The sequence below is a fragment of the Curcuma longa genome, chromosome 4 (assembly GCF_044706935.1).
Source record: "Curcuma longa cultivar G26 ecotype Majalengka, Jawa Barat chromosome 4, ITB_CL_G26_1.1, whole genome shotgun sequence".
In the NCBI taxonomy this organism is placed as follows: domain Eukaryota; kingdom Viridiplantae; phylum Streptophyta; class Magnoliopsida; order Zingiberales; family Zingiberaceae; genus Curcuma; species Curcuma longa.
The window spans coordinates 750,582-822,670 of NC_133864.1; the positions used below are offsets into that span (position 1 = coordinate 750,582).

Consider the following 72,089-nt stretch of genomic DNA (forward strand, 5'->3'; position numbering starts at 1 on the left):
CCAAACAGAACCTAATATTTGGATGTGAGTGAAGTCTAGTCAGGTCAGTTTGACTAAAATACTAGCAAGAAGTCCTAGTCAATTAGACCGAGCAAAAAGAAGTCCTAGTTGGAGACTAGGCAGGGAAAGTTCTAGTTGGAGGTTAGGTAGGAAAATCCTAGTTGGAGGCTAGGAAGAGGAAGCCCTGATCTGGAGGATTGGGCAAGGAAGACCTAGTTTGGAGGACTACACAGGGAAGTCCTGATTGGAGGTCGGGCAAGAGAAAGTCTAAACAAGTCAAGGGTGATCGAATGTTTGGTAGGTGAGAAGTCCACCTATGGAAGTGACTAGTCCCAACTAGAGGTTAGGCAAGAGAAAATCCAAATAAGATGTTTGACAAGTGGGAAAAGTCTACCCTATGAAAGTGACTAGTCTTAACTGAAAGTTAGGTGTAGGTAAGCTAGTAGGTTAGACCTACAAGGTAAGGCTTAGGTAAGCCTAGTAAGTCAGATGGACTACAAGTAGGCTTAGATTGTTTGTTTATTTGTATGCTCATCTTGCAGGTGTTAGGATGTATACCATAAGTCTAGCTTTTGTATGAACATCTATTTTGAAATAAGAATCACTTTGGTCAAATGTTTATATTTTATATTCTTTATATATAATACAGTTGTCCACTTAATTTATATTATAGATAACATAGTGTGTGATGCCACACAGAAGATCATGTTATCAGTTCCTTATAAATTATAAATAATAGCTCACAACCAAGATGGATTGGGATAAATCATTGGAATGATTGTAGTGTAATTGGTATTAGTTTATCTTGACTATAAAATTACACTAGTACACTATGTGTGTATTGAGCAGGACCGTTTGAGGTTGTTCGATTTAGACTGACTATATAAAAGAACAAGACCTCTGTTATTATGGATGTGCATTCTCTTAATCCCAATATAATAACAAGCACATATACTTAATATTTATTTCTTTAACTTGTCATTAGGTGAGATTTATTCGTTAAATCAATAGGCCCGATGAGTTGAAAAATAATACTGCTTATATGGTGTGTTGTTGATTATAGAAGGAATCTATTGTTAGTGCAGGAAGCACTAGCAGATCGAACCAGAGTTTTGATTATGGAACTAGGATCAAGTTAAGTATGTGGTTTGGCTAACCAAGTTAAACTGAGCTTGCAGGTTAAGTCCTAGTGCTGCTAGGCATGAAGTCTTGGCAGAGTCAAAGTGCACCAGGTAGAGTCTGGACTTGGTCAGGAGGACCAAGTTGCAGTAGAAGTCTGGGCTTGGTCAGGAGGACCAAGCTGCAGCAGAAGTCTGGGCTGATCAGGAGGATCAGTTGCAGCACAAATCCTGGGGGGCAAAGACAGAGCCGAGCACAAGTCCAACGAGTCAGGAGGACTCAGTTGGCAATCAGGTAAATTCTCCCGAGGGGAGTGGGTGAGGACGCGTTCCCGAGGGGAACACTAGGCGTCAGTCTAACCCAGGGTCTCACTGGAGATCCGAAGTTAAGACTTATAGTTGGTCTGATAGACCAACTTAATCCTTTACATGTTATCATTTTGAGCTAACATCTTTTGCAGGAAGGAAAAGTCAGACGAATGCGAACTCCGGACAAAAAGCTGAAAATTCGGGTCTGGAGTCGACTCAGATGGGTTCTGGAGTCGACTCCAGCCGAGTCAGCTGGAATCCGGAAGTCTGCGCGTCGACTTTCCGCCAACTCAGCCTGGAGTCGACTCAGGTGACGTTTTGAGTCGACTCAGGGTCAAAGAATTATCAACGCCGCTGCCACCGCGACTGGAGTCGACCCAGAAGTCAATCGGAGTCGACTCAGAGAAGAAGTCGGGCGAAGACGATAAAACTTGATCTGCCACGCAGGCTGGAGTCGACCCAGATCTGCATCTGAGTCGACTCAGCAAGCCTATAAAAGACGCCCGCGACCAGCAGCCGAGCATCTCATTCCAAACGCCTCCAAACTCCGTTCTCGCGACTCCCGAGCTCTGCCTTTTCGACGTCGGTGCTGTACCTGCTTCAAGCTACTCAATTTCTACACCGAGGCGCCGAATTTTACTTCCGGGGAGCGACCGAGAAAAGCAAAAGTTTGGTAACAAAAACTCTGTATTTCAATTTAATTAATTATTGTAATCAAGTTTTTGTACGGATTTTTCGATACACTTGCTGCCGTAAAGGGGCAAGTGCCTTAGTGGATTGCCCAACGTAAACGGTCAAGGACCGTGGGCCTTGGAGTAGCAGCGTTGCGCTGTGAACCAAGTAAAAACAAACGAGTCCCTTACTTTCTGCACTTTACATTTCCGCTGTATTATTATTATAATTTTTGCTTCCGCATCGTTCGAAGATTTACGAAAGTCGAAAAGCGTGCAACGCGCTATTCACCCCCCCTCTAGCGCGTATTTCGATCCTACAATTGGTATCAGAGCGGGGGTTTTCTTGAAAACAGTGCAACCACTGATTCAAGACCGATTTTTTTCGATTTTTTTTTTTTTTAATTTCTTTTCTCCCACACTACTAATCCAAGACCAAGTCTTGGAACGTTTTTTTTTGTCTTTCTTGTGTGCTAGATAAATGGCCCACCAGGAAGGCTTCAGCACCGCAAGACCACCTCTCTTCTCAGGTGACGATTTTCCATACTGGAAAACCAGAATGGAATGTCATCTGAAGACGCAGGTGGAAATGTGGATTATCATCCAGACGGGATTCACAATCCCAACTGGTAGTGATAATCAACCACAATCTTGCGAGCTCTGGGATGCCGCCACGAGGAAGAAGATCGAGGCGGATGCAAAAGCAACCCAGACACTACAGTGCGGCCTAACCAAGGAAGAGCTAAATCGGGTCGGTCCTTTCAGCAGTGCCAAGGATCTTTGGACAAAACTGATCGAGCTCCACGAAGGAACCTCCGACACCAAGGTAAGTAAAAGAGATTTATTAATAAATAAATTATATAACATTAAAATGCTAGAAGGAGAAACTGCAAGTGGACTACACGCGAGAATCAAGGACATTCTCAACGGCCTGCATGCGATAGGACAAAGCGTCGACAACCGCGACGTAATAAGGTACGCCCTCAAAGCTTTTCCCCGGAATACCTTGTGGGCATCAATGGTAGATGCCTACAAAGTTTCTAGGGATTTAAATAAAATTAAATTAGATGAACTTTTTTCAGAATTTGAATTACATGAGCAGTCTAATACGGAAGTGCAGGAGAAAGGTATAGCTTTGCTTGCAGGTTCCGAACCGAAACGAAGAAAAGTACCGGAAGAATCGGAATCGTCGGACTCCGACACTAACGAAGACGTCACAACGGAGCTAGTTAACTTAGTCCGGAAGATGTTTCGGAACAAGCGCGGAGTTCGCCGATCGGAAGTCAGGAAGGTCGTCAGCACATCAAAGCAACCATCCACCGGAAAACAAGATGCAAAGTGCTACGGTTGCGGACGAAAGGGACATTTCATCGCCGACTGTCCGAACCAACGAAAAGATCGGAAGGCGAAACGCAAAGCACTCAAGGCGACTTGGGACGAGTCGTCTTCCGAGGAATCAGACGAAGAACCAACGACAAGCTTCCTAGCCCTTCCGGCTCAAAACGAACCGAACCAGAGCGACTACGACTCGGACGATGAAAGCCACGGATCCGTATCCGTTTCCGAAGGCCCGAAACCCAATGTAAGTCAAAATAGGCTATTTTCAATTATTATTACATTAAGTAAGAAATTAGCTAAGTCCGAAGCCTTGGTTGAATCGCTCCAAGAAGAGTTAGAACTTTTCAAGGAGAAAGTCAACCCTGAGTCACCAACTACGAACAAGTCGGTTGAGGATTCGACTCGAGTCCAACTCGAGGAAGAAAATTCTCAACTGAAAGTTCAAGTTAGTGAACTCAGACGGTCGCTTGAACAATTCACCTCCGGGTCCAAGTATCTGGACATGATGCTTGGATCGCAGAAGGCTGGATACAATCGATCGGGCATCGGGTATGCGGCTAAAAATAGGTCATTCATTGCACTCACACGTAGAAACCGAACACGAGTCCGAGCGTGGGTTCCGAAGTCTCGACTGGTTAATCCAATCAGACCGAACCACTTTTTGATTCCCAAGGATCAGGTCCACTTGGTTCGACCAATCAAGGGACACGATCCCGGGGGAACAAAATCGCATTATTTGATTGCTTGTATAACTTAGCTTTTATTTTCTGCATTAGAAATTAGGCTAGTTTAAGGACCAACTACTTGATCAATTCTTGCCAACCTAGTACCAGGGTGGGGCGAGATGATAGTACGTCAGGGAGGCTAGATTAAGTGGTCAGGAAGGGTAAGGAGTACCTGACTTGATTCACTGAGTCGAACCGAACTGGCCGAAGCTACCTCGCCACATCCTAGACTAGTTAGACCAAGGTTTTTCATTAAATTGGTTAAGTCCATAATTTCCTGAATTGATTTTGACTAGAAAGTGGTCGTTGCTCCGATAATCAAGAAGGCCTCTGTGCCTCGCCACTGCCTGGAAATCAGTTCTTGAAATGTGTACTTAACTAGTTGAAGGTTAAACCTGAATCTAACTCAAAATTGATCAAGTATAGATACCTTCTCACAATAAACAAAGATAAAATTGAAATCATCTCACGATTAACCCATAGGATAACTGGTTGACCACTTAGACTGGGTGAGATGAATAGGTAATAAATGAAAATCAACCCAACAAAAATTTTAATTAAACAAATTTTCAAAATTAATTAACTTCAAAATTTAATTAAACAAATTTTCAAAATTAATTAACTTCAAAATTAATTAAACAAATTTTCAAAATTAATTAACTTCAAAATTTAATTAAACAAATTTTCAAAATTAATTAACTTCAAAATTTAATTAAACAAATTTTCAAAATTAATTAACTTCAAAATTTAATTAAACAAATTTTCAAAATTAATTAACTTCAAAATTTAATTAAACAAATTTTCAAAATTAAATTAACTTGACAATTCTTATTGATCTAACATGTGTGATGGAAATTTGCAGGAAAGTCCAAGCGTAGTCTTGGCAAAAGAAAAGTCCAAGTGGGTAGTCTTGGCAAAGGAAAAGTCCAAGTGGGTAGTCTTGGCAAAAGGCAAGGACTTGACATGACGAAGCTGATGGAAGCATCTCAGGCTGCAAGGATGATGGAGCAGGGAGGCATGAGGCTATGGGAGGTGTTTGAAGGCCGAGGTCTAGGTCAAGAGAAGCTGAAATGGGATTTTTCAGCTTCATCAGTCGACTGGCCCTGCCAGCAGTCGACTGCTCATAAATCAGACGCACACAGAAAGATCAGTCGAGCCAGAGGAAGACAGGAGTCGACTGGACAGTCGACTGGGGTTATGGTGAGTCGACTGATGTCAGTCGACTTGGTCTTGGACAGTCGACTGTGATTTGAACGTTGCAGAAAATTGACAAGCATTTAATGCGCTTTAATGCGAGATTTTGTTGCCGATTGAAGGCATCAGTCGACTGGCCCTGCCAGCAGTCGACTGATGTTGCAGAGATTATAAAAGAAGCCTGCACGAGAACTGACTGATCTCTTCGCCATTCTTTCATTCTTTCGTGCTTCTTTTGTGAGCGTTTTTGACAGGGTTAATTAGGGTTTATTTTGGATTTTATTGATTACATTTCATGTTATAATTGGGTTATTGAGCTTAAATTCATATTTTGGGTGAAATTTCCTTCATTCTATTTTTATAAATTTATTGGTAATTATTTATATTAATTTTTTTTATGATCTTTGCAGGGATTAGAATGGAGAGGATGATAATTGAAGGGTTCAATTGCGACTTGGGCTGGATTTAAAATCAATTCCTAGCTCAAATTGGCTTAACCATTGATTCAAGCTAAATCAGCCATAATCTAACTCAGGTCTGGTTCAATCAGTGGGCTCAGCTAGTTTAAGTCAAGTGGGGGCTGATCAAATCAAATGGACTCAAATCCAAGCCCAATTCAGATTGAACCCGGTTCATCCGGTCCGGTTCAGCTGATTCAAACCGGTTCAATCGCAGCTTAAAAGGGAAAAATCCGGTTCAGAGAAGGGGGGGGGCTCGCGTGGCTAGGGTTGGGTTCGCGATTCTGTTCTTCGCCGTTTCTTCGTCTCCGCCGAGCTCCCGTCCTCTCCTTCTTCACCGACTTCCCGATCAGCTCCTGAGCAATGCCGGCGGCTTCGACGACTGACGAGCGCCAACCATCCGCGGGCGCTCCCATCGTGAGCGATTTGCTCCGGTGAGAGTTCTCCTTCCCTATCGCCGAGCGTCGCCACTGTGGGCGATTTGTTCCAGTGATCGGTATCCGGCGTTAGCCTTCTCCTCCGCCTTCACCGAAGTGACGAGTAGTAACTGGACCCTGTCTGCGATTAGCAGCAGGGAACTCCGGCTTCTGTCTGCGATTTGCAGCAGAGGACTATCCCGTTCTCTTCGAATTTGCGCCGTCACCGGAAAAGAGCAGGTAAGATTGTTGGTTCTTGGCTTTCTGATGCTTTTGTCTGCGATTTGCAGCAGGGGCTTTAGACGGCAGAGGCTGATCTTCTATCACCTTCAACTTCTCCGAGTTCACCTCCATTGTCATTGGCGAAATCATCTCAGGCAGTTGGTTTCCTTTGGTGTTGAATCGGGACTCCATGCCTAAATTTCCCCTAATCCTAACCCTAGCTCAAAATTCATGCAGTTCTTGGCTTTGATTCGTTCTGTCCTGTTATTCCTTGTTCTATTAATCAAACCCCCCCCCCCCCCCCCCCCCCCCCCCCCCCCCCCCCCCCCCCCCATTTTTGATTGTGTTTGAATGTGTTCTTGATGCTTGGCATATGGAATGAAGGTATGAGAACCTCCTCTTATAATGTGTTTGGGTTGAATTCGGTATTGTTGACATTGGTCCTGTTTTGGGGAATAAAAGAGGTTAAGAACAGATTGTTGTATTGAATTTTTGTAATTTGATTCATGCTTTTAATCAATTGATTGAGTGATGTTTTACCTAGGTCAATGTTTGAACTTGTATCATAGCTTGAACTGATGTCATGAATGGGATGGGAGTGATTTGTCTAGGTTGATTTAGATGACTGTTGTTGTGGAATGTATTGTAAACATTTGTGAATATGTGGTGGGATAATTTGTAAATTGAATGTATCGATTGTATAGTATGAATAAGTGTTGTGTGACTAGTGGGGATCATGTATGTTTTGTTTTGTAATGTATATTAGAGTTTGTTATGTATTCTTTGTAAAATTAGTGTAACTTAGGATGTGTATTTGATTTGGATAATGTGTATGCTATTGGGATTCTTTGAAGTTGTGTTGTATTGGTTGATTCATTTGTAATGATATTGTATTAAGTTGTATCATGTTATTTTGTTGCATGGATATTATTTGATGTATATAGTTGTTGTGTATGGCATGATATTGTACGTTAGAATTAATCTTGTATATTAATTCATGTTAATAATGTTGTTGTAATAGGATAATTAATTTTTTGATTTGTGGGCATTCTGTAACTGTGAGTGTATACTAGTTGTTATTTGTTATTGTAAATTGTAGGATTTAGTTTGAATAATTATGATTCTGTAAATAATTGAGGGAATAAAGTTAATAATACCATCCGACATTATAGGTCTAGGACAACTTCCATCATTTAGTCCAAGAGAGACGACCCGGACCTCTCTATACTACTTTAGCAATAAATAGGGGTTTGATACATAAATAATTAATTTTGATGAGTGTTAGTGACATTAAATAAGGGAAATGTAAATAAATAAATTTCCATACAAACACACTGCATCAGGCCTATAAATAGACCCCCTTAAGAGCCCTAGAAGGGGGAGACTTTGGAGAGCCACCGGAGCGTGTTAGAGCCACCGACGCCTCATTCCGGAGCTAGATTCGACGATCCGTTCATCCGTCCGGATACTCCATCACATCTACGCCTCACCTTCGCAGAGAGAGCAGTCCGGAGAAGAAGAAGCACATTGATAAGTCTTATTTCCTGATTTCTCTTATATTCTTGGAATAGGATGTATTATTTCCATTCTTCTCTGTATTGTAACCTCCCCGATATGGAATAGTCCTCCAGATTCTAGGATGTAGGAAGAATCGGGGTTATTGGATGATTGTGACTATAGATTTGATAATCTACCATGTTCTATGATATGTTTATGCAATTGCTTTGTGGATTTATGCTTTATGTTTGTTTGATGATATGCTTGTGAATAGTATGAATCCATAAGGGTATAAATTATTTGGAGTTTGAGGAATTCTTAGGATCGTATACTCGGGACGCCTCGTGATAGGAGGAGAGTCTTAACCGGACCTTCCGAGGGGTTGCTTAGGCTTTGAATAATATTTATGAGGGATAACTAACGGTTGCTTAGTGTTGGGGAGAGGTCTCTAAAAGGATACCCTGTGACAGGGGGTAGGAATCTAGTAGTATTCTGAGGCGCCTGCATGACACAGGAGAGCCTTGAACCAGGCTATCTAGAATCATCTCAAACCAACATAAGTAACATTAGAACACCATTGATTTATTCCGAGGAAATCTGACAAGGTCTAATTGGATAATTTGGTTAGAATCCCTACAATTGTGTAATCATTGAGGAATGGTAGATGATCCAAGTCAATCAATCAATATCTCGAGGAATCCGAAGTCCTAGAGTCGCTTTCCACCAATTGTCATAGTCGAATTATATCTTCGGGCTAAGGTTTAGGAACTCTAGAACACTCTTTCTCCCCCACACCCAACCATTGCCTATGAACTCTCCACTCTTATTGTGCTAGGATAGTAATTAATTCTACGATCCCTGTGGATTCGATCTTTTATTACTTGGCGACATTCCGTATACTTGCGGAACACGCATCAGCTGGCAACCTTTCTACCTCGGGAGGAGGTCGCCGTTCTCCTTCTTTTCGGGGATTGACTCGTCTCAGGTCAACTCGGCGTCTCTGATCTACTCTCACACCTCTTCCTTCCATCATGCGTCGCCCTTCTCCTGGCGGTGTTATTTATCGCTGCTGCCGTTCTCTGATGATCTGATTGATTTCTTATGCCAAGTACTGACAGTCTTGTGTACTGTGCCCACTAGATTGATGATACACGTAGTAGCGAGCGGATGGCCTCGGCCGAGCTGCAGTTCTCTGTCCGACCGCTAGCGGTAGGTCATCCATAGTCTTCATGACTCACTCATTTCTGCGTGCTGGAGCGTTCTGAAGAGGTCGAGTCGGTACTTCTCTTTGTGGTGGAGGTGTTGGCTTCTTCTCGGCAGGAGGGGCCGCCGTATGATCACTCCGGCGAGCCAGCTAAGTTTCCTCCAAGTGTATGTATTTGGTGTCTCTTTCCGATAACTTCTGATAATTAACAGGTGATTTTTTCACGAGGGATCGAAAGAAATCTCCCTCTAGCAATCAACGCACTTGTTAGAACATCTGAGGGAGTGGATGGTACTTCACAGGCTTCTTGGTTAAAACGATGAAGATACTCCCGCAGGGTTTCTCGGGGCTTTTGCTTCATTGTGAAGAGGTTTAATAGGGTCTTCTGGTGCTTTCGGCTACTGGCGAACTGATGCAAGAAGACCTCTTGAAGTCCCTGAAGGATCGTATGGTAGAGCTTGGCAACTTATTAAACCAGCATTGAACTGATCCGGAAAGCATGTTGAGGAACAACCTACACTTGATGTCATCTGTATATTGATGCAACAAGCAGGCGTTCTCAAAGCGGCATAAATGATCTTCAGGGTCGGAGGAACCATCATATTCTCCCACTTGGGGAGGTCAGAAATGTCAGGGCAGTTCTTTCTCTAAGATTTCCCGTGTAAATGGGGTTTCAGGAAGGTCGACAGTACGGTTTGCCGGAGCCTTCCCTTTACGAGTATCCCTGACCACCTCCTCTGCTTGTGACTCACTCGAACCTTCTTCTCTATGTCTCCTATCTCCATTAGTGGAGCCTGTCGGTGTCGACACTTCCTCAATAGGCAAGGGTCGTGGCCTCCCCTTCGGGGCTTGACCCGTCGGTATCGAAGGCGGTTGGGTTGGGGGATTACGTAGAGTTGTGTCGATCGCCTGCTGTACGATCTGGTTCAACTCATCCTTGATCATTGTCACCATTTCTTCAGGATTCCTTTCTTCGATGGGTTCTCAATTGCTAGTGGTGTGTATGATGTTAACCATCGTGTCGTCTTAGCTCAGTGTTCCCACAGACGGCGCCAAAATGTTCCGGCTCCTTGCCGACGATAGTCACGCCACCAGACAGGGTAATGCCGCGTCAACCTGTAGTTCCCCGTCAATGCTAAGGGCCTGAAGAGATAAACACTGAACGCACGAATTAGCGAGGCGCCGGGGAATCCTGGCGTGACCACTCCGACGCTCAAGTCAGAAACGAGAAGTAGAAGGGTGTAGAGAGAGTTCAAGATGGTTGATTTTCATACCTGCGGGGTTTATATAGAGGTGATGGGAGCGATATCCTCGGATCTCTTTGTTTGCAATTGGTGGTGGAGGAGAGATCGTCGGATCGATCTTGTGACAGATTTCGCGCATCTGATGGTTTAGCAACATAGGTTTGTTGGTGGCCCGGTTAGTTTTGATGTGATCAACCAGGTTAAGTTAGGTCCTGTGTTGTTCTAATCCCTCTGCTAACGACCAAGAGAAAGTTCATCTACGATCAACGATCTAGATCTATTCTCTTGTGCTATAAATAGACTTAGAGTTTTAGAGTTAAATCATCAATTACTTTTGTAATCTTTTCTCTAAGTCTGTGTGCTACAATTGTAAAGGCTTCTCCGCCTAAAGGAGTTCTTAGTGAGTGCTAACTGCCTTGGAAGCAACGATCCAGTTGCAACCAAGTTTTTTTTAAAAGACTTGTGCGATTCTGCCAAACCGTCTATTCACCCCCCTCTAGCCGGTCCAACCCGATCCTACAAGGTTATCTTCTCTGGATGGCTAGGATCGTGCGGGACCAAGTAGGAGGACTTGGTCTATATCCCAATCCTTGCAGATAAGTTGCTAATCTTGATGAAAAAGTCAATGTGTTGATCCGTTGACATCTGCTCCGCAACTTGAGGTCGAAAATGGGTGATTCGTATGAGCGGTAGGGATGTGCAAGTATGCCGAGAGCTAGGATGGATTGATGGGCTGAGCTAGGTATGCCCCGAGCTCTATATGTACGCCATAGATGAAGGAGGTGATGCCGGGACCAAGTCATGAGATCAACATATGATGCCGGGACCAAGTCATGAGGTCGAACTGTCTACTATGATTTACTTGTGCTTCTTGAATCTATCTAATGGTCGATCTGTATAGTTGGACTGTCCACCTCTAAAATTAATTAGATCGTAAGAGTTGAATATCTAAATTAATAAAATTAATAAAAATAGAATTGATAAGATTAATATTGCAAAGAGTAGAATGTTTATAGTTGTCCATTTTTTTTTATAATCCAAGTATTCAATTCTTACGATCCAATTAATTTTAAAGGTGACCCATTTGACTCCACGGAAAATTTTTATCAGCGACTAGGATAAATCAGGAAGCGTAGATGGATTATAGTAGATGTCACAAGTTTTTCAAACTCTTTAAGTGTAATATACTCTCGATGAGATTTAAACTCTCGTTATTTAAAAAATACATCATATTTTTATCATCATATCATACCTGCACCATAGCCCTCCGGAGGCTAGTTGTGTCTTTTCTTTTCTTCTGCAAGAAAAGATTATCAAGTCAAAAATGTTCCATTGGAAAACCACTAATAGAGAGATATATTGCCTCAAAAAAGAAGGTGACTTGGGTTTAAGGAAAATAAAAAGTTAGAACCATGCACTATCACTGAAATAACCGTTAAATATTTATTCTTAGGATTCTTAATGGATTCAAAGAGTCCACTTGATGTACCCTAGAGGCAATCAATTTGGGATTGGGATTCAAAGGAAATGAGACTCATATTATCTTAAATAATAAGTTGTTGGAATTTGAAACCTCCAAGTGAGTTTGGTAAGATAACAAAGTGCAAGTGGTTAGTTTGCTTTCAAGCTATAGTATTATTTGCCGTTCTTGATGGTACCAGGCATATTACTTCTTTAGACCAAAATATAGAGTTTAGTCGATTTTGAAATGAATAAAAACTCTTCTGTAAGTCTGTTACATCGTAACTAATTCAATTATGTCCCAGGGACATAAAAAAAAAACTCTAATTCATAAGATTGTTCTAAGTTTATATATAGTAAATAAGTATAATTATTGTGCCAGTATAATTATATATTAATTCTAAAATATATATTTTTATAAATTAATATTTATTTATATTTCACATTAAAATAAAAAACATGTGATTTTATAATATGCTCCTTCGTTAAAAACTCCTCCCGTTAACTTCAACCCATTTATCATACAGGCCAGGGGTTCGTTGTGCTGCTTCTATTGGTTGTCGCTTGCAGTGCGTGTATGAGTTTCCACATGAAATCATGCTCATCCTCCCATTCGCACTGCATGTCTACTTTTCCCTCACTACCTTCGCCGTTCCGAACCCTAGTCTTCTTCGAACAGGTACGGAGTATCTCTGGTTCGCATCGGATCTGGTAGATTCACACGACACTTAAATTGCCTTCCTCTCCCACTTCGTCGTCGTCGTCGTCGGGGCTGGGATGCGAGACCTGAGGCCGAATACGGTCTCTGATCGCATATGTTTCGGCGTATGAGATACTTGATCGGCCTGCCTACCAAGAATCCACCATCGAAGAAATTGCTTAATGCAAGGCCACGGCAAATTCGTTTCGAGTCGCCCGACATGTTGGAGACTGTGCACGAGATCGCCATATATATTCATCGGTTCCATAATCTCGATCTGTTCCAGCAAGGGTATTGATGCTCTAAACGTTGTTGTTTTTTTACCCTCCTTTTTTCTGCAATTCATCACTTTCAGAAGTGTGACGTTTTAAATCTTTACTTGGAGAGTGTTTTCTCAAACCTTCTCATACTTGGTTAAAAGATGGTACCAGATAAAGATAAGCACGAGGTGGGAAGACAGCAACTTGGATTCTTGCGGTACTCCTTCCAGGGTTATTCAGTACGAAGGTACTTGTTGTAGATGCAACGTTAACAAAATTTTTTTGGGTAGCTTGTTTTGATTCTTAAGAAGCTGCTTGGGTGGTCTTTTGAAGTAGTCCATGGCTTTGCCTCTGTTAGATTGACAAAGTATGTTTTTTTCATGACAAATGTGGCCTATAGACATGAATACTTGTTGATATTTTCAAAATATTTCTTTTTTAATTATTGAAAATTTACTCCTGTGTAGCATGCATCTGAAATGGTCCTTCATATGATGTTTCGAGCATGATCTATATTATTATTATTATTTTGTGCCAAAGTAGTCTCGTGAACATGACATGTTGAAATTCATAGAGTTCTTGCATTTCATCCTGGCCTCTTATTGTTTGCTTCATAGAAAAAAATCTAATGAAAAGTAGATCAATCTTGGTCAAAGTGAATGAGATATGTTCCTCAGAGATCTTGCCAATTCATCATTAGTTGGTGATCACATTAAATTCAAGATGCACTTACAAACTTATTAGCATATTTCAATTCACCATTAGTGCATGCAGAGAATTTTACATGTTAAATTGATCAAATCTTAGTCAACGCAATTTCTTTGATCTTAGTGAACATAATGTCTACTCTCTGTCCATTGTAGTTTGAAGCAAGGTTTTAAAGTCATGTTCCATGTTAGGTTTTCAGTGCCCAGTAGTAATGAGATAGTGCTGAAACTACCAACACACTGCACAAGGTGACATCAGTTAGCATTGATTAGTAAAGATGAACAGAAATATATCTCTACCGTTGTCATCGTTGTTATTGTTGCATGTCTCAAACGCCGATGTTGCTGTGCTATCACTTTAGTGCCTCAAAGATCTGCACTTGTCCTGAGCTTGTGTTAGTTTTGATTGACCAATGAAACTAGATGTTTCAACTTTGTTGATTGAAACAATACAATAATTAAAACCCTACTTTGAGCTTTGAATCATTATCTCATTCCTATGCACAGTGTTCAATTTGTACAAGTATTGTCCAGATGTCCACCATTGTGTAAACTCAGTGGATTTCTTAATCATATTGTTAAACACATTTGAAGACATGAGAAAATTTGGCTTAAGTTAATTTAATATTTCTTAAGTTGACTAATTTTAGAGAATTCCATTTAATAGTAACAAATACGGAAAATAAGATTAGAGAATTTTCTTTTACAATCGACCATCAAGTAAGGGTTTGGATGCAACAACAATACCAAGATAATTATCTCAACTATTTGGGTTAACTACATTGCATTTATTTTATTCTTGAGTTCTATGTATTGTTATATAACTAATAAGCTTTTAACAAGCATATGAGATGTGTGGGGTATAGGTGGTTCATATAATAAATATTTAAATATGTATTTATAAAAATGCTTAAATAAATAATACTAATCAATATTTCCATGTAAAAGTGTATATATACATACAACATAAAATATATTAAATATAATAATATGTGCTAATCAAGAATGCAAAATATATAATCCCCAAAAGATCATATGATTTATGACAAACAAAACTAATGGTCAAATTATGACTTATAAATTACTATACCAAATGCATACCTTATAAAGGTGAGCATAAGAATTAATCCATTGATAACAGAAAAAAGTCATAAAAGGCTTAATTATTTAAAAGAGATAAAGTGTCACAACCTATAGACTTTCATACCTATATAAGGATAGCCTCGCTACTCATGACAATATCCATCGTTGCATCATAACCACAGATTATATGCCCAAAGATGCATAAGGCTGTTAGAAACATGAATGCTTAAAATAATGATATAGAAAAATATTGACTTAAAATAATGATGTAGCTAGACTCACAATGACTGACAAAACTCGACTCATGCTACAAATTAGGAAAATATACACCAAAATACTAAAATATCAAAAATGCATAAAAGTAACAATCCTTGTAATAAGAAAATAAAATAAAATGAGCGGACTCTAACAAAAATTATCACTAATATTGTCCTAAGCATCTTTGAATAAGATCATCTCATAATACTATTCAAACCTCGAAGATTGCTTCAAGTCTAAGCATCTAGAGGTCAAAAGAAAAGAGGGGGTGAGCACATAAGTGCAAAGTAGAGTAAGAAGAGAAGTGCATGAGACCAATCATAACAATATAGTTTATAGTTTCTCTTTTTATGTTCTTAAGCATTAGCTTCTTTCTCATTAATCTTCTTTCATTCCCCTTTTAATTAGTTTCATCAAATTCTCCTTTCTTTCCCATTTTACAATGTTATATAATTTCTAATCTTACTTTACACAAAAACCAGCATATCTTATTAAGAGGGTGAACTACTTGCAATCCACCTATTAAAAGATGCATCATATACTGGCAATCCATTCATTAAAAGATGTGTCGTATATTTGCAATCCACCCAATAAGGATGTATCATATATAAAAGTGAACAAACTACAATCATTAGCAATGTAAATGCATTATGTGTGTATATATATATTGGGTGAATGACATACTTGATGGGAACCTGAAATTTCGCTCCGTTGAATTCTTGCCGGACAAAAATTTTCTGGAAACGGAATCTTATCAAGTAGCCCTCATAATCAATCAACTAGGAGCTTGATCGATGCATTAAGATCATTGGGCTCTTGTGTTTGGTATCCAGGGTCCATACGAAGAAAAACAATTTACGCAGCGGAGTAAATAAATTGTACCTTTCTTCTTTTAGATGTGTAAGGGACTTTTACCCGAAGACCTCTTGATCTTCTGCTGTATTCCTCTTCCTCTTCTCGAACGTTGTGTGGGCAACGAACCTTCGAGATAACTCCACCAAATCTCTTCAATCCGATGGCTAGCAAATAGGGAACCTTCTTCTCCTTTCTTTGTTCTTCTTGTTCCTCCTTCTTCTTCTTGATCTCTTGGCCGCTGGCCCTAATAAGAGGAGGTCCTCTTGTGTGCCGGCCCTAGCAAAGAAAGGGAGGAAAGGAGGGGGGCGAACAAAGGGAAGAAAAACCTCTCAAGGGGCGCCGGCCCTAGCTAAAGAGAAAGGGGGGAGAGGGAGGGCGCCGGCCACTTGAAGCAAGGGGGAAAGGGAATTGGAATTAGATTGATTTTCCCTCTTGCAAGCCCTCCTTTATATAGCTAAGCCATCATGGAAATTTAAGAAAGATTCTAATAAATTTTCTTATCTAGATTTAGTTAGAAAAAATCTAATAAAATCTTTTAAGAATAATTTATTAGAAACAATCTAATAACCTTATCTTATCTAGATTTATTTAGAAATAAATCTCTTGATAAGATTTTATTAGAAAGAATCTAACAACCTTATCTTATCTAGATTTATTTAGAAATAAATCTCTTAATAAGATTTTATTAGAAAAAATCTAATAAACTTATCTTATTTAGATTTATTTAGAAATAAATCTCTTGATAAGATTTTGTTAGTTTCTTAATAAATTTCCTTGTTTAAATTTTATCTTTCTCTTAATAAAATCTCTTAATAAAATTTCATTAATTTCTTAACAAAATTTCTTAATTAAGAAACTTTATTTTCTGATAAAATTTCTTAACAAAATTTTTTAACAAATTTTGTCTGCGAAAGAAATAGAATTCTTAATAGAATTTTGAAATTCTAAAATTCTTAACAGAATTTTTCTCTAGAAAAAAATTCTTAACAGAATTTCCTATCCGAAACTCTTCCAGAATTCTCTTAGGTGAATTCGAGGCTTTATCCAGAGGCTACAGCAGGGACCTAGAGGAGGAATTGGATTTGGCCTCCTGATGGGCTTGGGCTTCCTGTGTTCTCCCTGAACACCCAACTCAAGTCCATCAATAATAATCCATACCACTAAAGGGCTATTATTGAACTACCGCACCAATCCCATATTATAGTATGAGCTCCTTCTTACTATGAGTGCATTAATCTCCCTGTGTTTAAGATATCGTATGTTCGTTAATTAATTGAATTACTGACAACTCAATTAATTAACTTCTGAGTCCGAGAGTAGTACCACTCAACCTTATTATCATGCGGAACTAAGTCCACTTGCAGGGTTTACATGATAATCCTTATGAGCTCCTCAAGGGTACATCATCAGCCTAGATTATAGGACACAGTTTCTTTCTATAATCAACAACACACCATATACATAGCATTATCTCCCAACTCATCAGGCCTCTTGATTTAACGAGATAAATCTCACCCTTTGATGAATCAAAGAAATACATACTAAGTATATGTGCTTGTTATTATATAGGGATTAAGAGCATGCACATCCATAGTAACAGAGATCTAGTTCGATTATATAGTCAGTATAAATCGAACGACCTCAAGCGGTCCTACTCAATACACACAAAGTGTACTAGTGTAATTTAATAGTCAAGATAGACTAAGACCAATTACACTACAACCACTCCAATGGTTTGTCCCTATCCATTTTGGTTGTGAGCTACTGTTTATAATTTATAAGGAACCTGATAACATGATCTTCTGTGTGACACAACCCACCATGTTATCTACAATATAAATTAAGTGGACAACTGCATTATTTAAAAAATACAAACATTCTGACCGGGGTAAATTCTCAAAACAATATTATTGCAAAATGGATATTTATACAAAAGCAAGACTTTTACAGTATATATCCCTACAATACTATCCATCCGGAATACATCTCACATAAGAAATGAGTGAATGACCTACAATCCATCCAGTGAGTAAAACATCTTATGTAGTATGGACGAATCCTACGAATGCACGAAAATACTCAAGTCCTTTTTGAACGCGGAGCCAATGCTCTATAATATTAATTTTATTAATTCAATATACGAAGTCACACAACTCCTTAAGAGTGTGGTGTCAATGCACTAGGTAAACTAATCAATAAATTTCAGAAGAGCAACAAGAAATAGATAAATAATTAGAATGTAAAAAGGACAAACAAAATAGGAGTCATTATCAAGCAATAGAAATATGAGTTTACGACTAATTTCCTCAAGGACAATTAAATCTCAAGGAATTTATCTTTTTACCAATCATGCACTAGGTAAACTTTTAGAGACAAGCAGGAACACCCACGTGATCAAAGGGCTCATGTCCCTTGGCTCACCTCAAGACAACTCTAGACTCCTTTCATGGGGGGATTCTAAAGTCCCAAACCTAGGTCTGTCTGAGAAGAGGATGTTGGCAATAGTGAGAGATGGTGATAATGACTAAGGGGCTCTTAGTCGAAGCTCCCTTCGTTGGAAACACCAACGAAAAGTGGTGCGAGACTGCAATGGTGCAAGGCAACAATGGTGTGATCGATTTGAGGAACCCTTGGCTTGCTGCTCCCTTCGCCAAAAATATTTTAGTGGAAGGCAATATGGGCAGTGACGTTATAAGGCAAGACGACGCATGATGACTGTGTCGTTAGGTGGTAGCAAATGACAACGTTTGAATAAGTAGGGAGTTGAGGGCTCTGTTATTATATTCACATTTTTGCATAAAGGTCCAAATATTTCCCAAATCACAATAAGCCCTTTGAAATTTTCAATAATATAACATAAAGACACATGTTAATTGGGGGCTTTATTTGGTTTGTTTTAATCAAAACTTGTTCCAATGAAGTATATCGATTTATTGAATATTTGTGTATGGCCACCTAGCCCACTATATGGTCGTATAGGTTGCTCGTAAGATGCATATAGAGGTCACATATTCTTATATGCGATGTAGTCCCATGTTGGAAAATGCTTGGGTGGTTACCATGGTTTGTAAAATCACGATCCAGATCGTAGGATTGCACGATCTTACGATTTGGAAGGACCAAATCGATCTTGGATCGATTGAGATCGTTTTTTGTGGCGGAACCAGAGCAAGATTGCTAGATCGTACATGATCGGTGGAATTGGTACAATTTTACATTACAAAATGATTCTACATACAGTTTAAAATTTCCGGCACTGGAAGCATGGACAACGTCGTCATCGTCAACGGGAAGCGACAGCTGAGGGGATGTGCAAGCGTGTGCGAGGAGGGCGGCATTCAACCTCGTTTACGAATGAGCTGACTTCTGCTTGACTACATTCAACCTTGTTCATAATGAGAATAGATGGGTTTGTGCCAAGCTCAATATCAACTGAGCTTCAAACTGTGTTCTTGCTTGTGTATCAAATAGCTTATCAAGTTTGAGCTTTTACTAAGCAGCTTGAGCTCAACTATAGATAAATTGTCCTCATAAACTAGCTAACTAGATCCAATAAATAATTTTTTTCTGATCTATTCATTTTTTTACTGATCTCAGGGTGTTCAAGTGTTCATGCTTGTTTATTTATTTTGTTGGACTTAAAAATAAGTTCATGCTTATTTGTTTTCAATATTAATTTTCATACTAAATGAATATAAAGTAGTTCTAATTGAGTCGAGTAGCGAGCTTATTCATGATTACCGGGTTAGTTGCAGCCTTACTGATTATAGATTATGGAATAATGCTCACCCAATTAAAGGAGTAATCTTGTTACTTATCTCCATCTGTTGTCACCTTTAAGGTTTTGATGTCTACCATCTTGTTTGATTTTTACAATAAAACCATACATTTATTTCAAGTGAAGTTGAAGTCCATACAATCTTGTTTCTTCCTATCTTCATGGGGATGTTTTAGGCATCATGTCTATTGACCTTAGTTTTTTATACAGCTCCCAGCGTACTTGCTGATGATGTTTTGGGAGTTTGGAGGATTGATGATGCTGATCATAGTTTCTCAACTCAACCATTCAAAATCAAATATGCTAGACAGGATGTTCCTCTATCTGTTATGGTGTCTTTCAATTTACATAATGGAAAAGATGAGGTTAGCACCATTTTTAGTGTTGCTTAAACAAAGCTTTCCAGCTAACAAAACCTAAGCATTTATTTTTCAGAGACCATCAATATGTGCAGTAATACTAAAGTTTGAGCTTTTGTACGCTCCAACCTTGGAAAATGGGTAAGCCAAAAGTCACTATGAATCCACAGTTTGTTAATCCATATTGTTATTATACTTTGAAATGATTAACTTGAATTTTTTCCCTTCCCTCACAGAAATGAAATTCAGGCAACTTACAATCTGGTTCCAGCATCTATTCATGAGTTCAGGATACCTCCTGAAGCACTCCTCGGTCTGCACTCATATTGCCCCGTTCACTTTGACACTTTCCATGCAGCACTTGTTGATTTAAGTGTCCACGTTGTTTACTTGAAATCTGGTACAAGCACACCTGAGAAATTGTTGAAGTATGTAACACTGTCAATCCAACATTTTTATATTTCTATTTTTTAAAACATACTGTTATATTCTATGTATCAATTGACTTGAATTGTTCATGCCAGAACTTCTCTAACGGCAGAAAATATTGCTGATGAATACCATGAAGGACCACATCAAGTAAGTATAGTTTTACACAGCCAAATCTCAGTGATGTTTTTCCTCTAGGTTTCTGCAAAAAGTAATTCACTTGTAATGAAATAGTTCAATGGTGGAATTGCTTACAACTTTCTTTAGTAGCACATTATTTCTAAAAGGGCACATATGTGGTAAGATAAGCATATGCGTTAAGGAACCTCTTAGCACTCTTACATATGATTCACATATGTGAGGATGTTTTATTTGCTCCCATATACTACATATGAGTATATGCAATATCATCTGATTGGAAGAGACATGTAGGCAGAGAATATGGCGACCATTAGGGCTTTCCTACTCATTAGTTTTCTAACTCATCGATTGTAGTTCTTTCTATTTGGGAGGTGAATTATGTTGACTAATTGGAAGTCTATATTTTCCTAAATGTAGGAAAATTTGAAGATCTATACATTGTTGAGATTTAATATTGTTATTTATATTATTTATCCTAGGAGGGTGAGAGAAGGGAACTTTGATGCAACAGTAAAGTTGCTGTTATGTGACTTGGTGTGGTACGGGTTTGAGTCATAAAAACAACTTCTTACAATGCAGGATAAGATTGCATATGATAGACTTAATCTAGAGCAAATAGAAGCAGTCGAACTAAGTCCGGGGTCAACTCAGGTCAAACTCGAGTTGATTGAATCTGGACGCATGGATGTTTTTCCAGGCGCTTAGACAGTCCAGGCACCTCTATGTGTTCCAGGCGCCTGGATTCAGAAGAATCGACTCAGATAAGACTGAGGAGATCGGATTGGATCGGATCTTATCCAGGTGCTCGGATAAGAATCCAGGTGCTTGGAAGGGTCTTTATAAGGAGCCTCAGCATGGAGCACTAGGCTAACCCTAATCATTTACTGATGAAACAGTGGCAGAATCATCTCAGCGGAAGTAAATGAGGACACATGATGCCATCAATGCTCCTTAGTGATGGTCAAAGTTGTGTTGTTGCTTGACCATGGCAGAAGCTGTCAGCCAGCATCAACATCTTTTACAAAACTGTTAAATAGATAATACTTCTCTTGCTTGACAATTACTGGTAGAAGATGGCAAGATGCTGCTGCTATTTCTTGACAATGGCAAAAGATGTGGTTTATAATATCATTTGTTGTACAAAACTTATGATGGAAAAGAATAGAGATTGTTGTATCCTAAACTGTCGCTATTGCTACTGGACAACAATGAACCATTGCCAAAGGATGGAGTTTAAGTAATGAATGGTCCAATCAAAATGCAGCTTTGTCACACTGTTCGTGACTTGGCTATGTGCCATCTTCACATTCAATTGAGCAGCAACTTTCTATTTATATGGCAAAATTTACAAGTTCATCCTCTTCTACCAGTAACTAATTCTATCATACTAATCCACTATGAAAGTCATTCAAACGCAGGGAGATATTGATAATATTAGATATGTTACTGGTTGGTTGAGCTGAAAGTAAGATAATAATTTAGAGATTTATTCTCTGCATGCTCTGTATATAACAATAAATCATTGATGCCTAGGGTTACATAAGTTTACAACTCAACCTCAATCTATTAGTGTACCACTTGATCTAAACCCTACATTTAAATGGGCTTCACCTGATTGTCACATTACTCTAGAAAGAAGGGAAAAGTACAAAATAACTGATGTCGACCAAGGCCAGATAACAATAGAGAATTATTCTATGGATATTGTGTATAGCGATAAATCATGGATGCCCATTGCATTAAACCCTACATATCTAGGGTTACATAAATGCTTTAATCTCAGCCCTCAATCTATTGGTGACCACTTGATTTAACCCTACATCTAATGGCCTTCACCTGATTTGTCACGTTGCTCTAGGAAGGAGAGAAGTGTAGAAAAAATGGTTGATCTATAAAAAGCATTTACTACAGTGAAAGGCATATTTTATTTTTTTTCATTCTGATGAACTATGCTTACATCATTTTCCTAAGGTCTGTGGAGCCTAGGCCATCTTGTCATGTATCTGAGAATCCACCTTTTTTGGGAGCAATCTTCCCTTGAACTTCTCAAAGGAATTCTCATCATGTATATTTGCCAACTTCTAGGAATGCACTCTTCAGTGACCACATCATTGTTTTTAGTTGGTGGCCATGATCAACAATTTGGTTATAAACCATACACCCTTTTTTCTTGTTTATCTTAAACCTTTTTAGCCTCTAATCACTTTCTTTTTCCATTTGAGTAGTTGATGTCTTTAAGATAATGCATGATGCGTGTTTAGTTATGTTACTTGGATTTAAGCATGACACAAATATAGATCTAAGTATCCAACACAATCATTTCTAATTTTTTTTTTGGGTCAGTATCTGACATAGTCATCGAGATTGTAAATGATTTCAAGTTTAGAGGCTTCTATTGTCCTTTGGATGGAGTAATTGTTGGTTTTTGGCATGACAAGATTGTGCCTTTGTCATGCAACCATAACATCCCTAGTGAAATATGAAAACTTTGATACTTGGACTCTTCATCTATCCTGTCCGTAATTGTGTCCTATATTGACACTTAATCTCCTCATTCTGTGCAAGTAAATTTGTAACAACCATACCAAACACTTGAATCTGTATTTGTGTGGGGGTACTTGTATAAAGACATCCATATACATCACTCACATGTAACTTCATCTTCCATATTTCTTTTTCTACACATTCTAACTTTTGCCGAACAACCTACCTTACTTCCTTTCTTTTTGGAAATCATGTGATTTTGCAAGGACTTCAATGTTTTTCGATCAAAAGCTTAAACTTGGGTATCCTTTGAGATAATTTTCTCACTGCTTCCCTATTAGGAACGACATTATATGCTTGCTATTGTAAAAAATGAGTTGTGAAAATGTTATGCCTTTGGTCTTCATTCTCCATTTAAGGAGTTGTCATCCATAGATTAAAATTTCGAATTGTGTCGGAGTTTCAGTTTATGATTAGAATGATACAGTTTCAGTACTATATCGTACTGTGACGATATGATTTCGATACTTTTTTTATATATAAAATATATTAATTAAAAAATATATTTATTAATATTTGATTGTATAGATGTTTATTATGAATTATATTTGAGATATTGAATGTTAAATTATCTTGTGAAATTTTTGATACTTATTGAATAAAAGTTGATTTAGAGTTAAAGTCCACTAGGTTTAAACTAAATTTAATTATGATTTATTTTGATCATCTTAAAATTAAATTAAATTTATATATAGAATAATTTAGTTCAATAGTAGTAGTATATTTTATAAAGTTGAAAATTATATTATTGTTTAAATTAACCATCCTTAAAGAGGTATTCTTTTTCCTCTATTTACCTTCATAGTTAGATATAGGGGAAATACGACAATGCGGCAATCATCGTGATCTCGTGGATGCCGTTGCAAGGTCGTGGTGTCGATCGGCAATTAGAATGATAAATTTTGTCTGTGCCAACTAGCATGGGTCGGTACTTAAAACCGTGTTGTCATTACATCCTTCAGTGGCGTTTCCTCAATGATCCTACTGTTTTTCCTTACTCAAAAGTATCTCATTTTGACAACATTTACTTATTTAGCAGTAACAGGAAGATGTAACTAGGACCTCGTGAATCTGAATTATTGTTGTTTTCAACACATTATGAGGTTTAACTTTCTTTTGAAATTATATTAGGTTGAGAAATTATTTTGAACTCAAATTCAGAAGAAGAGAATTTGAACAAAATTTGAAATCTAGCATCATTATATGGTCTTATATAATCTGATTTTCTCTGTCATTTGGGTCAATATTATAATTTTTCATAATCTGGCTAAGTTTATTCAGTGAATAAGTTATGAAATATGAATATTGATTGTAATAAGTTAATATAGACACCAAATTATCCCGGATACACATTGTGTGACAGGTGCTCATGTTAAGTTAGTTTTTTGTACATTGTGCATGTACAATTTGACAATCACATGTATTCAAGTTTAATTTTATGGTCTTGTTTAAGTATGTGAAAAAGAACTTGGTTCATGTTCGTGTTTGGCTACATGGTTGCATCGATTGCTTGTGTTGGCAGCAAAGATTATTTTTTTTAATCAATCACTTGATATGCTTAATCAAATAAGTTGCTTACCTGCATTCATTTCATCACTGTACTTGCATTCACATTTAAGTTGCTCTCAAATTTATTAATGTTTTTTTTAAGTCAATCTATTCATATTTTGTTTCATTATGTGCATTTATGTTTTGCTTTAATTGTTCCTATGTTCAATCTTTGATAGTCTTGAATCTAAGTGATATCAAATTACGAAGTAGAAGATGAACAAATCAAATCAACTACAAGGCTTTATGGGAGAAAAAAACATAATGCTTGACAGTTCATGACAAAGTTCTTGGTCACAAACCATACACACTATTAAACATAAACATCAACCAAATTATACATACATCAAATGCCAAGAATGTTTATGATTATGCAAGTCTAATAGGCCTGTACTTAATGGCTGATTAAAAGTTAACGGTAAAATCATCCAAAATAGTCTAGAGCTGAACTAAATCAAATTGATGGACTACCTAGGGCAAAATTGAACTAGGCTAAGTTGACCGAGCTATATGCAAACCATAGTCAAGATAAACAGTTTAACCCCCAAATTGATTCCAAAAATGAACTTGGATTTTTAACTTGAAACCTTTATTGATTTGGATATAATTAAGCTTATTACCTATACCAAATCCAAAACATGAGACCTAACAAGGCAAGATGAATGAAATAGCAAATGGGCCATGAATTGGATAAAATGGTAGCTGCCCACTTCTTCACTAGGTAGTCTCCACCATGAAGTTGCATGAGAGAGATAGGCTTATGCTGTAAGAAGAAGGAAAGATAAGACAAAAAACCCAAAAAAATAGAAAGAAAGATTGTAAACTGGTCAACAAGATTAAAGGCCATAAAAGAAGAGATCAAATGATAGGGAAGCACCAAAGACGCTAAAAACAAGGTAAAGAAAATTCTTGCATTCTCTAGTAGGCTAAATAAAAGTGTTGTACTTGACCTTAAGTACGAATAATAAAAGTTCCCCTTTTCATGTCTTTATGGTCAATGGCCATTCTTACTGGAATCTGCTATGATGTCCTACCCATGGTGTAAATTTTTTTTCCATGTCAGTTGACATGGGCGAACCATTTTGTTCCATCTGTTGACTAGTATGTAGAACAATTCAACACCACTCAACACAATTGAAGTGCATGTGAGTTGGCGTGCACAAGATTACGAGCATCGTTAGGTCAGCGAATAGGCATGGGAGGTAAGCATAGAGTAGTCGTTTAAGATCCAAGTGATGGTGGTTTCGACATCCAAATGATGGCAGTTGGAGTAGAGGTCGAACATTTATAAAAGGGGGGCAATGCCTCGGGCTTCCTTCGTGGATGATAATTGGCCTCAGGCTATAGAGGATTGATTGGGTCTTCTCCTTTATAAGTAGTCGCCATTGGATGAGTGACAACTTGGGGTAGTTAGAGTCGGGCAACGGGGTGTAGAGGGGGGGGGGGGGGGGGGAGGCAGTGTGATTAATTCTTTAATTTTAGGAATGATGACCCTTCATCCTACTCAATTTAATTAGAACTATGATTTTATAATTTGGCCCTAAAATTTTTGAAATATCTAATTTAGGTTAGATGTAAAAAATAAAAGCAAGTGAGATTAAAAAAATATGCTACTAAAAAGTAAAAAAAAATTGTTGCGCTCCATTTGGTAGTAACATACCTACTTGCTATCTCCCCTGCTTGCCTTGCCTCACTAGCGACCTTAGCACCCTTCGATCGACGTCTCTTTCCAAAATCGGTCATCTCTCCGACATTCTATGTAGCACCTATTGTATTACAATTTAAAGGGTACATTGAGATTTAGTAGGTGTTTTAGATCTAATGCATGACAAATAAAAAAGGGGTTAATGGAAAACAAATAGATTTCTTGAAATACAAAAATTGTTAAACTAAAGGCAATATGAATTGGAAACACAAAGTAAAAGAAAAAACACTCATATAAGTTGAAGGTTTAGGCTTGGCCTTCTACCATAGTATACTTAAGCACAATTGTCATATCTTGGTCTTAATACACCATGAGACTACTTATGGTTAAGCAATTGGCAAACTATCATTGTAGATAAACAATAAAGACAAAATAGTTAAAAGGGAGATAAAACTTGAGGGTCTTATATGTGACTAAATTATAGCAACACCATAGGTGGAGTAACGTTTTACTTCATGATGAGTACAAGAAACTTACAACAGAGGTTAGGGCCTTACAAGAAAAGTTCAATAAGTATTTATCAATCAATCTGTAGTATATAGTTTTACATCCCTTTGAATTCTTTTCAAATCCATCATTCGACCGGTTGGAATAATTTAGTGGGATGAATGTTGTTGAATTTGTTGGAAAGTATGGGTTTAAAGGACGACTAACAAAGGAAGGTCAATATTGTTCGTGGCTGCAAGTGTAATACTTACTCTTGACGTGATTTCAACAAGATCACAAATAATTTTAGTAACAAAAATAAATCACAAAGCAAACACAAACATACCACATTGCCAACACAAATATTTACATGGTTTTGCAACTCCTTTTGGTTGATTTTTATTCTTTGACCTATGATCCATTTGGCGGATCACTCTCTAAATCCTCTATATCTTCCCCTTTATAGCAACATCGGAGGTGGAGTAACCTTTTATAGGGCATTCATGATGAGTACAAGAAACTTACAACAGAGGTTAGGGCCTTACAAGAAAAGCTCAATAAGTATTTATCAATCAATCTGTAGTATATAGTTTTATATCCCTACGAATTCTTTTCAAAGCCATCATTTAACCGGTCGGTACCATTAGTTGACCGGTTGGCACCATCGACTAATCGACAAATCCTTTATCCGTTCATTCTGTTTCTATGTCATTGAAGTTCTCTTGTAACATGAGTCGACTAATCATCAATATTAGTCAAGTGCATAGTTTAAAATTTTGAGATGTATTGGAATTTTGATTTATGATCGAAATTATATGGTTTCGGTACCATATCGTGCTACACTAATATGGTTTTGATATTTTTAAATATAAAATATATTAATTATAAATATTTTAAAAATAAATTTTTAACCAAAATATTAAAAAACATATTTTTTTAAAAAAGAAAAAATTTGCGAGACCGCAATGCTTTCGCTCATTGCGGGATCGCGGTGCTCCCACTTGCTCGCTGAGGGATCATCGAGCTCCCGCGACCCTGCGAGGTCGTCGCAATCCCATGGTGGCCCGTGGTGCCAGTGCCATTGTTGAGTGGTGAGTGAAATAACAAATTTCATCCGTGCCGTCCGACACGGTACAAGATTTTAAACCTTGGTTAAGTGCTCTTCCAAATTTTGATTGTGGTTTACAATCATTTTTTGCTAGCAAATTATTCATCCAATCTGCATTAGTGGACTGCTTATAGGCACCAATCGACTAGTTTGTTGACTATTTAAAAAAGGGCATATTTTTGTTAGTTTATGAGTTGACTACCCTTTTCACTCAACAATTAGTTCACTGAAAGACTGTTTCAATTGATTGGTGTGTTGACTATAGTCAATCTAATGATGAGTCTGCCTAGGTTTAGGAATACCTTTGCTCGAGTACTCTAGTACATTTGCTCGTAACTCTCAGCTTACAATGCAACTATTTTCTATTCTCGTCCATGTCTTATCAAGCTTATCGCCTCTTGAATGCATTAAGCCCTTGGCTCACTCCCCGTGCTATTCTTCATGCTCGGCTTACTTCATCTTCCTTCAAATTTCTTGTCCCTTGAATGCTCCGAGTCCTCAATTCACTTTCGTGCCATCCTTCATACTTTGCTTATATAGTTTGCTACTTAGGCATAACTAAATTATGATGATCCTCGTCCTGTGGTACCTCGAGTGTCCTATACCACTCTTCTATAGTTATATGGACTTGAGCCATTGGGTAACCATGATCTTGACTGCACTAAGTCGTCTCAACATGTGTATCCACTAAGTCCCTGCACATTCTAACATATATATGAAATCACAAGGCAAGACCTAATTTAAACCTTTTACTCAAATATCAAAATGCATGGTAGCACTAGATCACTTGAGGCATGATTTTACCAACAGAATTAATGCACATGGGAGTAGGAATAGGTGGGGCCGTAAGAAGTTTTATATTATCTATAATCATTTGGTATATCCAAACCCATAACTACTCTATAATTGTGCATACCCAACTCCTATGTGAGTACCCAACCACTATTTTTGGATACCCAACTAAACCTGAACTAACCATAATTTAATATATCTTGATACTCCTAATATCAAAAGCAATGATAAATTCAAATTGATCCTATAAAAATAACTAATTCAATCTTTCCTTGATAAAGGAAGTCTACAAGTAGATAAGTCGAGCCCTAATAATAATCCGACTAATAAAATCATAATATCCATCAAATTAAAGTTGAACATATATAATAAATCTTTCAAATGTATATTATATATCTGATGGCTATTTACCATTTCACACAAACCTGTCTCATTCCCCCCATTTAATAAGTACGAAACACAATTAAAGGTTAGCTAGTCATGGGTAATTGAAAAAAATATGCTCCATTGCTACCCTAGTTGAATGAATTTCAGTCTTATCCTCTCTCCCAAAGTTTAAAGTTTTTGCCCCTTTCGCACAAACAAGGTGTCTTACTTCCCCAATGCAAGTGGTCGAAGAAATAAAAAAAAGAATGTGTATGTTAGTTAAAGTGACTATTTTTTAAAAAAACTTAAGAGATTGAAGAATTTAAAGACAAACTCCTGCCAAGTAGTCTTACCTTTGTGCCTTAAAACCATGTGTGAAAAGTTATAAATAGTGCCCTACTGCCCTCCCTTAAAGCAAAGAGAGAGAACTTGATTTTTATTTAACATACACAATGAATCAACATAGTGGCCATCCTAGCTGGCTAGGAAGTTGAATTAATTCTATGGTTTGAAATCTATCCAAGAGAGAAGATGGAAAAATTTGAGACTATGATGCTTAAGATATTTTTCTCCTTTTGTTTCATCAATTTTCTGTCTACAAAATTTGTGAAATTAAAAATTCAAAATGTTCCACAATTAAATGGAGAATCTGGGAAAATTACAAATAAACTTGGTAAAATTTGAAATTATAAATGAAGCTGAAAAATTTTGGGGAAGTTTCAAATAAAATTGGGTTTTTTTGGGAAATTCCAAATGATAACAGAAAATTTGGAATTCTCGAAGAATATTAAAATTATTTGGGAAATTTGAACTCAAGCTTTAAAATTACTAAAAATTATGAAAACACCTAACAATTTTGGAAATTCTAGTTAAGATAGAAAATCTCACAAAATTTTGAAAACTTCGAAATGATACTAAATTTTTTTGGAAAGTTTTAGAAAATATCCCTTTAAATTAACTATTTGAAAGCAATTCTAAAAATAAATTATTAAACATTTAAAAAATTAATATGTCAGAAAGACCCAAACATCGACATGACTCGAGATTTCAAATTTTGATTAAAGCATTATCCCTCACCTTAAGGCATCTTCTCATAAAAAATCCTCATTTAATATCCAAATAATCATAAAATAAAATCAACTTTGATCAAATCTAACAAGATCTTATAAAGCTCTCAAAAATATCAAAATGTAAACTTACTTTGACTTCTTGGCTTTTGTTTGTTGCAATACATTGGTTGTGCCCAACATCAACATAACAAATAACCTTAATCCTTGCGACAACTATGAGCTTGTAAAAAAGTCCTATTTCTTTCTCTTTAAGCTCAAAACACCTTTATGGTTCTTAAATTCAAAATTCTCAAGTTAAAGGTGTTTTTAATAGTACTCTGATATCAATGTGCTAAATAACTAGTGCTGTAAATAACCAAGCTTTCTTTTGTTCAAGCTTGTTTGACAAGTCAAGCCGACCCTAAAATCAAGTTGTTGAAATTGTTACTCAAGCTTGGTTTAGTTCCTTTGATTAGCATGAGCTTGGTTTAAGCTTGATTTGAGTTTAGTTCGTTTAAATGTTATCAAGATCTGAATTTTTTAGATTATTCAAAATTTTTACATTTTAAAGCTTATTGATTGGTTAGTGAGCTTTATATTACAAACTTGTTTGTTGGTTTTGTGAGTTTTTTTTATTTGCAAGTTTAATAAGAGCTTTGTTAATGAATATGGTTCACAAACTTTGTTAGTGGACATTGTTTATCGATTGTTCATCAACAATTCACAATTTCTATTCATGAACATCGACTAGCTAAACACATGTCTTTAAACTTGTTCATTTAGTTTAATGAGGTTGTAAAATAATACAATGATCTTGTTTTATTACAAGAAATAAGTCCCTATTTATACATAAATATAAGGACCTATTGTAGAAGAATTATTCTATAAAAATATATTTATCCCTAAATATTCTAACACTTCCCCTCAAGCTGGAGAATATAAATTATATGCATCCAGCTTGTTACATATGTAGTCAATTCGAAGACCTCTCAGTGACGTAGTGAATATATCTGCTAGTTGATCATGTGAGTTAACAAAATTAGTAGATATTTTACTAGATATGACTCTCTCTGACAAAGTGGCAGTCAACTTCAATATGCTTTGTCCTCTTATGAAAAATTAGATTCGAGGCAACATGCATGGCGGTTTGGTTGTCACATATAAGTAACATTTGTGTAACCTCTCCAAATCTTGGCTCTTGAAGCAACTGTTTGAGTTATATAAGCTTTTGACTGGTTATGGTCATAGCTCGATATTCTGCCTCTGCATTGGATCTTGCCACAATATTCTGCTTTTTGCTTTTCCATAAAACAAGGTTATCTCCGACAAATATACAAAATCCAGAAGTAGATTTCCTTTGTCTTCGTACAAAAGACTCTTTCTTGGAGCTCCTTTGATATATCGAATAATGCAAGTCACAACATCCCAATGTTCCTTGAATGGAAAGTTGAGAAACTGACTTACTGCAAAAGAGATATCCGAACAAGTAACAGTAAGGTAGCTTAATTTCCCTACTAATCGTCTGTATTATTTAAGATCTGGAAGAGTCTTCCCCTGATTTGGCATAAGCTTGACATTAAGATCCTTAGGTGTGTCAACTGTCTTTGAGTTTAACATGCCTGTTTCTTCTAGAATATCCATTGCATACTTCCTTTGGGATATGATAATCTCATCTTTGAACTGTGTTACTTATATTCTCAAAAAATATTTAAGTTTGCTGAGATCTTTTATCTGGAAATGTTTGAAAAGATGCTGTTTCACCTGTGAAATTCCGAGATGATCACTACCTGTGATAACAATATCATCGACATAAACTACTAAGTAGATGCAATCAGTAGATGAGCGACGATAAAAGACAGAATGATCAGTTTCACTCCGAGTCATACCAAATTGTTGAATTATAGTACTAAATCTACTGAACCATGCTCTGAGAGACTTGCTTGAGGCCATATAAAGATTTCCGTAGGCGACGTACAAGACTAGAAGACTCCCCCTGAGCAACAAAACACGGAGGTTGCTTCATGTAGACTTCCTCGAGCAGGTTACCATGTAAGAAAGCATTTTTGATGTCCAACTGATAAAGAGGCCAATGTCGAATCGCAACAATGGACAGGAATAAGTGCACAGAGAACAGCTTGGCAACAGGAGAAAAAGTGTCCCCATAATCCAATCCGAAGATCTGAGTATATCCTTTATCAACGAGGTGGGCCTTAAGTCAGTCAACCTTTCCTTCTAGACCAATCTTCACCGTATATACCCATCGACAACCGACAACTGATTTCTCTGGTGGTAGAGGAACGATATCCCAAGTCCCACTACTCTGTAAGACACACATTTCATCGAGCATTGCCTGTTTCCATCCTAGATGGGCAAAGATATCACCTGCAGTCTTCGGAAGAGAAACAGACGACAAGAAGGAAAGACAAGAAAAATAGGAAGGAGAAATACGATGGTAACTCAAAGAAACATAATAAGGAGAAAGATTACCAGTGGAACGCATCTTTTCGAAGTGCAATGGGAATATTAGACTCAGGAGATCGGACCGGAGGACGAGGCAAAAGACTTACTCTAAAGATGTGTCCATGACAGCGTCAGTGGTGGTCGGTGGCAAAGCAGGACGAGGACGACGCTGATAAACCTGCAATGGAGGAGATGTCTCCGGAGACGACAGAGACTCCTCCGGAGGATAAAAGATAGCCATTGGTGAGGCATAGAAGGAGAAAACTTGGACGGAGATCCGTTAGGCCCAAAAAATGGAACTGAATCAAAGAACTTGACATCAGCAGAGATGAAGTACCGGCGGAGAGTAGGGAAATAACACTTGTATCCTTTCTGAGATCGTGGGTACCCAAGGAAGACACATTTATGAGACCGGGGAGAAAGTTTGTCAATGTCAGGATTGAGAGCATGAGCAAAATATATAGAACTAAAAACCTTAGGTGGTAAAGGATGAAGAAACTGATGAGGATAAAGAACATGATGAGGTATTTGACCTTGTAGAGTGGAGGAAGACATGTGATTGATGAGATAGCATGCAGTAAATACAGCGTCACCCAAAAACTGAAGAGGAATATGAGAATAGAGAAGAAGAGTCTGGGTGGTTTCAAGAAGATGACGATTCTTGCGTTCAGCAACTCCATTCTGTTGAGGGGTATGAGGACAAGACGTCCGATGCAACACATCATGAGACGCCAAGAAGGTCTGAAATGGAGTAGATAGATACTCACTTGCATTATCACCCTGTAAGGTTTGAAGAGAAATACCAAATTGAGTTTTAATTTCATAGAAAAAAGATTGAAAAAGAGAAAACAACTCCGAATGATATCTTCATCAGATATAACCAAGTACAACGGGAAAAATCGTCTATAAAGGTAACAAAATATCGTGATCCCAATGTAGAAGAAATACGACTCGGACCCCAAACATCAGAATGAACCAAAGCAAAAGGTGACGTAGCCCAACTCACAGTGCGAGGAGAAAAAGAACTACGAATATGCTTTCCTAATTGACATTATTCACAAGACAAAGAATCTAAGTGAGAAAAACCAGGATGTAATTGTTTTAACTTATCAAGATCTGGATGTCCCAACTGAGCATGAATAAGAAGGGGAGATATCGCCGCCGAACCAACAAGAGAGGACTGTTGAAGTCGATATAGGCCATGAGACTCATATCCGAAGCCAATCATCTTCCTCGTACTCCGGTCCTGTAAGGAAACAGAAGATTTAGTAAACGAGATGACACAATCAAAAGACCGAGTAAGCTGACTAATAGATAATAAATTAAAGGGAACACCGGGAACATAAAGAACATCATGAATAGAAAGAGACGGAGAAGGATGAACAATACCAATATCCTGGGAATGAATTTGAGAACCATTTGTCATCGTGACAAAGGGTAAATAACCAGAAGTAGAGAAAGAAGAAAAAAGTGTTTATTACCAGTGATATGATCGGTGGCCCCAGAATCAAGAACCCAAGAACTCGAAGAGCAAGATATGCCAGCAAAGGAATTATCAGTGAGTGCAACGGGAACACGAGAATCAGAGACCTTTCAATCCTCATACCATTTCAAAAAGTCGTTATAGGAAGACAGTGGGGTTGGATTTGGTGGTAATTGTGAAGTGGAAGCTGAAGGAGCGACAGAACTCTGGACGATCTGTGCAGCACGGGGAGGTCGACTATGTAGACTCCAACATTTATCAATCATGTGTCCTGGTCGGTGACAATGATCACACCAAGGGCCCTCTTTGCCACCCTTACGAGGTGGAGGTTTGTTGTTATTTCGAGAGACCAAAGCTGATGAGTCAACATGAATGTTAGAGGTAATCATGGCGGGAACAAAGGCTGAGGCCGGACGGAGATGAGAAGATCTGGCCGACGGCGATGCAATCAAATAAAATCAGATCCTGTTGCTGCTGCTGGTGGCAGCAGGGAGAAGATCGAGCAACAGGGAGAAATCTGGCGTCCCTGCTGCTGCTGCTGGCCGGCTTCGCAGGGAAGATACGCTGCTGTGATATTGAGAATTCCAAAACTTGAAGAACCTGTGGGACTATGGGCCGGTTAAGCGACCGCCAAAGCAAGACTGTGGCCTGCTCCCAGCAGGCTCGAGTGTTGTCTCGCGATTCACAGCAGGAAGAAGCCCTCGAAGAGGTGACCTATTAACCTAATTAAATACGATTGAACCAAACTATATATATATATATTTATAAACTTAGTTTGATTTTAAATTGGTCAAAATAAATCCAAATTGAGCTCAGCTTGAACCCATTTGATCCTAATTACCATGTCTACTTGATGGGCTTCACCACAAATAATGTTACATGATTAAATTTAGTATTTATCAACGACAAAGATGTTTTTTTTTTGCATTTGACTTTTATGACAATGGAAGATTGCCAGTGTAAGCAAGGAGAAAACTAGGTTTTCGTTAGATTGGCGTTGAGCTTCTTTCCATCCTCATTTGTGTCTTCTCTCAGCATTGATTTGGGTGTTAAAAAATTATACGTGACACTTTGATTAAATGAAAATTTATTTGATTAAGTTAAAAATAAATCATTCATTATTTTTAGTTTATTTCATTGCAATATGATTGTGGATATATGCAGATCATAATAGGTTTGAATTTATCATATGAACTTTATTAAAAAAATTATGAAATTAAGAGTTCAATATGAAGATATAAACACTTTTAAATTTGAATTTGATTTTATCAAAAAAAGATCTTGAATCCAAAATTTATAAATTTGATCGAATATAATTCATATATGCTTTTACAATTTTACACTTGTAAAATTAAATAAACTTAATTACAAAATTTAAAATCTAAGCTATGTGTAAAATATAATATTTGAATCTTCGTTCACTCTAATAATTTTAATCACTTGAAAGAAAAAAACCAAAATTAAAACTAAATGATAGAATTTTAAATTATTTCATTTTTTTCCAAAAGTATTATTTGGATTTTATCAAATAAAATAAAAGAAACAAAGTTATATTTAATTATCAAATGTATATGGCAAACATAATTATATAAAGACGTAAAAATCTATGCATCTTTGACAATGGAAGCCTCTTTTCAAATCTAAAATTGATCTAATGTTAGAGAATTCAAAAGCAAAACATGTCTCACTATTTTTTTTAGAGGATTAGGGAAGGTCTCATTTTATCATTGCTCATCCCAACATTCTAAGATTAAGCCATTGTAACATGATAGAAATATACAATTTACAAATGAGTAAAGCTAAATATTAGAATTTAAGTCGTTGTAAGTGTAGTCAATTCATAGACCAAGGTCATTAAATTAATTAACAATATAAAGAGTAAACACGTATTAACAATCTAATTAATTATTAACTTATTAATTAAAATAAAAAATTAATATTTATTTTTAATGATTCAATTAAATAAGCATCAAAGTGTACTGGATATTATTCCAATCAAAGATCGAAACTTTGACACCGTCCGAAATTTTAAACCTTGGTAAATGCAATATATTTTTGAGCTGCCTGATAAATTACTTTGCTAATTCAACCCCTTAAGAATCTGCAAATACTTGAAATAACTCAACAAATAACATAATTGCAAAATCAGCCTATATTGATACGGATCGCTAGAGTTTGATTGGTATCAGCCAGCAATTGCTGATCAATAACTCAACAAATGACATAAATTGGCAAAATCAGCCTATACTGATACGGATCACCAGAGTTTGATTGGTATCAGCCAGCAATGGTTGATCCAATTTTCTTGAAGATACTGATTTTATCAGAGAAATTTGTATCTCAAAAAGATTGAGAAAGTTTTTTAAAAAAGCTAGTGATCTAGAAAATTTAGCAAAAAATTATTTAGTTCTCATTCAAAAATTGTTTTAAATCTGTTGAAATGTAGTCAAGTTGGGAGTGAATATGGACGAAATCAAATAGAAATTTAGTTAAATTTTCATCTTTTTCTTACTTCCTATCGAGAAAGATTATTATGGATCTAGAGAGAACATAATAATGATTCTAAAACTACTCTTCAATTATAAATCAATTCGAATGCACTTTGAGCTGCAATTAAATTTTATAACATTGAATATTAAATAATAACAATTTTATTAAAAAATATATTAATAATCTAGTCTCATTGACTAACATATACTAAAAAAATATTATTTTATTATTGGTTATATTGAGAGAGAACATAATAATGATTCTAAAACTACTCTTCAATTTAAAATCAGTTCGAATGCACTTTAAGCTGCAATTAACTTTTATAACATTGAATATTAAACAATAACACTTTTATAAAAAAGTATATTAACAATCTAGTCTCATTGACTAATATATACTAAAATATTTTTTTATTATTGGTTATATCTATTTTTTTATTCAGTAACATTATAGTAATAAATATGACAATATTTGTATTGAAACTTAGATATATCATGCCATATAGTAGTTATTCTTAAGATTTTAGAACTTTTCATCTCACATATGACATGATTTTATTATATTTTTTTTGTATTTTATTTTTTCCATTGATTTCAATTTCACTGATCCTACTGATCTACCAATCTGTAGTACTACAGATACTTAGATTCTTTGGATGCCCTATCCTAATTCCGATACCAATTTTAACTATGGTAAATAATTTCAAATCATCTAAATTACATCTTTAAACATATCTATTTGAGTTGTCCGTTTACACAGTCCTCAAATATCTAAATTAGTTGCCTCTTAAAGTTTTTTCAAATCATTCAAATCATATTACTAAATGGATCCCTATCACTTGTTCATTTAAATGAAAGTCAAATCCCTAAATGATCCAAATCGATTTAGATAAATCTCAAATCCTAAGGTAGTCAAACATATTTTGAGTCCCTAGAAGGATCCTTTCTTCATAATCCATTTAAAATAAGAAATTTTCAAACTTGTTTGGTTTGTCCAAATCTTTGAGTCATTTGACACACTATGGGATTCAATGTTCTTATTGACACTATCTTTTCTTCTCTTCATGCAATATTAGATAGCAATATGAAGTTAAAAGGAGGTTTGCTAATTAATTAAGTGTAATTCACACAGGGGCTTGTGCCTGTTCGAAATTCTAGTATCCACTAGAATAATAAATCCTTGAGGGGAGAATTTGATGTAGGTCAAATATAATAATTTGTGAATCTTAAATTGCCAGCCTCGAAGGAGTAGGGGTCTAATTTTGACTTACACAATTTGGAATGCTCATTTCTCCTTACAGTGTTAATAACTTAACCTAATTATTTCATTAATTGGTATGAAGTGAATCCTCCACGCTGCCATTACAACAAAGCAAATAGTCATAATTATTTGGAGTTGGCTTCCTTGATATTATTTTATCACATTAAACTGTATGAAAGATTAGTAATTTTTTAGTATGCTAATTCATTCACTTATCATAAATTATGATGGCTACATGATCACATCTGTTATGTTTTCTCCTCCTGCATGTTGCTAATTAAGATACTATATGGCAGATGTTAGGCCAAGTACGGAGGTCAAAAGCAATTGAAATTGTGAAGTCACTATCTATTTCATGTGAGTTACTTCTTAAACAAATTAAAAATTTGAGCAGAGCAATTGGTCAAGCTGTTGATGATCTACAAGATCTTGATACAAGTATTGATAAATTTGAGTTAAGTTGTTCTTCCTTGAGGAATGACTTATCTACTTCAAGTGCGTCCAAGATGGGGGTTGGTCTTTCACCTAGCATGCTAGATAACAATCTCAAGGTCTCTTTTTTCTTCATTTTAATATTTACTGCTTGCAGGCATTTTAATTTGTATATTACTGTCTAAAGTTTTCTTCTCACATCATCTTCATTTTTATATATGCAGAAACCAAATGGTACCGTGGACTTTAGAAATGATTTGATTCTCAACTCTTTGTCCATGGAAGAATTGTTGAGCGCCCTTTTTACTCTCGGCAACCATCTTTCTTTTCTATGGAATACATTTTTGAAGTTCCACAGGTATGTTCAAGTTTTGCTGATATGGTTTCTTTGTTATAATAAACAGAATTGAGACATATGGAACTATGGAATGGAGTTCAATTGTAATTAATAAGATCTCTAATTTCGTATGTAACTAATTTTTTTCATCAAAAGTTGGTTTCATCATTTTACATCTACTATGCTGGTAATTTTGGATGGAATTGTCAGGTTTGCAGCTCCCGCAAGTTGTGTTCTTTTAGAACTTTAAGCACCAACATTTTTGTAGTTAGGGGCCAATGGCATGGTTTTGAAATCTCATACTGTGTCAAGTGACAGTTCAAATATATTGTTCTAAAATATTATTGAAATTCGATAGTTGATATTACTCGACACAATATCTCGAGTTAGTGTGTTAATAATATCAATGAGTATTGTGATTTCCTTGGCATGCTAAAATATAGGTTAAGATGAATTAAAATGTGTTGTTTTTTTTGTAGTTTGTGTCCATACAAGATGATGTCAAAATTGTACCATTTTCAGATGGAACATAAAGTCTTAACCTTATGTAATTGTTCTTTTTCTTCATTTTTTCCCTCCTTTCACTTTTAATTCGTCACCGACACCTTGTATTGGAATGTTGTCATGATGCCTAAATAGAATCATTCCAGTTAAAAATTGAAACTCCAACACATCTCAGGATTTTGAACCTTGGTTGTTTATAATTGGAGTTCCAAATCCTTTTGTTGTTGAGTGATTGTGAATAACAAAAATTCATAAGACATGAATAACTGTGGCAACTAGCTTTTAGATTTTTCATCATTTAGAAGAGAGAATTTTGAGACTTTTCCAAGTTAGTTTGTCCTGATGTATAAGAGGTGGTTTTGATCATATTCTGAATGTTCAATATTTAATACTGTTTCTAAGTTGTGTCATTTTAATTTGTTTGAATTTAATTTTATCAAAATATGACTTTTTTCAGTCCTTTAATGATTTTGTGTCAACATGAAATGAGATGCTTTGCAAGAAAAGTTAGTTTTCAATGGATAATTTAAGCTTGTCTGTTGTCTCTAGGATAAATAGAGTTAAAATACTTGAACATCTTCTTGGTGTATGGGCCATGGATCGGAAAGTAGATTGGTCCATTTGGGTGGTTCATTCAAAAATGGAAGTCCCCAATCACTACTTGAGAAATGGATCCAATGAATCCTCTCACCATAACACAACCGGAAAAGTTGCTGTGAGGAAGGTCAATGATGAGGTATTTCTCCTAACTTCGACCAATGTTCACATGACCTTTAATAAACTAACAGAACTCAGGGTGAACATTTTAAATGATGTTTTTTTAATATTATGTGCAGCCAGCTCAAAAAGCAACATCTCGTGCAGAACTTCATAGGAAAACAATTGCTCAAATGAAAGTGAGATATCATAATGGTTAAGATTGTTATAATGTGTTACTCTAGGGACTAAACTTGGTATGGCTTATGCAGATCAACAGCTGTTCCATTCAGGACATGTATATTTTTGGTGATCCTTCACATGTTCCTGTTGTTTTTGTGGAACAACAGGCCATAAATCTTCCAAATTACATGGACTCTCATTCTTTGGATCAGAATGGTGCTACAAACTTGACTGTTCCTGCAAAAGATGTCGTACCTAGATTCAGTCTGGAACCTAAAAAGACTGGCCGTGTACTACGAGTGGTTGTCTTTGTGCATGGGTTTCAGGCATGTGCTCCATCTTTATTATTTTCTTACTTGTTTTGAATGTTAACTTAGTAGTTTTAGTTTATATGTTCAAATATAATGCAGCTCTGTTTCCAATAACTGACTTACTATACTTCGATTTTAGCTGTTACTATTGCATCTTCATGTGCATTCCTTGGTGCCACATTCTAAAATTGTTAGTTTTTTTTCCTGCTGTCCACATTCAGATGTAGGCTGTGCACTTTTAATATAATGGCGGTTCTAAGAATCAGTTGCTTGTCTTCTTCCTCTATAAACATATATGTTGTCAGCCAAATTTATTGGAGTATGAAGGAAAATATATCACTTGTTAGTGCCGAATTTGTTTCTGTCATTTTCACTGTGGACATGACAAACTATTCATCCCATCTAATGTAAGGAATAATTAAGACTCACATGGTATCAAACTTTAGGAAAATCATCAACCTCATGTTGCATTACAGCCCTTTAAACGTATCATTTCCTCTTTCTTGAAACAGTCTGTGACTGGGAAGAACTTACATATAAAACCATTCTGTGTTTTTACCGTTGGATTTCTTTGCACACAACTTATAACTTTTATAGAACATACAAGATAACTTGAGAGAATCTCCTTCTGTTGAACTATAGCGATGCCCTTGTGCATTATGAATTCATCTGTCTTTCTTCACTCTGATTGCTTGTCAAGTTTGTGCCTATTCATATATTTTTCTAACTACTTGTATGTTATATCTCTGCTATATTACATCTTCTTTATCCTGAATCAAAGGGCAGTAGCTTAGGTTGTTCTTGATCAATGTAGCTTATCCATTGTCAAAACCACTTTTTTATATAAACTAATCTACTAAAACATATGGATGTATGGTATATATTTTATTGTTATTTCACACTGAGCCTAGGAAATTCGACCATTGTGGGATCTATAAGTGGTACTCCTTTGCTATTGTTTCATCGATCAAAACATTTGATTTTCTCTTTCCTTCTTGCAAGGTTACAGTCCGAGTTTAGACCCATGAGATTGCTAGTTGAGGGATACAATCCTTGTGTTGTTGTATTGGAGTCTGACTTCATCCCAACTTGTATTTTCTTCTAGTGTATCGTCAATTTTCTTAATCTTTTGACTTCTAATCATCTTATTTCATCTATCAAGCAAGGTTTAAAATTTTAAGCTTTGCCAATATTTTGGTTTATGACCGGAACAATACGATTTTGATATTGTATTGTATAGTGCTGATACGATTTTGGTACTTTTAAAATATAAAATATACTAATTAAAAAATAGTTTTATCAATATATGATTACTATAGATGTTTATTATTGAACTAAATTTGATATTATGTCATGAAACGTTTAATACTTATTGAGTAAAAGTTGATTTAGGGTTAACTGAAATTCACCAAATAAACATTGCATGATTAAGTAGGGTTAAACTAGATATAATTTATATTTATTTTGATCAATTTAAAATTAAACTAAATTTATATATAAAATGATTCAATTTGTTAGTAGTAGTATATTTAATAAGGTTAGAAATTCTATTTATTTATTTATCTTTCATCCTTAAGGAGGCTTTTTTCTCCTTGTTTACCTCTTGTGGATAGATGAATTAACTAGACATAGATGGAGGAAAATAAATTATATTTTTTCTTTCATGTATGGATAGAGGAAAAAAATTCAACAATTTATGAAATTATGTACTTGATTTTTTACTAATACCCAAATCACATTCTATACTTTCATATTTATCAAATCACGCACCTCTTTTCTAAAATACCCCTCCCTCTTTACAAGCGCTTATCTGACCCATTCGAGCCACCGAAGCACATTTAAAATCTTGAAAAATTGGCCACATTGGTTTTGAAAGCACTTATTCTCTCCAAAAAAACTATATATTTTTTTAATCTCATAGCGAGCTAAATATGGGGTAGAATCAAGATTGGAGAGCATGATTACACTCAGAAAAGTCCCAAAAATACATTAGGCTTGCTTTGTGTTGAATCTAATAAGTTAGTCCATCAATAAGTTTTGAAAGGGCATGGTTACACTCATTGATGGCTGTACAAGCTCTAAATTAATTTTTTAAAATATGGTTAGATTCGAGTCTTAAAAATATATGTGTTATGTAAATTGCTTTTCCCACCTCCCCTGACACCGCACCCCCCCCCCCCTCTCCTCCTCTCTCTCTCCCATTCAAATGACCATTTTACCCTTTTTTCTATTTTTTATTTTATTTTACTTATATATATATATATTAATTTTAATTAATTTTTATTTAGTTTTATTTTTTAAATTAATTTTGTTTATTATTTTTTCATTAATACTTATATATATATATATTTATTTTATTTAATTTTTATTTAGTTTTATTTTTAAATTAATTTTTTTTATTATTTTTTTAAATTTTATTTAGTTTTATTTCTTTAATCAATTTTGTTTATTATTTTTTTATCAAATTTTTTTATTTTTTTATTTTATATAATTTTTAATCAATCTCTCCCTTTTTTAAATTACCTTCCTAATTCAATACTTAAATTACCCCCATCCAACTCTTGACACATGTCAGAACCTTCTCTCCCTTTAAATCATCTTTCCCTCCAACCCTTGACACATAACACATGTCAGAATCTCTCACCCTCTTTAAATTACTCATTCTCCAACCATTGACACTTGTCAAAACACCCCCTCCCTTTAAATTACTCCTCTTCCAACCCTTGACATATGTCAAAATCTCTCATCCCTTTAATTACCCTCCTACTTTTAAAATTTTTTATAAATAATAACTCCTAAAATTTATAACTAAAAATAAACAAAAGATTATAAACATATAAAAAAATTATTCAAAAAAAATAAAACTGATAAAAAAATTGATAAAAAAAACTGATTAACAAAAAAATAAAATCAATAAAAAAACAAAATTTAAAAAAAATAATAAATTGAAAAAATACAAGTATTATGAAAAAAATAATAAATAAAATTAATTAAAAAATAAAATTTATATAAAATTGAAAAATATAATAAACAAAATTGATTAAAAAATAAAACTAAATAAAATTTATATAAAATTCTAAAAATAAAGTATTGATAAAAAATAATAAACAAAATTGATTAAAAATAAAATTAAATAAAAATTGAAAAAATATCGTATTGATGAAAAAATTAATAAATTAAATTAATTAAAAAATAAAAACTAAATAAAATTAAAAATATATGGGAGCTATTTTTAAATAAAATTAATTAAAAAATAAAACTAAATAAAAATTTAAAAAATAAAAAATAAATAAATAAAAAGAAGGGGATAGAAATGTAATTTGAGAGGGAGAGAGAGAGGAGGTGGGAGGGGAGGGGGGTGCGGTGGGGGTGGGAAAAGCAGCCCTCATGTAATTCTTGGGAGTGCATTCACTATTTTCTTAGTGTCTTTCTTGATTACTATGTACTTTTTAAAATTTTCCTCATTCTTACAACGTGAACAAAGTCACAGGATTTGTTTAAAGCACATGTACCTTGCACACTCTAGCCTAGGGTGAATCTACCCAATAGATACCACACAAACATGCATAATAACTATATTAACTAAATTGTCCATATCACCATAGTAGAAATAATAAAATAAGATACCTCTGTGGAATTGATAAGTTGCACAAAGTAGTGTTACCATGGTGGACTTAAGTCATGGAAATCTTCTATTAAATTTATTCTGGTACAACTTTTAATCTGTGAATTAAACATGTAGAAATTAGAAGATCATGGTGCAGAGTGCTATTTATGGTAAAAAGCATTGTTCATGTGCATCATAACAAAATAGATAGCAAGAATGCAGTTGAATCACAAAATTCTTGTTGGGTTGCCTTCTCCTCATGATATCTAATAACTTTAGACCAATTTGAATGCTGCTGTATTTTTAAAATTGGCACTCAGGTGGGAAAACATTGCTGCATAAAAATCTAGTAGAACTTAACCTTTCTACGTTGGTAACTTTGATTTATTCATGACAGGGGAACCATCTGGATCTACGGCTAGTTCGGAATCAATGGCTTTTGATTGATCCTGGAGCTGAATGTCTTATGTCAGAAGCTAATGAAGAGAAGACAACAGGGGATTTCAGAGAGATGGGGTGCAGGTTGGCTGAGGAGGTCATTCTCTTCCTTAGGAAGAAGATGGATAAGCTTTTGAGATATGGTGGCTGTAAAGATATAAAACTTAGCTTTGTTGGGCATTCTATCGGAAATATTATCATAAGGAGTGCGTTGACAGGTATTGTTTGTGTTCCAAGTACTCTTTTTTAATACCCAATCAAGCCTTTCATAATAGTTGTATAGCATAATTTTGCAGAGAGCATAATGGCACCTTTCATGAAGCACTTGCACACATATATGTCAATATCAGGGCCACATCTTGGTTACTGGTACAGTACAAATTCTTTATTCAATTCAGGATTGTGGTTGATGAAGAAACTCAAGGGAGCGCAATGCATTCATCAGCTTACCTTCACTGATGATCCAGATCCTCATAATACATTCTTTTACAAGCTCTGTAAGGTAATAATGAAGCACTAGAAAGTTAAAATTGTTTCCCAAAGGGTGAGTAGATAACATATTTATTTCAAATATTTGAAATGAGTAAACAATGGCGATGCTCAAGCGTATCAAAATTTTGCTATGTTGTATTCACTATTCTTCATTAGACATGATGAGATAAAACGTCTTAAACTCTATATGATGGCATTTTATACTAGTTGGCTATGAAAAAATAATCTCTGTTAAAAAAGCTGGTTGAAATATTAATGCTATCAACTTGGTTGGTCTATTGTTGCTAAGATAGGGTTTCTTAGTTCAATCTTATGATCTACTTCTTCGTAGTGGCCACATTAGTATTGGTTGGATAGTGAATTTTCCTACTTGCCATGTGTTCTGCATACAATTTAGATGCTTAAGTTAAGATTTCTTAGAATTTCTCCATTGAATTGTCTCTCCACAATTTTTCATTCATGCAATTGCACTTAAGGAAGCCTTCCTACTTCTTGCATCAGTCTGTTTCAAATTTCTCATATATTTCATTTTTTTTTCAGATGAAGACCCTGGAAAATTTCAAAAACATTATATTGTTATCATCCCCACAGGTACTATATTCTGGACAGTTCTTATTCATATAAAAAAATTTCTAATTATGATCTGTGCAAAATTAAAAGATTTTTATGTTCCATTTCACATCAACATTAAAGTATGTTTTGATTACATTTGTCACCTTGGGTATTCGAGATTGCTTTATATTTTTGATTCCTCAGTCAATTTGTCAATGTTTTCTTTCCAAAAGATAGACATAATGAAGACAACAGAACAAGAAAGTAAGAAAATGTCTAAATGAATGGGAACAAAATTAGTAACAAATCCTTTGAATGATTGCTTCTGTTTCAAAAGTAGTGAAGGCAAGATTTCAAGTGTAGTAGTTTTGGTTTTTTGTCAACATGGAAGATTTTGATATTGTCTTGTACTGGAATCAACTTAAATGAGTTTAATGTATAATTCTTTTTCTCTTAGCTTATTTAGCTTCAAATATAAGCCCATGGTAGTTTGAAATACAATTGAGTTAAAATTTTAGAGCAACAAATTAGAAAATATAGAAACATTACTCCAATAATTATACATTAATAATAACAAAATGACTATAATGCGTGAGAGTATTGATATTTATAGCATCCTAATAAGATCAACAATATAATTTTAAACAGTATAGTTAGTATATGATTTTATACTAGTTAATACATTATTTAAAAAAAGAGAAAAACAGTTGGACACATTCAAAATGAGAATAATAAATTGCAAATTGACTTTCTTATAATTAGGAAGAAGGATAGAAGGATTGTAAAGATTGCAAAGCCATTCTTGGAGAAAATTTACTATCCAAGATAGGTTAGTAGTGTTCGATATACATCTCATGCATAATATCAATAGAAGGAAAATATGCACGACTTCTAGAATTAAGTGGTGAAAATTAAAGGATGGGAGATAAAACATATTTAAGGAGAGGATATAAGTACAAATATTAGGAGAAATATAGGATGACTCAAATACGACATGTGATAAGATGATATCAAAATTGAAAATAGTAGCTAAGAGTGTACTCGGTGAGTCAAAGACACGTGCACCACCAAGTAAAGAATCTTGGTGGTGGAAAGAGAAAGTGAACGAAAAACGAAGAGCTAAAGTATTATATACTTGTAAGAACGAGAAATTTTTTAAAAAATATATAGTAGTCAAGAAATTAGTGAATGAAACTAAGAATGAAACTTTTGAATATTTATATCGAAAATTAGATACAAAAGAAAGGGAAAATGATATTTACAGAATAGTTCAAACGAGAGAGAGGAAAATAAGAGATCTTATACAAATAAGATATATTAAAGATGAATACAATAGGATATTAGTAAATGGCAAAGAGCGATGAAAGAGATTAACTTTTTAATGAAATTTTAGGTGACCAACTTAACTTAGATAATTTAAGTAGGTCAAATGAGTATAGAAATTTAAATTTTTATTGTAGAATTCAAACTTTAGAAGTAAAATAAGCTTTAAATGAGATGCAAAATGAAAAAATAATTGGACCAGATGATGTTCCAATAGAGGTATGGAAGTGTTTAGGGAAATAAGGTATTAAATGACTTATAAAATTATTCAATCTGATATTAAAAATTAAAAAAAAAACTTGATCAGTGGAGGGTAAGTATTCTAATTTCCTTATATAAGAATAAAAGTAATATATAAAATTGTGCAAACTATAAAGATATTAAACTAATGAGTCATACCATGAAACTTTGAGAAAAAGTAATAGAAAAAAGACTAAGAAAGGAGGTCACGATAATTGAAAATCAATTTGGATTTACACTTGCAAGGTCGACAATAGAAGTTATACATCTTTTCAGATAACTAATTAAAAGGTATCGGGAACAAAAGCAGGACTTACATCTGGTATTCCTCGACCTAGAAAAAGTTTATGATAGAGTTCAAAGGGAAATTATATGGAGAATTCTATAAAAGAGAGGTGTTAGCATAACGTATATTGAACTAATTAAGGATATGTATAAGAATGTAATAACAAGAGTGAAGAATTAAGACGAAACAACCGAAACGTTCTCCATAAAAATAGGGTTACATCAAGGATCAACTCTAAGTCTATTTTTTACACTAATGACGGACAACCTCACTAGAGACATCCAAGATATGGTATCACAGTAATGTTATTTACAAATGATATTATTTTGGTGGATGAGACACGTGAAGGAGTAAATGCTGAACTCAAATCTTGGTGGGAAACACTAGAAGTGAAATGTTTTAGGCCTAGTAGAGTAAATACAGAATATATTGAATTTAAGTTTAGTAATATTAGATGTAATAAGATAATTATTAAGATGGTAGATGAAGTGTTATTTGTAACTGAGAATTTTAAGTATTTATAATCATTTCTACAAAAGAATGGAGGGATTGAGAGAGATGTTTTACATATAATATAAGCGGGATGGTTGAAATGGAGGAGAGCATCATGCGTTCTTTGTGATCGTAAATATTTTTGAGACTTGAAGGAAAGTTTTACAAAATTGACGGTTAGACTTGCTATGTTATATGAAATTGAATGTTGGACTATGACTCAAATACATGAGCAGAAGATGAAAATTGTAGAGACGAAGATGTTAAGAAGGATGTGCGGACATACAAGGATGGACTAGATAAGAAATGAAAATATTAAAGAGAAAATCAGGGTTGTACTTATTGAGGTAAAACTTAGGAAGACACGTTTAAAATGATAAATGTGCACATTAAACGAGGAAGATGAAGATCAATAAAGACTTAGTTAGCAATAATAAAACAAGATAAAAATTTATTTAAATATAAATGATGATGGGATGGAGTCCAATGACGTAGAATAATCTATATAAATGACCCCACCTAATGGGATAAAGCTTGATTGTTGTTATATTGCATCTAGTGGAAGATTCATTGTTCAATTTCTTGATGAAACAAGATTTCTAGATAATCGACACTATATATACACTACCTACCTAATGCTTGATGCTCCTAGGATTTGCATCATGTTACATGAATCCAATCATGCGCCTTTTGACATCACATTCCAAACTTTCTTGTCGATCATTGCCATAGCTTTAAACTCGATAGCTCACATGACTATATGACGAGGATATCTATGAGTAAACTTAAATCACATGTATAATATGGCTTATTACCTATCAAAGCACATAAGATGATGTGACCACCATGGCCATAAACGAAGAGCCAACATCTATATAGAACAAAATCTTATTGTCAAATATTATTAGTTTTCTTATAACATGACTTGTGATGGTAATCGTATATAATGAAAACATATGGTATATATACCTTGGTCAAGTTTATAGAGCCAAATAAAGATGGTACATGAATCAATTTAAAATTTTGAGGTGAGACAGTTGGCATGGGTGAAATTTGCAATTGCTCCTATTGGCATGTGAAACTTATGGATACAGACGATAGCAGAGGTTGTCTGTTCATGAGGCTTCCCTGAGTGCCACTACTTCCATGAGCTATAGCCATTAGGCTTCCACAAGCTGGAGGTTGTTGGCAAGACCTTCCTTGAGGTTTTGTGCGAGCTAGGGTTCCATTGGACGCTTCCTTGAAGCTTCCATAAGCACCCGCAAGGCTTTTGTGAGCTGGAGGTTATTTGTGAGATTTTCAATGTTCCCCCATTTCTTCTTCTTTCTTCTTCCCTCTGTAATTCTCCTACTGATCAGTGCCAATCAGCACCTCTTGATAATCCATTGGCACTGCCACACATCTTGTTTTGGCCTATTATTGAAGCCTCAACACAGAAAGAGACTTTTAAACCATACATAAAACTGACAACTTGAATGCACCAACTCAACAGTCCATAAAATTCTTGAATCAGACTTTAGTATCTAAAACGCTTCATGTTTCATTTCATATGTAAGATTTAAGAAAGTATGTTGCTACTAGTGCTGATATACTTGTTTGTTTGTTGTATTTTCAAGTAATTGCTACATTTGTATGATGAACAATGACAGCATCTCATTAATAGCTAAGGTTGTGGTTCCCTGGAGGGAGAGAAACATCAAGGAAAGAAAGAAAGGAAAAGAAAATGAAGAAAAAAAATATATTTTGACTGATTGTGTTTCCTTAAAGGATGAAAGGAGAAAAAAATGTTCTTTCATATTTTTATAATTAAGATGGGGTTTGTGCAATGATGCTTTAAGGCAGTGGGAGAAAGAAGGGCCGGAGGTAAAAAAGGGGGAAAAGTTAGAGGAGTTAAATAATTAAATACCCTTGCTATTAATTCATCACCTACTTTGCCGCTATGCCAATCGTTGTGCCTTTCATACTTGTCGCTCATTCTTATTTAGTTAAGTCCATTGCTATTTTGGCACAACACTTTGATTAAATAAAAACTTATTTAATTAAGTTAGAAAATAATTTATTTATTTTGTCACTATTTATATTTATCTTATTGGAACATAATTGAAAATACAGATGATTGCAATAGGTGTGTACTGTGTACTAATCATATCACATTCTTTTTTTTTTAAATATTAAGTTCAATTTGAAGGTCAAAAAAATTCAAATTTGAATTTAATTTAACAAAAAAGTAATCCAAAATTTTCAAATTTGATCAACTTGAGTCCGAATTAAATTTCACTTTTTTTTTATTATTTTATACTTATAAAATTAAATAAATTCAATTACAAAATTCAAAATTTAATTTTAATATGTTATTTAAATTTTAAAAATTTTGGATCTTCCTTTTTATTTTTACTCTAATAATTGTTGTTACATGAAAGAAGATAAAACCAAGTTAAAACTGAATGATAGAATTTTAAATTATTCATTTTATTTTATTTAATTCTCGAACTTTTATCGAATGCTAATGAATACAATTTATATAAACCTGTAAAAAATATACATTCATTTTAAATAAAATTGCATTCTCATCTCGAGCCTTTAAATCTAAGATTGCTCCGATGTTGTAGAATTTTAAAACAAAACATGTTTCAATTTATAGAGGACTAGAGAAAGTTTCATTTTCTTATTGCACATTCTGGCATTTTACATGTAAAATCATTGTAAAATTAAAAAGTTATAATTTTCAAGTAACTGAAGCTAAAAATTAAAATTGAATTGGTTGCAAACATTTTTAATTCTAAACACTAAGATAATCAAATTAATCAACAAGGATAACTAGAATAACAAACATATATTATACAGGATGTATTATCAATCTAATTAGTATATTAAACAATTAATTCTAATAAAAAATATTTAAAAATTGTAATTTATATTAAGTAAAATTAATTATATCAAAACTGTAATGACACAACATCATTCTGTATCGACATTGTACCATTCAAGTTAGAGATTGAAATTGACGGCTTGAGATTTTAAACCTTGATTTGACTATATCAATATATTGATAGTTTAAATTATGTCCATAGGATATCTCTAAGGGTTTTGAAGGTGTTGATTAAGGGTGTAAGCCATAGTTTATGTAAACGTCAACCACTTAATAATCATTTTAACTACAACACTTGTAAACTCTAAAGGTGAAACATTCCTGCATTATCTTCCATGTTGACACATTTGAATGCTTTATTGTTGTCATTATACATATTTATAATTCTAATTGTTTGTTTCAAAGCAAAGACATCCATAGAGGATGGTTCATACCTATTCAAATATTACCGAACATGAGGTACCAAACTCTTTCAGATAGGCCTCGAAGGGAGAAGACTTGATTGCCAACATGTCTATTTTCTAATTCACTTGCCGCAATCCATTATTGGATTTGCTTTTGTTTGACACGATCATGATGATAAAACCCTATTAATTAATCTCATGATATGAGTTAGCAATAGTAGTTCGTTATCATGAAAGGATAAGGTCATATGTGGTACTAAATATTTGTGTCACAATAAGGGTAGGAATCTTGTTGGATTGTTTGCTCAAAATTAAAATCATCAGTGCATGTTTATCCCATTTTGCTCATTCAAAATTTCTCCATTTGTATCTGTTGAGATTCCATGTTTTTTTATATGGCAGACAAATGATTGCTTTATTTATTTATTTTAATTTGTTTCAATTTGTCAGGATGGTTATGTTCCCTACCATTCTGCCAGAATTGAACCATGCCAAGCATACTCATTGGATCTGTCAAAGAAGGCAAATATCTTCATGGAAATGCTGAATAATTGCTTGGATCAGATCTCTGCCCCTTCATCTGAAAGGCGAGTATTGTTGCGGTGTGATGTGAATTTTGACACATCTTCTCAAGGGAGAAACTTAAATACATTCATTGGACGAGCTGCCCACATTGAATTTCTTGAGACTGACATATTTACAAAATTCGTCATGTGGTCCTTTCCAGAATTTTTCCTTTGAATAACAAGTTGGATAAGCTTCTTCACCGCCCTTTCATCCACCTCTGTGCCGACTAACAGTAGTCCAGTGATTAAATAGCAGGATTTCTCCCTTTATCTATATAGTTTTATTCTTTTTCTCACCAGTGTACATGTTGTAGTCATTTTTTACATATATGAATTAGTCTAAATCAGATAAGGGTTATGCAGATTATGTGAAAAGGAAATCTGCAGCTCTCTAGTGTTTGTATCATATGCTAGAACAAGTGTAGTTCTCTAATTCTCTGTTTTGTTGGCTGAATAATTTGGTTCTTCATTGAGTCTTCTGATCCATTTGTTTGTCATGTGACTTCAAGCTTGTGTTGTGGATGATATACTTCAATTACCAGAACACGCATGAACAGAAGAACTGTCCTCTCAGATGGTAGCGCTGGCTCCAGGATTTATTTTCTTGCCTTTTGTATTATATTATCCTTTTTTTTCCCATATAAGAAGAGTTATGAAGGTTTTCCATATCATGTCAGTGTCTGTGTTTGTTAGTTTGAGTGAACTGATGCAGTATTGATCTTCTGTTGCATAGATTGTCAGTCGTTTCTTTGCTAGATCCTGTTTCATCACTTATATTTGATACTGTTGAATTAAAAACAAAATTTTCTGAAAACTTGTTTAGTTTGTGTTCTTGGCATTACGCTTCAGGCTCTGCCTTTACTAGATCCTGTTTCTTCACTTATATTTGGTACTGCTGTACTAGAAAAAGATGGATCGATCTTCTGAAATTTGTTATTTAGATTGTGTCCTTGGCATTTGATTGTGGCGTTGCCACTGCTAGATCTTATTTGGTCACTTATATTTGATACCGCTGGATTAAATAACAATGGATCTTCAGAAACTCATTATCTAGATTGTGTTCTTCACATTCCGCTTGTGGTGTTGCCTTTGCTAGGTCATGTTTTGTTGCTTATATCTGGATTAGAAAAAGATGGGTCATCTGAAACTCACTATCTATCTACGTGTTGGCATGCAGTTTCTGGCTCTGCCTTTGCTAGACCCTGTTTGGTCTCTTATATTTGGTACTGCTTGATTAGAAACAAGATAATCGTTCGAGGCTGGCTCGCATTTAGATTCTGTCCTTAGCATTTTGCTTATGTCACTGTCTTTGCTATACTGTGTCATTGTTTATATTTGGTACTGCTGGATCATAGAAAAGGTGGATCTTTAGAAACTCATTACTCAGCATATATTATGTTCTTGGCATTTTGCTACATCTTGTTTCGCTTATAGTTGATACTGCATGATTAGTAGATTGATCTTCAGAAACTCATTATTTAGGTTTGTATTGTTGGACTTTCACTGTGGCTTGCAAATTTTGTTGCCTGTGGCTTCCTATTTTCTTTTCTTTATCAGCAACTACTAAAAGAAATGGTGGGCTCTCGTAATTCTTAAATTTTATGCTATGCTCAAAAGTTTTAGTCAACTATGGTGTGCTTTAACTCTGTTTATAAAAGATTTCAACTATGGTGTGCTTCCCCTTTCAATTCATTGACGTTTGGTGTTCTTCCACAACATAGATTATTTAGAGCTCCTTTGATCTCATTAAGCTAAGTTCTCTCAAAATTGTCACCTATTCCTGTATTTGGGCAAACAACTTTGGTCGTGTCGTTGTTGGACTAGTCGAATTACCTACGAGCACCACTAACACGTATTCTTTGCAATCCACGTGAATAATCCACCCAACCTTTTTAATCACACGGAGCTCTACTAGTGGATTGGAAGAACAGTCATTTGAGATGTATAAACGAAAAGGGCTAAGGGCACTATAGACGTTTAAGTAATTCCGTCAAAGGTGACGACTTGTCGTCCATACATCCCCACAATAGTCCTATTAATGTCTACCTTTACCTTACTAGCTCAACTCTAAACTCTCCAAAGGCCCACTTATCACTACAAGATAGCTTACCTTACCACCTTGACATCCAACATTGGAGACAATTCTAACACTAACCTAAAGTCTTTCACTAGAACGGAGCTGTATTCAACCTTATTAATTTGATCCTTTTAGACTTTGATCGAGCTCCTTGCCGTCCAACTAAAGTACCCTAGTACCTACTAATCTTAATTCAGTCAAGTTCCTCTAGCATCATTTACTCAAGCCAACATCACTAATCGAGGTTCAAGATCTCTATCAATTGGCAGACTTATTTATATATCATCATCATGATATGCCCAAATCAAATTGGCACAATTTGTAGGAATTGATGAAGTACTAAGTTGGCAAACATTGTACTTTGTCATGAGCGATCTTGTGATTCGTGTTCTTCTAAAATCAATTGTGGATCAAGAAATACTCACTTTGTTGAGATGTGGGTTTGTTTGAGAATGTGCAGGAATAAGTTTTTTTTTTTTTTTTTTTTTTTGTTTCCTTGATCTTACACATTAGTTCAAACAACATATATACTATATACCTTAGTGATGAAGCAGTCCAACGTCTAACCTCTAGTTGTTCACACAGTTCAACTTTGTAAGACAGTTGTGAAGGTGCTTAGTGAAGAGGATATCCTTTTAATAATCCTAGATCTCATCCTTGTTACACAAGTTATGATCAGCCTCTAATAAGATATGCCATAACCTAATAGTCTAGAAGATATGCATACACTAAGTCTTTCGTAGAATGGTTGTCATGTAACTTAGTTCTCTTGTCATTTTGTATTATCACTCGATCTAAGACTTAAGAAGGTTTCTATCTTAATGGTCATGTCCATGTTCTTTGATATGATCATAAACCTTTTAGAAGATAAATTGAGAAATGCTTTTCAATCAACTTATATTATTTGTAGATTTTTGAGTGATCAACCATCAAAACATGATATATTGTGCTAGAGAATATTATATTTTTCCTTTAGTGAAGTACTTTATTGGTTATGGACCAACCTCCATAAAGGTAGTAACATCCACAACTAGTGTAAATATAATCTTTCAAGGGACTAAGCCACAAGTGTCAAAACATGTCACTCCCTAAATGAGATCTTATTGACACTTGATCCGGCGAGAATAGGGAGTGATGATGTGGGTGAGGGGTACGAAAGGAAATGCTGAGAAACTAGTCAAGCTTCCGCTCAGAGGAGCCCGATCTCTCTCTCGTAGTGGCCCCGATATTTAACCGTAAGAAGGGGCCGACCTCTTTAAGGGTTTAGCACCTTCCTCAGTATCGAGATCTTCTCAACTTCATCCAAGATACTTCGACCCATTATCATGATCCTAAATACCCCTAATCCGGTACGTATGCTTAGCACAGACTTGGACATCAGGAAAGAAGGGAGTAAAGGAATATAAGTAAAACACTCATACGGAAAGCCTCAATCTCTCCCCTTCTTGGCTCCGAGAATCCTCATCCCAAACAAACCACCAACCTCATTATGAGGTCGGCACGTGCCTTGATACTTATGATGAGCTCTTCCTAGCTTCGGTCTATAGACTACCATCCTTCATAACAATCTTAACAGGGTACAAGCATTATCGACCGAGCTCATTACGAGGTCGGCGCTTGTTATGATACTAAGGCTAACATCTTCCTCACCTCGATCTATATAACCCGATCTCTTATAATTATTTTCGTACCAAACAGACTTCATATACCGAACTCACTACAAGGTCAGCGCGTGCCTAAACCGAGCCCTTCCTATCTTCGGTCCATAGACGTGGATCTTTCACAGTATTCTTAGCAAAGTACAGGTATCACATACTGACCTCATGACCTGGTCCCGGTATCACATACTGACCTCATGACTTGGTCCCCGCCCTATCACAACGACCTCATGACCTGGTCTCGTTATCATATACCGACCTCATGAGCTGGTCCCGGTATCACATACCGACCTCATGAATTGATCCTAGTATCGCACCATAAACTCAGTCATCCGCTTCAGACAGCTCGGTAATTCATATGAGAGCTCGACCTAGATGCTTGGTTTAACGGACAGATACACGCAGAGAGTTCGGCAAATCACTTCGGTCAACCATGGCGTACGTAGAGAGCTCAGACGCATACCTAGTTCAGCTCATCAATCCATATAAGCTCACGGCATACCTGCACATCCCGGTCACTTATACAAATCCGCCATTACCGACCTCAGGTAGCTGGACAGAATCGGGCCATCACGTTGACCTTTTCGTCGGGCTTAGCAACTTATCTACAAGGATCAGGATAGGGACCAAGTGCCCCTACTTGGTCCCGGACAATCCTAGCCGTCGAAGGAGGATAACTAACGTTGCTAAGCCGTTAGATGTTTGGAACTTGTCAGAGATCGGTCCGCTGATCACGCCTTCACGGCCAATCGCAAACAATGAGATCCGAGGATACCGCTCTCGCTACCTCTATATAAACCCCGCAGGTATGACAAATAACCATCTGGAATTCTCTACACATATTACTACTTTGATTTTCTCTATTTCTGACTTGAGCATCGGAGTGGCCACGCCGGGAATCCCCGGCGACCTTGCTAATTCGTGCGTTCAGTTCTTGCTTCTTCAGGTTCTTCTCGGCGATGGGTGATCGAAGGTTGACGTGACATTTTATTGACTGGTGGCTTGACTATCGTCGGCATCGAGTCGGAACATTTTGGCGTTGTTTGTGGGAACTCTGAGCTAGACGCCACGATGGTTAACACCAGACGCACCGCTAGCAACCGGGAGCCCGTTGAAGAAAGGAACCCAGAAGAAACTGTGACGATAACCAAGGATGAGCTGCACCAGATTGTGCAACAGGCGATAGATGCAGCCCTACGAAATGCCCCGACCCAACCACCTTCGATACCGGCAGGTCAGGCCTCGAAGGGGAGGCAACGACCCTCGCCTATTGAAGAGGTATCAACACAGGCAGGCTCTACGAATGGAGACAGGAGGCATGGAGAAGAAGATTCGAGTGAGTCTCAAGCTGAAGAGGTAGTCAGAGATGCCCGTAAAGGGAAGGCTCCGGCAAATCATGCCACCGACCTTCCTGAAACCCCATTTGTGTGGGAAATCTTAGAGCAGGAGCTGCCCCGACATTTCCGACCTCCCCAAGTGGGAGAGTATGATGGTTCCACCGACCCTGAAGATCATTTGTGCCGCTTTGAGAACGCCTCCTTGCTGCATCGATATACAGATGACATCAAGTGCAGGTTGTTCCTCAACACACTTTCCGGGTCGGCTCAACGCTGGTTTAGTAAGTTGCCGAACTCCACCATACAGTCCTTCAAGGACTTCAAGGAGGTCTTCTTGCACCAGTTCGCCAGTAGCCGGAAGCATCAGAAGACCCCGTTGAATCTCTTTACGATGAAGCAAAAGCCCCGAGAAACTCTACGGGAATATCTTCGTCATTTTAATCAAGTAGCATGTGAAGTGCCGTCAACACCGTCAGATGTCTTGACAAGTGCTTTCACTCAAGGATTGCTGGAAGGAGATTTCTTTTGATCCCTCGTGAAGAAGCCACCGATTAGCTATCAGAAGTTATCGGAAAGAGCCACTAAATACATACACTTGGAAGAAACTCAGCTGGCTCGGCAAAGTGATCCTGTGGCAGTCCCGCCCGCTGAAAAGAGACCGGTGCCGCCTCCACCACGAAGAGAAGTGCCAACCCGACCTCTTCAAAATGCTCCTGCACGCCGAAATGAACGAGTCATGCAAACTGTTGATGACCTGCCTGAAGGGGCCGGACAAAGAACTGCAGCTCGGCCAGGACAACCCGCTCGCTACTGTGTGTATCATCGGTCTGGTGGGCATAGTACGCAAGACTGTCGATACCTGGCGCAAGAAATCAACCGGGTCATCAGAGAACGCCAACAATGAGAAATAACCCCGCTAGTAGTTGGGCGACGCAATAGAAGGAAGAGGTGCATGCGAGGGGATCAGAGACGCCGAGCTGAACCAAGACGGGCTGACCCCAGGTAGAAGAAGGAGAACGACGACCTCCTCCCGAGGCGGATAGGTTGCTGGCACCTGAAGGCAACGGACAAGAACACATGCCTCGTCAGGGACCCCCTCCGGAGGCACGCCGAGATCATCGGGAAAACCAAGATAACATCGCCCATCGCGGAGAAATAAGTATGATAGCCGGTGGTCCCACGGATGGAGATTCTAACAGGGCTAGGAAGGCTCATGGGCGCCAACTTGAGACTTATAGTATTGGCACCAATCGGAGCATCGAGCCAAGCCCTGCTATTTACTTCGGGCCTCAAGATCTGGAAGGAGTTGCTACTCCTCATGATGATGCTCTAGTCATCAGAGCTACCATTGCTAACTACGATGTAGCCCGAGTATTCGTGGATACGGGTAGCTCGGTCAACGTCTTATACAAAGATGCCTTCGACCGCATGCAGATTGACGGGGATGAGTTACATCCCATGGCGACCTCCCTTTTTGGATTCTCCGGGCACGAGATCAGACCTCTTGGACAAATACGACTTCCGTTATCTTTGGGGAAGGAACCTTTCGCAGAATCCGAAGCTACCCTCTTCACAGTGGTAGAAGCTCCATCTGCTTACAACGTTATCTTGGGGCGATCGGCACTGAGCTCTTTTGGCGCAGTGGTGTCCACCTATCACCAGAAATTAAAATTTTCGGTACACGATCAGGTCGGGTCTGTGGGAGGAGATCAAAATATAGCCCGCAAGTGCTATATAGATATTGTACAGACCGATCTGTAGACGGTAAGAAGAAAGCATAACACCGAGGTGAACTCGGTACAAGATACCTCACTCCCACGACCCAACCAGGAAAAGATACCAGCACGAATAGTACCAGAGAAACCTGACCAAGTCAGTTACATAGCAGCCGACCTGTCGCAAGAGTTACAAGAACAATTATTGACCTGTCTGACACAAAACTGAGATATCTTTGTTTGGTCACCATCAGAGATTGTTGGCGTCCCCCCCCCCCCAACGGTGATGGAACACAAACTCAATCTCACTCCTGGAGTCCGACCTGTCAAACAAAAGAGGAGGCACTTCTCAGCTGACTAGGACAAGATCATTAGGGAAGAAATCAACAAATTACTGAAAGTAGGGCAGATCAAGGAAATACAATTCCTCACTTGGCTCGCTAATGTAGTTTTGGTACCCAAACCTGGTGGTAAATGGCAAGTTTGCATCGATTTTTGGGATCTTAATAAGGCATGTCCAAAGGATTGCTATCCTCTACATAGGATAGATCAGTTAGTCAACTCCACCGCGGGATATGAGCTTATCTGCATGATGGACACGTATCAAGGATATCATCAGATCCCAGTTGCCTAGGAGGACCAAGATAAAGTCAATTTTATTACTGTTGACGGGACTTTCTATTACATGGTCATGCCTTTTGGCTTAAAGAATGCTGGCGCCACATATCAGCGGCTGATGGATAGGGTTTTCAAGCAACAGTTCGGACGTAACGTGGAAGTATATGTGGATGACATTCTTATTAAATCCCTCCGAGCTGACTAGCTCATAGTTGATATCGAGGAAACATTTGCTACGCTTCGACAATATGGCCTGAAGCTGAATCCTAACAAATGCTTGTTCGGTGTAAAGAGTGGATGCTTCCTGGGATATATAGTTATAGAGCGAGGAATTGGGATTTTCGAGCCGCAAAAACCGCTTTTTGCGTTGCGGAAACCTCGGAACTCCCGTGCCACTGGATCCGTGCGAAGATAAAAACAAAAATTGTTCATGTACATGTTTAAAAACCTAGATCTACACTAGATCTACAAGATGAGAATGTTACCCTCGATGCGTGCCCTTCGCGTATCCCGCTCGTCCACGGTGGAGTCGGATCTCAAGAGCTACTCGTGTAGTCTCCTCTACGGTATCCACTCGGACAAATATGTGGAATAAAAAGCTTAGAGTGTGCTAGCACCCTTAGAGCTTTTGGCTAGCAAGAGGAGAGGGAGAGGGAGAAGAAAACCAAGAAGAGAGAGGAGAGAAAATGCTTCAACGTTGGAATGAAAAGTTCATCCACGTTGAGATGAAAATCTCCTTTTCTCTCTTCTTGTGGTGGGCCACATCATGCCATTAAAAACCAATTAATCCCATTAAAAAGCTTTAAACCCCCATGAGTTACAAACCTCACTTGTAACCTCCCATGAGGTGGCAACCAAGGTGATGTGGCACCATTCTATTGGCCATCACTTATGCCACCTCAACATAAAGTCAAGTGGTCAAGTCAAGACTTGACCATGAGGTGGCATGAGTCAAGTCAACATCTATGATGACATGGCATAAAGTCAAGTCAACATGGATGATGACATGGCACAAAGTCAAGTCAAACTTGACCCCCAAAATTTTTCCTTCTCAAGTCAAGTCAAACTTGACTTCTAATCTCCCAAAGTTGATCAAATCAACTTTACTAGTCTAGTTTGGATTACACCTAACCCAACTTGATTCATCACATGAATCTCATCCTCTTGGTTCATCACATGAACCTAATTTCCACCTAATTGCCCTTTGAGTGTGACCCTATAGGTTCTTGTAACGTTGGCAATGCCCTAAACTCATTTAGGTACATAAGTAGTGAGCGGTATCTAGCAACACATCACTACTACCCAAGTTACAAGAATGTTGAGATCCAACATCACCTTGTGACTACTAATTGTGACTCTCACAATATGTGACCATGTCCTTCTATCCTTGATATCAAGATTGATTAAACCGAGGCATAGACCGTGTCATCCTCTAATCAATCTATGTCTTGAACTCCAAGTAGACTCACTACAATCAAACGAGCTCAACATCTCATGTTGACTCATTTGGGCATGGCCATGCACTCTAGTGGTCTAACTCTATCAAGTACTAAGATATCGCTCCCGTCATATAGGAGGGATAGATCCCATCTACATCACTCACATCCCACTACATAATTCGTTACATACCCAGTAATCGCCTTTATAGTCCACCCAGTTACGGGTGACGTTTGACGAAGCCAAAGTATATAACTCCTTATGTTGGGAACCATGGTGACTTCAGGTCTAAGGACTAATAGTCATACTAATAGCCACATGAGAAAGTATATGACACTCATATAACGATCCATGATACTTTCTCATGGCGGGTCATTCAATATACATTCTCCAATGCATACCCATGTGTCAACTTGATATCTCATATCCATGACTTGTGAGATCAAGTCATCATGTTGACCTACATGCTAGTCTCTACGCATTAACATTGTCCCTGAATGTTAATACTTGACTAGGAATGCTTTAGAGTAGAGTTCTCTATATCATCTCACTATCGATTCAACCAATCGATTGATATAGATATGAACCTATTACTCAAGGACATTACTATACTTAGTTATTTGGCACCAATACAAGTAAGTATAATAATCAAAATGAAATGCCTTTATAACTGATGGCTCGAAATGTAGAAATATGATACATGGAGTCCATACAAATATGAATATGACATACAATCATCAACCATGATTGGCTCTAGGGCTCTCACTAACAAACTGATAGGTCTGTAAGCCGCCCATCATGTAGGCGCCACCCGAGTAGTTGTGCACTCGGATTCGCAATTGGTGGATCAACAAGTCAAGGGCACATTTGAAATACGTAATAACCGATTAAGGCGTTACACCGAGGTAGTAGAAAGCTTGAAAGCCTGATTACAAGAAGTCACCCTTCAGAAAATACCTCGGGCAGACAACCACAAAGCCGACGAGCTGGCCAAGCTATCCAGCGCATTAACCACTTGGGAAATCATCGATCCCATGGTTCAGGAGCAATTAATTGCCTAGACAGATCAAGCTCCGCGATCCACCCGACCAGAAGACTGGCAGACACCCATCATCTCCTTCCTAACCCAAGGAACTTTATCGGACGATCCAGAACAAGCTCGAATCCTCAAAAGAAGGGCTACTCAGTTCACTATGGTAGGAGAAACGCTATTTAAGCGAGCTTTTTCTCGCCCCTTACTCAAATGTCTCACTCCAGAAGAAGTCGACTATGTTATGCGAGAGATACATCACGGATGTTGTGGCAATCACATTGGGGGAAGAATCTGGTTCGTAAGGTACTCCTCGCCGACTACTTCTGGTCCACTATGCAAACTGATGCGTATCAGCTTGTCCGCACCTGTATAAGCTGTCGGAAACATCAGAACATGTCTCACCAGCCGGCCGAACTCTTGAAGACCTCCTCTGTGTCGTGCCCTTTTGATCAGTGGGAAATGGATATAGTAGGACTTTTCCCACTTGGGCCAGGACAGAAGAAGTTTCTGTTAGTGGCTGTCGATTACTTCTCCAAGTGGGTAGAAGTTGAACCTTTAGCACACATCACGGAGAAGAATGTGCTCAAGTTCTTATGGCAGAATATAATATGTCGATTCAGCATCCCAAGAAAGTTGATCTCTGATAACGGAAGATAATTCCAGGGACAGAAGATAAAGGAATGGTGCGAGGGCTTAAAAATACAACAAGCTTTCACCTCGGTTTATTACCCACAGAGTAACGGGCAGACCGAGGTAGTAAACCGAGAACTCGTCCGAGGGTTAAAGATAAAGCTGGATCACGTAGGTGGTTCATGGGTGGATGAACTCCCCGATATTCTCTGGGCGTACAGAACAACATCAAGGGATAGCACAGGTCTGACACCATTCCATCTTGTCTACGGAGGAGAAGCGGTGGTGCCAGTTGAAATAGGATGTCAGTCCGCGTGAGTGGAGGCCTATGACAACGACGAAGGCAATGACATCCACATAACAGTCGAACTCGATCTCATCAACGAGACAAGGGACAAGACCAGCACCTGTCTCAATACTTATCGACAGTGCATGGGTCAAATGTACAACAAACGAGTAAGGCCTTGCTCTTTTCATATAGGCGAATTCGTCTGGAAAAGAAAGACACCGATGGAGGGAGGAGGAAAGCTTGAACCTAAATGGGAAGGACCATACCAAGTCACCTGCCGGCTTGCGGGAGGATCATATTACCTGGCTGATCCCCAAGATAAAGAACTGCCAAGACCATGGCACGCTACTCACTTACGGCCATATTGCATTTAAAAAATAGCACCCGTTCCCTTCTTGCATTTTTAAATTTGTGTTTATCATTAATTTCATTACGCTTGTTGCTTGTAATAAACATCTATGAATGTATTTCAACTTTTTCAATAAATATCGACCTCAAAGCCCACTTGGCTCTAATGCTGATGGCCTCGCCCTGCTACAAAAACGAAGTGTTCACTCCTCTTCGAGCTCCGTGCTCGATGACTTAGCCTTACGATAGGCAGAACCTCCGAGCTCCGTGCTCGATAACTTAGCCTTTTGATAGGCAGGACCTCCGAGCTCCATGCTCGATGACTTAGCCTTACGACAGGCAGGACCTCCGAGCTCCGTGCTCGATGATTTAGCCTTACGACAGACAGGACCTCCAAGCTCCGTGCTCGATAACATAGCCTTACGACAGGCAAGACCTCCGAGCTCCGTGCTCGATGATTTAGCCTTACGACAGGCAGGACCTCCGAGCTCCGTGCTCGATGACTTAGCCTTACGACAGGCAGGACCTCCGAGCTCTGTGCTCGATGACTTAGCCTTACGACAGACAGGACCTTCGAGCTCCGTGCTCGATGACTTAGCCTTACGACAGGCAGGACCTCCGAGCTCCGTGCTCGATGACTTAGCCTTACGACAGGCAGGACCTCCGAGCTCCGTGCTCGATGATTTAGCCTTACGACAGGCAGGACCTCCGAGCTCCGTGCTCGATGACTTAGCCTTACGACAGGCAGGACCTCCGAGCTCCGTGCTCGATGACTTAGCCTTACGACAGGCAGGACCTCCGAGCTCCGTGCTCGATGACTTAGCCTTACGACAGGCAGGACCTCCGAGCTCCGTGCTCGATGACTTAGCCTTACGACAGGTAGGACCTCCGAGCTCCATGCTCGATGACTTAGCCTTACGACAGGTAGGACCTCCGAGCTCCATGCTCGATGACTTAGCCTTACGACAGGCAGGACCTCCGAGCTCCGTGCTCGATGACTTAGTCTTACGATAGGTAGGACCTTCGAGCTCCATGCTCGATGACTTAGCCTTACGACAGGTAGGACCTCCGAGCTCCGTGCTCGATGACTTAGCCTTACGACAGGCAGGACCTCCGAGCTCCGTGCTCGATGACTCAACCTTACGACAGACAGAACTTCCGAGCTTCATGCTCGATGACTTAGCCTTACGACAGGTAGGACCTCCGAGCTTTGTGCTCGATGACTTAGCCTTACGACAGGTAGGACCTCCGAGCTCCGTGCTCGATGATTTAGCCTTACGACAAACAGGACCTCCAAGCTCTGTGCTCGATGATTCAGCCTTACGACAGGCAGGACCTCCGAGCTCCGTGCTCGATGACTTAGCCTCACGACAGGCAAGACCTCCGAGCTCCATGCTCGATGACTTAGCCTTACGATAGGAAGGACCTCCGAGCTCCTTCCTCGATGACTGAGCCTTACAACAGGCATGACCTCCGAGCTCCGTGCTCGATGACTTAGCCTTATGACAAGCAAGATGACTTAACCTTACGACAGGTTAGACCTCCGAGCGTCAAACATAACCTCCGAGCTCCGTACTCGAAGAGTTAGCCTCACGAAAGGCAGGATCCCCGAGCTCAGGGCTCGAGAACCTCACCGTCACATGAGAGCACCCAGCCAAACCCGATAAGGACCTCGCGGTTCCTCCCCACATTAACTCAGCCTCGAGGTGATATCTTCGCAATAAGCCTCCCCATGTTCTATACAAAGACAAATTTAGCTCCGACATGCCAAGTCACGCCAACTAGTGAATATTGGGGGACGATACGGGTTTTAACAACACATTAAAGACACATGCGTGCCAAGAACCAAGATACACCAAGCAAATTACAGAAAGAGATGGAATAAACTACGAAGGTCTTCAGCAGCTGCCCTGACCGTCTTGGTTGCGTCCGTGGCTCATCGAGGATGCATGAGAGGGCCAGACTTGGTCAGATTCTCCTCTAACGCCCGTAGGCGGGCAAGACCCTCACGATACGCCTGGTCGAGCCGCCACACCTCCTCGACTGCCTCATCTAGCTCTTGTTGAGACTTCCGAGATCGCTCCAGTGTGCTAGCAGCGTCTTTCTCGAGCCTCTGCACTTTCCCCCGGGCCTCCACCAAATCTTGCTCCAGTTGCCTGTTCCAGGTGTTAGCTTCGTCTCGTTCTCTCTCAAGCCTTGCAACCTTTCCACCGTACATGGCGGCCCTCAGGGCCCAAAGCCCCGATTCAAACTTATCTTTCTCATGCTTCTCCCTAAGCCACCGCAGATGCTCCTCAAAGGCATCATCCATTAGATCTAATGGGGAGGCAAGACCCAAAGTCTGAGCAAAACTTAGAGGATGGAGGAAGAAGATAGTCTCCCTAATATACCCGGCCACAGACACCAACACCGTCCAATCACACCCTGCTCTAACCACCGATCAAGGCCAGCAGAGGCAAGGGAGGCACAAGAAAAGAGAAATAGACGACCCTCAATCCCTAAAAAGCTGACCTACATAGCCCTAGCACGGACCCAGCTTGAGAATGCGAATAAGGAAGCTGGTAATACAACACCTCCTCGCGTCTTGTCACATAAATGTCAGAGAGTTACGAGCGAAAAGAGGTTCTGGTATTGGCCTCGAAGGACAAGATTACGAGGTATTTACTCATGATAGATAACTGTAACAGCCAACTGCGGCTACATACAGCTAGGGAAATGATTCCCCAAAGATTTTGGAAAAAAGGAGAGGTCCCTTGGTCAGCATCTTGATAATAAAGCTTTGGAAGCCGAGCTCAAAGAATTGGGGTTTCGCCAATCCAAAGCGTGCTCTGGATTGTTCGGATAAGTGAGGACCTCGCCTCTATAAGATCGGATAATATGCACTTCAGACACAATGATACCCAAGATATGTTATTCAGCGCTAGACCTACCGGACAAAGGATAAGAACTTAACCAAAGACAAGATAAGAATCACTAAACACCATGCAAAACATAGAAAATCCAGAAAATAAAGCAAAGATAGAAGCCGAGGTTCATTGGACCTCGGCGGCAGGCTCCAAGTTCTTGGAAACAGGAGGATCGGTAGGCTTTGATAAATGGATAGTCGGAAGGAGATTAGTCGGTGACGAAGACACTTCTGCCGGGATAACCGGAGCCGGAAGAATGTCGGGTTCAGTAACCCCTTCCGAAATAGGAAAATCTTATCGGATGACCTTAGGTAGAGCGGTCCACGCTGCCTTTAAGTCCAGGAAACTGAGGTCGGCGTCTCGCGCAATAAGGCCTGACTTCATGAATTAGAGAATTGCACCATCAAAGTCGTACTCCATCATTTTGCTAGCCCTCAAGGCGATCATTTCGATGAATTGATGAACACGAACGTCATCAATTCTATTGAGACTAGCACATTTTAAACCCTTGATTTATCAAGCAGCTATTCTCACTGGCTGGAGATATTGGATGTTGAGAGTTAAACGTGTATGCTAGTTAAAGGTAACTAATTCATTGGAGTGACCTACTGTGAGACGTCATATAGTTCTATACATATGTCAATGAAGATCTCAGTACTTAAGTGCGAGTCTTTGTTAATAGACTTGCAGTATTCAAGTCACCTTGGTCATGAAAGTTTATATTTTGACATCTTAAGAAAACATCTCCGAAGAGGCACTACTAAGTGTTGTTAAAGACCGATTTTCTTGTAGTGACTCCACATCTACTTCATTTCCTTATCAACAGTTGGGACCTATACTTATGTGGGTCCACTAAAAGCTACTACAAATATTCTCAAACATAGCGCCATGGCCAAATGGAAAGACAATCATACGGCTGTTAGACTTGGTCCCCTAGATGCCCCTCTACAAATACGTGGTGCTTAGCGATTGGAGAGACCTTCAACGATTGTCGGATCTGGTTTTCTCATAAGCTCTGATATGAAGATGCTCGACCACTCAGCTCAAGTAGCCCGATGTTCAAGACCACTCCTTAACTACTTCATTTCCTTATTTACAGTTGGAGCCTATTAAAACTATGTGAGCCCACTGATAGCTACTATACAAATATTCTCAAATGCAGCACCATAATTGAATAGCTAGAAAGGCAATCATATGGCTATCAAACCTGGTCCCCTTGATGCCCCTCTACAAATACGTGGTATTTAGTGATTAGAGAGGCCTTCAAATGGTTATCGGATCAGGTCTCCTCATCGTCTGATATATGCAGGAAATATTATTACACACACTCATCCTTTTCTTATTCTTCCCTACTATCCTTGTCTTTTAGCCCGGTGTTAACTTAAACGTCAGAGTGGACATACCGAATCTATCCCAGCGCCCATTCTAACCCTCATCTAAGTATTACAGATATCCTACGAGTTTCCTTCGCCTTCGTCATTATCATCGTCAACCTCATATTATCAACAATTACTTATTAATTCACCTTGCTAGCCGTATGGGAACACATATAGAATTGAGTAACTCAATATAACAATATATTGACCATAATTATATAATTTTGGGAATAAAATGATAAGAATTTATAAATATTAAGAGGTTTTAAAAATAAACTTAAAACTCTAAGGGAAATTTTTTAAAATAATAATAGTGAGGCAAAATAGAATTTAGTAGTAAGTTCTAACATTAAAAATAGTACGATTGATAAAGAACATTATTTAGAAGTGAATTCATATTTTTGTAAACTATATATCAATTTAAATTTGCATCGAAGATTATTTTTCATTTAAAACAAAATTGATAAAAATAATGTTAATTTTTAAACTAATATTATACATTACATTGATTAAAAAATCCATAAAAATTTATCTAAATTTAACTCATTTAGCACGCACCAAGCAATTGTTTGTTGTAGATTCGTGTTCTCCGGAATTTAGTTGAGTTGGTTACGACGCAGCAGACTTGCAGAAGAGGACAAGGGTTCGAATCCTGGCGAAGTCAAGCTAGAGGCTAGGGCCTGTAATTTCCCAGACTAAAAAGCGTGTTTAATTACGTGCAAACTCAAAGAAGGCATCTTCACTTGGAAGGCCCTCCACGGCCACCAGTTTCTGAAAAAAAAAAAAACTCAACTGCTTGCGTTTGCGCTTGCACTTGTGCCTCTGCGAATCATGGCATAAGAACATGATGACTCATTCGGTTGTAGCGTAGATAGGATCGCAGTCGGATCAAACGCATGCAGGTGAAGCAGTATGCATGCCATCGCATCTGATCCATTTCTTTTTCCTGAAACATTCTCCATTCCTAACCAGATTCCAGATGCCGCTGCCACAACGAAGATGAATAATAACGCTCTACGTTTTCAATATATTTATTAATGTCGATGTGAAGTCTTCAATATAAAAAGAAGCAGCCTCGTCTCCCATGTAATGCTCAGCGTTCGTCTAGTTATCTGCTCAAATTAAATTAAATTAAATTAAATGGATCCCGTCACGGCGGAGAAGATCGCAGCCAGGCGCCGCTACCGCCCATTCGGCCGCATATACACGCTCCTCCGCTGCATCGAGGCCCTCGCCACGCTCATACTCCTCTCCTGGTCCTCCGCCCGCCTCCCTGCCGCCGCAAAGCTCGCCCTCGACCTCTCGGTCCGCCTCCTCACTCTCCTCCGCGGTCACCGCTTCGTCTTCCTCCTTGGAAACGCTATCATCCTCACCCTCCTCGCCCTTTCCTGCCGCCACTCCACCTCCGGCTCCTGCGGCAGCGACATCTACGATCAGTTCCTCGCGTGCAAAAGCAGGGCGCCGCCGGCGCCGGTGGTGGTGGAAGTTCCAGAGAAGACAGAGGAGATTATCTCTCCCGTGGACGGGGGAAGAAAAGAAAAGAAAGCGTGCCGGAGGAGCAGGTCAGAGAAGATGGAGCGTCGGCTGACCAAGCCGGACCTCCGACGATCTGCATCAGCGATCTCCGGTGGGGAGGAGAAGGTTGCGGAGGGGTCTAACGAGGAGGCTGATGAATTCCGGCGGATGGTGGAATTATTTATCGCAACGCAGCAGAAGAGGTTTCACCGGGAGGAATCCATGGCCCTATTTGTCTCCGACGAAGAACAACCACAATCTTCCATTGTAGCTTGTTCCTGAGAATATCAATATCATAGAACATGAACATATAGGAAATCAGAAAACAAAAAAGTATATATATTGACCTTGTAAACAAAAAATTTGGCAAGTTAAAAGTGTGATAAAGTTTCTGGAAATTATTGATGCATGCTTCATTATTTGTGTTCTCAATTACTCTATGGATTTCTGAATTTCATCAAGCAACAGATGCGCAGTGTTCTTGGTGAACATGCATTGATTCTTCGTATTAAATTAAAAGTAATGAAGCTTGTCATTCTTCTGCCTTTTGTTGGTGGTGGAAACATTATTTGGGAAATCGAGAAGTATCGTGAAATGGCTGGAAAAGAAGATTGATGCTTCATTCCAAAGTGAAGATCAAAAATATTTTTTCTGCTAATTATATATTGTTTGCAAAAGAAAACAATGGATTACTCTCTTATCATAAAAAATCTGTGCAGAATATATAAAGCGTTCTGCTTTGCCTCCGGATCAAGAACTTGGCATCTAAAAGAATTTATCCTCTTCAGACAGAAAAGCGTTGATGATTTTGTTTAATTGTTTATGGAAGAAAATTAGTTTATGTGGGATATATAACTAGTTAAAGAGGCTTGAAAGTTTTATAAAAGAAATTAAGTCGAGTCATCAAAAAAATGGTGGATGATCGAACATGGTTTCAGAAAGATCAGCTTCGATTGAGTAATCTTCTTTTTGGTTTTAATAGTTTGTTCATGATAAAAGGAAGAAAAACAAACAGTAGTGTGACTCGGACAAAAGTAATTGCAAGACTGGAAAAATCATCTATATCCTCTAAGAGTATAGTTGCAGTACATTTAATTACAATAATTTCATAATTTTTCTAGTGAGATTTTTTCTGGATCTAGGGCCTAACTTTCTTGAAATTCTATGTAAATTGTTATATTTATATTGTTTTAATTCTTTTTGACTTGTCTCATGATGCTAATAAATAAGCTGTGTTGATCTTTTTGCTCGACTTAATCAATGGGCATGAGTTAAAGAAATTAAGTGAAAGAATAAAAAGAATTGTATCCAAAACCTGAATACTGAGCACAAATCTATCCTTGAGAAGCATATGCCCCTTGCAGGTATAGATCATGTTAATCCTACTCACCCACCACTAGTGAAACATGCCTTATCTCTATTGTATATATATATATATCATTCCAATTAAGGAGGAATCAACCTTTTCCTTTGGTAAAAGCTAAATCAATTTTTAAAGTAATATTAAAGAGAAAGCATCTTTAATGCTTTCTTTTAAATTATCTTCTTACTTTATCTATAATGGTTTGGAAATGTATTATAAACAAGTTGATCCAATCTACTTTATGTTATGACCAAGGTTAGAGGGGGTGAATAACTAATCGCTTTTTTCTACAAAATGTTAATACAACATAAAAATAAAACACAATAATTATTAAATAAAATAACAAGGAGCAAGAGGAGACAATTCTTTTACATGATCTGGCTATCCTTTGATTTGTAAGATGGATCACTACTTGAAGCACTTTTAATCTTCCTCTTTCTTTGAATTCTTCTAGATGTGGAGAAATCTCCTTACAAGCCTTTACACTCTCTTCTTACGAGTATGAGAATTTTGAGCACAAGAAAAGAAGAAAATATAGCACAATGAGAGCTTAGTCCAAGGAGAATTTGAGAGCAAGAATGTGAAGATTTGATAGTCTTTCCATGCCTCCAAACCATTGTTTATATAGAGTCTTTCTTTGCTTCAAGGTTAGTTATTGTTGGATCATTGAAAGCGATATGGAGGTGAATATCGCTTGTAAAATTTATCATCTTAAAATCTTTATTTTCAAGAGGATACAGTGGATATAAAAAGAATAATATAAGAAAGAAACATTTATTTTTTATTTGGTTTACAACCATTGACTGCTACTACAAGGCAATCGTGGATAGATTACAAGTGGGTAATTCATTATTTTTCTCCTTCTGAAAACCTTCTCAGAGGAGAAGAAAGTCCTCTTACAAATGATAAGGTACGGTAACAATTTTACTGCCCTTTTTAGAAATGAAAGTACAAGAGAAATTTAAAGCATAAAAGTGTTGGTGCAATCTTGCTCCAAATGATTTGGATTTTAATGTTTGGCTACAATGAGTTTAAGTTAGGCAATGCTGGTGATCTAACTTGTGTGGTTTGAGTCCACAGGAAAGTCCAGGAATGGAGTCTTGGCATTTGGTAAAATCTCGGAGGCATGACCTCTTGGCAAAGGATGAAGTCCCAAAGGCGAGGCCTCTTGGCAAAGAATGAAGTCCTAGAGGCACGACCTTTTAGCAAGGAAGACTTAGCACGATGAAGCTGAGGGAAACGTCTCAAGCTAGTGCAAGGAAGGGCATGAGGTTTGTGGAAAACGTTTGAATGCTTGCGTCAAGGCTAAGGGCTGAAGAAGAAGCTAGAAAGGGAGTTTCAGCTTGATCAGTCGACTGGCACTGTTGATGCAGTCGACTGGTGGTTGATCAGAAGCACACAGAGAGGTTTCAGATGGATCAGCCGACTGACACTGTTCACTAGTTGACTGGCGACCAAACAAAAAAATCAGTCGAGTCAATCAGTCGACTGGCATCAGTCGACTGATAGACTACCGTTGGGGTGACAGCTGGCTAATTAAATACAGATTAAAGAGCCGTTGAAGCTCATCAGTTGACTGACCCTTGGAGCAGTCAACTGATATATGAAAATACATAAAAATAGAAGTCGACGTCGAAGAAATACACAGTTCATTTTTCTCATCTTTTTGGCAAAACTCTGACTCTGTAAAAACTTTCTTCTTCTTCCTCAAACTTCACTTATATCTTGTGAAAGGAAGAGACTGATTGTGTGAGGGTTTCTCTGCCTTCAAAGTGTTCTTTGAAAAGGAGGATTTTCATAGTGGAAAAGATTGTCTGTGTGTGTGTGGATCCTTAGATTAGTCACCTCATAGAGGTGGATACCAAGTAAACAAACTGGGTTAGGGATTGTGCTTTCTTTTCATATTTTATTTTGCTTCCGCTAACAACTTTGCAGAAAAATTGAAGAATCGTTATTCACCCCCTCTAGCGAACGCATCGGTCCCAACAAAAAGTTATCAACAACGATAGATCGAAGAGGAGCATAGGATGTCGGAGAGCATAGCAGCGTAGAAACGTTGCTTTTGCACGAGACGAAGGTTTAAGGGGTAAGGAGTTGATGATTTGAAGATGGTCGTGCCTTCTTTTAAAGGACTTTTTTGATCGACTAATCTCCTAGTTCGGTCAACTGATTGTCTCAATAATTGGATCTAGATCCGGTCTATCAATCAACTGAACCCTTTTACTGATCTACCAAACTTGCCATATCAACAAACTGTCTTGATTCCACTGCTGATTTGGCTCTTCTGATTGCCTGAACAAGATTTTTCAGTCTCCTGAACCTCATCAAGTCTACTTCGTTGACTTATCTAAACGCAACATTAGCTATCCAAGGCCTATCTTTTTCCACGTTAGCATG

The 72,089-nt window shown here is 37.5% G+C and overlaps 3 protein-coding genes across 3 annotated transcripts; all 3 read left to right on the forward strand.

The window, feature by feature from the left end:
• The first annotated feature begins 12,514 nt into the window (after window positions 1–12,514).
• Window positions 12,515–52,056, forward strand: LOC141828425 (uncharacterized). Its single transcript, XM_074715853.1, has 15 exons — window positions 12,515–12,848; window positions 12,979–13,064; window positions 19,709–19,863; window positions 19,934–19,998; window positions 20,094–20,285; window positions 20,382–20,436; window positions 37,955–38,209; window positions 38,315–38,448; window positions 39,481–39,667; window positions 39,768–39,827; window positions 39,900–40,136; window positions 44,126–44,384; window positions 44,463–44,668; window positions 45,199–45,249; window positions 51,275–52,056. Exons 1-15 carry the CDS (start codon window positions 12,673–12,675, stop codon window positions 51,563–51,565), a joined length of 2,409 nt encoding a protein of 802 aa, XP_074571954.1. The 5' UTR covers window positions 12,515–12,672; the 3' UTR covers window positions 51,566–52,056.
• A 5,483-nt stretch (window positions 52,057–57,539) lies between these two features.
• LOC141826298 (uncharacterized) lies at window positions 57,540–58,223 on the forward strand. The gene has a single exon (XM_074713541.1). It carries the CDS (start codon window positions 57,540–57,542, stop codon window positions 58,221–58,223), a length of 684 nt encoding a protein of 227 aa, XP_074569642.1.
• Window positions 58,224–67,892: 9,669 nt separating this feature from the next.
• LOC141828563 (uncharacterized) lies at window positions 67,893–68,748 on the forward strand. The gene has a single exon (XM_074716017.1). It carries the CDS (start codon window positions 67,955–67,957, stop codon window positions 68,609–68,611), a length of 657 nt encoding a protein of 218 aa, XP_074572118.1. The 5' UTR covers window positions 67,893–67,954; the 3' UTR covers window positions 68,612–68,748.
• The last annotated feature ends 3,341 nt before the right edge of the window (window positions 68,749–72,089 follow it).

Bases quoted from the DNA above. Each gene is read 5' to 3' on its own strand.
- LOC141828425 (XM_074715853.1), top strand. From the start codon at position 12,673: ATGTTTCGGCGTATGAGATACTTGATCGGCCTGCCTACCAAGAATCCA. The intron at 12,849-12,978 runs GTATTGATGCTC...CTTGGTTAAAAG, and splicing joins CTCGATCTGTTCCAGCAAGG to ATGGTACCAGATAAAGATAA. The intron at 40,137-44,125 runs GCATGTGCTCCA...TATTCATGACAG, and splicing joins TCTTTGTGCATGGGTTTCAG to GGGAACCATCTGGATCTACG.
- LOC141826298 (XM_074713541.1), top strand. From the start codon at position 57,540: ATGCCTCGTCAGGGACCCCCTCCGGAGGCACGCCGAGATCATCGGGAA.
- LOC141828563 (XM_074716017.1), top strand. From the start codon at position 67,955: ATGGATCCCGTCACGGCGGAGAAGATCGCAGCCAGGCGCCGCTACCGC.